Raw genomic sequence first — 70,649 nt, 5'->3', positions numbered from 1 at the left:
AGGGACTGAGATCAAGTCCCAAGTGCTCCAGGCCACTGTGGTGGCTGTGGGACCTGGTGCCATCAACAAGGTATTTATTATCTCAAAAAAAAAATTTTTTTTTTAATCTGCCTTTTTGTGTTGAGAAATTTTTTGAAATCGTATCAATGATTTATTTATTTATTTATTTATTTATTTATTTTCTTAGACTGGAGCTATAATGCCTACCAGTTATTCACCTGCTTAATCATTGACAATTAAGCAGATATAAAACATGGAAATTTTGCGATCATGCAGCACAACTTAATAAGGAACCGAAAGTACAGATTTTAATTAATCAGTTTAACACGACCTTCACCATTATACATGAAATGATAAGTTTGCTGCAGCTACAACTACTTTTGCAAAGCTTATAGATTTAACTTGAACATCCTATGAAATAAACCATGTGGTTTAAATTCCTATATAAATAAAACATATATAACGGAATAAAACTTACTTTAGCAGTGACTGAAACCAAAGCAAGCAGCTGAAGTAGAGAGAGAATGATCTAACTAGTGATGTGTCGTTCATTTTGAAAGAATCTTTCCCATGATTCGAGAACATCGAGTCGTCTCAGAGACTGAGTCGTTCATTTTGCATAAGATCAGTAAATAGAAAAGATTAGTTCACCTTTCGAGTCCTCGCGTCTGAGTCGTTCGTTTTTGTAACGTGACATGACGCTTTATTGGATACAAACGTAGTGCATTCACAACCGTCCTTACAGTTTTTTTACTCTTACTGTTTCGTGATGCATTATAGATTTTTATTTCCTACAGACTATAAATGTGTGAATATCTGTCATTATGGTTCTATTCAATAACACGGAATGTTTTAATAAAGAGTTGGTTAATGCTTTTATAATCAGGGAAAATCATTCACATTTCTTTCTTAATTACTTGCATATTTAATGACATATTTACAAGTTACTTCCCTGAAGGAAATATTTAATAAGATTATGCCTGAAAAGGTTTTGGATTGTTTCATCATATGTTAATTTTTAAAAAAAATGTATAATATGACATATTAGGTCTTCGTGATCACATTGTTGAGACTCAAGATGGCATAGACAACCATCAGTTTAGCTTAATGTCACTGGTTGTCTGTGCCTTTTATAAGTTGAGACAACACCATGTCTCAAAGGTTCATACTCTGCAACTGCAGAGCAAAAGTGTCAGGAAGAAACTGTGTAAGGTTTTGTTGTTGCATGGATACTAAACACTTAGTTTTAAAAATGATTAACTCAGCTGACAGTCCTGGAAGGATGTTACCAGTTAGCTTGGCAGTGTAACTATCTAACTTTCACATTATGTTCCGCTCATATTTGTTATTTGCTTCCACCTGCAAATTACTTTGTGTATCATATTTAATAAAACCAATACAATTTAAATGTTTAAATTAACATGTATATTCACATGATTGTAGCAGTGTTGCATGCAGTAGGCTATAAGGTAAGTAGCAATTGTTCATTTGAAGTTTACTCAAGTGGAGGAATGTAAGCAATAAACTTAGGCCAACAAGCACTATGCATTATATTTTGAAAAAGTAGATTATCTTAATATCAAAACCTTAAATTTCTCCTGACTTAATGATAAATACATGCCTGAACTTTGGAACAAACCAAAAAAAAAACTAGAAAATCGCATTCATGATGATTTATGATGATTTTATTTCTTTACCTACATTGACACTGATGCATTAAGAGGAGGGGGTCCCCTGTACCGAGATGGCTGCTCTATTGACGCATTCGTTCCAATGTACTGTCGTATATAAGGTGACATCTATTGTAGATATCTATGGGTGTCTCAGCACGAAGCCCTGATTGTGTGCTAGCGATGGGAAATGTGGTGGGGCATGAGAACATTGTCCCTGCCTCCCGCATGAACAGTACAATTGTTGTGTTTTTGAATCATGTGGATAAAGTAACTAAACTGGTCCAGAAAGAAATTGTCATAAATAATGAGTGTATACTGGTTTCTCCCCTCAGTTCCCCTGCCAAAAAAGTCATGTTGTCAAATGTCCCTCCTTTTATTATTGATGAGGTGATTCTAAAATAGCTTTCTCGGTATGGGGAAGAGAAGAAAATACCCCTTGGCTGTAAGTCCCCACTAGTTAAGCACTTGGTGTCTTTCAGGAGATTGGCGTTTATGGGTTTAAATAGGGCTGTAGCTATCGAATATTTTAGTAATCGAGTATTCTATCGAAAATTTCATAGAGTAATCGAGTAATCGGATAAAACTTATCGGATAACTTTTATTTTTTAAATGCATAGTATGCAATGCATACAACAATATTTTCTATGAAAAATAAACATTTAGATATTACCCATTGTTTCTCTGCATGTAATTGTACTGTGCATAAGCCTTTACTGTCTTCTTGGAATGCTTTGTGTTATTTAAGAGGCAAAAAACATGGAGAGGAACTTGGATCTAGAGTCCATGCATGGTTTCACACCGAGTGCTTTAAGTATATATATATATATATATATATATATATATATATATATATATATATATATATATATATATATATACACATATATATATATATATATATATATATATATATATATATATATATATATATATATTAATCAGAATGTAAAAGTCTCTCTCGCTCAATGTGTGTGCTTTAAAAGTCTTTAAAGGAGCATGTGATTGCAATGAAAAAAGGTAAGCATATCAACATGCTCAGAATCGAGGCTTGCCCTGAGCTTTTAAGCAATGTTTCCTGCTGCTGAAAACAGATGCTCTGATGTCTCACCAAACACAAAATAATAAAACATAAAAACAAAAAATAATGTATTTGTTTGCTCAGAGCCTTATTATAGGTTCCATTCTGTCTACAGCTGAAGTAAAGTGAAGTGAGATTTTAATGGTGTTTTGTAGCCTGTAAGCTGCTGAGAAATTAATGTCAGATGATGACATGATCTTGCTTCATTAACAGGTGAAACTGCTTGTTAATGAGGACGAGTTTGAGCGCTACGACTGCCTGCTGCTGAAGAACTGTCTGGACCAGTTGCCGGACATTGTGTACTGCCGTCTCTACCTGTTCCAAGCCTGTGACCCTGGAGTCCAACTCCAACTTAGGCGAGTGTCTCTACTGTAACTACACCTTCTGTAACCTGTGCAGGCGCGATTACCATGGCATCTCACCCTGCCGTAAGTCACTGTTACTGATGTTCAGAATTAAAGTACAGCTGCTTATATAACTGACAGAAAAGCTTACAGGTCAATATCTAGCTGTATAAAGGTTAAACCACAGGTGTGACCACATATAAAGGACAATAGTGTTTCAGTCAGTTTGATAGTGACAAAGGAGAAGATGTCACTTCCTGCTGGTGAAGTAATTCTGAGGTAAATTTTTTTATTTTTTTATTGAGTATATAAACGACAAAGTCAAATAATCATTCTACAAGAGTAAATAGTAGAAATGACAGGCTTAACACAGAATAAATAAAGTAATGGGGGGATTTAAAGAATCTACATTTATGGATGAAATATTTTGCTAAAATAACAATATTATTAAGCAAAAAAGAATGAGCACAGCAGTCTTTGGGTATTCCAAATAAGATATGATGTAAAGAAAAAACAAAACTATCAGCAACCACCTCATTTATCATAATCAGCATTTTACTATAGTCTATAGAAAATTCACAAATTTTAAATTTAAGAAACTCTCATCTGGCTTTATGAGAACTGAAATCATTACTATTCTCAATTTCTCTGATTAAGTCTTTTACCTTTGCATAAAATCCCTCATTTTCAAGCATCTTTTTATCATCTTTTACCCCTCCTTAGGCTAAAGCTTTCAAAAACTTTCAGCCACTACTCAACCGTGTTCTAGTTCAGCGGTTGGCAGCAGGAACTGAGATCAAGTCCCAAGTGCTCCAGGCCACTGTGGTGGCTGTGGGACCTGGTGCCTTCAACAAGGTATTTATTATGTCAATGTTTTTTTAATCTGCCTTTTTGTGTTGAGAAATTTTTGAAATCGTATCAATGACTTATTTATTTATTTTCTTAGACTGGAGCTATAATGCCCATCGGTGTTAAAGTGGGCGAGAAGGTTCTACTGCCAAAAAAAAAGAGGCACAAAAGTGGTGCTTGATGATCAGGTAAGTGTCTTCCTCTATTGTGTGATATTGTATATAATATATTAATAATATTATATTGTAATAATTTGATTGTCCTTATAAAGGTTCATAAAACCTGTTCTAATATTGTTATTTCAAAATCACGAACGAATCACTCGTTAACGACACCACAGGCTGGCCTTGTGATACTTGGACAACAACGACACTCGCTGCAGATATGGTAAGACTAACGATTAATGTTCTTATTTTAGCAAGACAGTTTACTTTATTTTCTAGCTTTAAAAATCTAACTACTTATTTAGGATCTGTATTTCTCCCTTTACTCATCTATCAGGCTCGCACTTTTACGACTATATTTTTCGAAGTCCGTAAGCAGATCGTGAAAAGTGGACAAATCATTTTTAAAGGACAACAAATTCCTGAGGTAAGTTTCTTAACTTATATTTACAAAAGAGAGACAAAATGTAGTGACAGAAATCTTGGATATTTTACTCAATATTAATTTGAGACGCTGTCTATGAGCAATGAATGACCGCCTTTAAAAGAAAAAAGTTTAACCACCTTTTGCAAAGGAGAAGATGTCACTTCCTGCTCGTGAAGTAATTCTCATAGATGGGTGATTCTCTGAATTGGGTGCCCTTCAAGTCCTCCAAACTTACTTCAAAGATATTCAATTGAAAAAAAATCACAAAATGCATTTTAACGCTGTCAATTAATGGAAAAGGGTGCCTTTGCATTATAATGCAATACAATTGCTTTTTTTATTTTATTTTAAAGATAATGGGTTGCCTAAGTAGTAGACAACAAGCATGTTTGCCTGTCCTCACTAACCATCATTACATTTTCATTGAATATCAAACAAATAAAAACTGCAATTGATACCAAAATGTTGCTTCTAATGTAATCATATGTTGGTCTACTTTAACTAAAATATACACACATATATATAAATGCATTAATTATATATGAAATTGCAATATTAGTCTTTGGGTATTCCAAATAAGATATGATGTAAAGACAAAACTATCAGCAACCACGTCATTTATCACCTCACTGACTGCATTTTACTATAGTCTATAGAAAATTCACAAATTTTAAATTTAAGAAACTCCCATCTGGCTTTATGAGAACTGAAATCATTACTATTCTCAATTTCTCTGATTAAGTCTTTTACCTTTGCATAAAACCCCTCATTTTCAAGCATCTTTTATCATCTTTTACCCCTCCTTAGGCTAAAGCTTTCAAAAACTTTCAGCCACTACTCAACCGTGTTCTAGTTCAGCGGTTGGCAGCAGGAACTAAGATCAAGTCCCAAGTGCTCCAGGCCACTGTGGTGGCTGTGGGACCTGGTGCCATCAACAAGGTATTTATTATCTCAAAAAAATGTTTTTTTTAATCTGCCTTTTTGTGTTGGGAAATTTTTGAAATCGTATCAAAGATTTATTTGTTTATTTATTTATTTATTTTTCTTAGACTGGAGCTATAATGCCCATCGGCGTTAAAGTGGGCGAGAAGGTTCTACTGCCAAAAAAAAGAGGCACAAAAGTGGTCCTAGAAGATCAGGTAAGTGTCTTCCTCTATTGTGATATATTGTAGATAATTTGATTGTCCTTATAAAGGTTCATAAAACCTGTTCTAATAATGTTATTTTCAATCCTAGGACTATTTCTTGTTCTGGGATGGAGTTATCCTGGGAAAATTTATAGAGTAGTTCGTAGTTTTTCATACCCAAGTAGTGTGTGTTTATTTTTTTGCTTTCTTTTCAGTTCAATTGTAAATAATTCTGTTCAAATGTTATTTTAATAAAGTGAATTTGAGGAAATCCTGAGGTATTGTCTGACTTTGGATCTGTAGAAATGTGCTGTAAGGTCTCATTCAGCATATCAGCCTGTTTAATGCTGTGGTTATTTTCAACTAGTTGAAATTTTAAGTAAAATTATAAACCTAATGGTTCACCCTGAAAGATTTCACTTTCTGTTCTGCTCTGTGATTTTATTCCACAAGGAACATCTTTATTAAACATCTTAATGAAATTAAACTTAAGCTAAATTACTAATGTGGTGTGTTTTTATATTATGTTTACTTATGAATATGCATGTTTAAACTTTATTTTAACATTATTTACTGGTGTAGCTGATTGGTAGTCAAATAATTTCATATCAAAGATTTTAACATAAAATGATTCATCAAAATGAACCACTGGACGAGAGATTTTGACCTGATTGCAACACTCAGAATAGTGCAATAAAGAGAAAATATCCACTAAGCAGCAGTTCTGTAGATAGAAACAACTTGTTGATGAGAGTTCAGCAGAGTCTGGTCAGACTGCCTCAAGCTGACAAAGGCTACAAGTAACCCAGATCACTGTATAATTGTGGTGAGCAGAAAAGTATGCACTGGCCTTTGCGAATATTTGCACCGTCAAAGCCAACATCAAAGTTTGTCGTGACGAACTTTACAAATCTAGTTTTTATTAGAATAGTTATTTATTTTGCTATAAAACTTTATAAATAAAAATAAACAATAATTCAAGAGTCTATATTATAATATATAGACATGGACAAAATGCATATTTGCATTTATTATGTTTATTTTTAATTTTATTATTCACTCATAATAATTTGTCCTAAATGACAAGTGACTGAGAGCCCTTATTACATTAATCATACTAAAAGTGAAGAAACTGTGTACACTGCCAACCATTTTATCAGAATAATAAAATGTCTATATTTCCCTTAAATTAATTCAACAGTACAACAAAAAAAATTACCTCAGAAAAATATTACTCACTACCTGGAATGACCAGAGACAATGATAAATATATATTTATATGTGTGTGGTCATTTCAGGTAGTGAATAATATTTTTCTGAGGTAATTATTTTGTTGTACTTTTGAACCTTATTAACAGCAGGAGTAATAAATTCCTTAAAAAAAAGTAAAAAAAAAAAAAGTAACAAGTATTTCGCATTAATGAACTCAACTTAAGTAATAAATCACATAAAATTTTACATAAATATAGAGAAATGCTACCTCTGACTTCACCTCAGCAATCTCCTCAGAAGTGCATCTCTACATGCATCTGATTGTTTTGTCTGCTCCCAGCACGTGCAGACAAATCATACTATGTGGAGTTTATAAAAGGCGCAGCCGTGATACATGACAGACACACGACGATCGAGACAACTGAGAGGTGAGGCATTTATCTCATAACAAATTATATGAACATTGTTGTAAGTAAGTTATAAATTCATACAATAAATTGTTAAACGGATATGAATATGGTTATGAACATAATGACAGTCTAATTACAAAGTTTGACAGCAGTTCTGACAGGATTAGCACCCTTAGCGCTCACTGAGGTACTTCTGAGGTAACTTTAGAAATTGCAGTATATCAGTGGTGTTGAAAAAGCTTAATAAGCCAAAGAAAGATACGTCAACTAAAGTTAAATAATAATGTAACTTTGAAATTTATCAGATGCGGGAATTGAACTCACAAGCTCTTGCTTGATCGCTGATACCGTAGCCACAGTGCTATCACTCCGAAGACAGAAGGTGAATGACATGTAGACTATTAGTGAATAACAGATGCTTAGCGGATGTAACTTTCCTCGGAGGGATTTTTCGCGGCACTGTAGTGCGTCCTGACAGCATTAGCGCTCTCTGGTTTCTGATGTATTTTTACTTCACTTGGTATCAGTAACATTAAAATATTTGAAACTCCATAGTAAAATAAATTGATTAGGTTCTGCAAGATATAAAAAAAAGTCTATACATAATGTCAGCCAAACAGTAGAATCTGACTGGATTGAGCTTTTTTTGAGGAACTTTTCTGTACAGCAGTGTGTTCTGCACCGCTTTTCAGTGCCACAGATGAATCCACAGCAAATAAATAAAAAAAATTAGATTTGAGCGTTTAGCTGCCATTAATGTTTCATGGTAGTGATATATAGTAGTATTTTTCTCTGATCACATAGACAGCACGTCTTATAAGTGCGCTCCCCTCGGTGTGTTTACAGCGTAACAGGTGAATCGGATTCTTTAACAATTGAATAAGGAACCAGTTCTTTAATGATTCTCTCAAAAATCTCACGAGTCAAGAGTTATGTGTTCAAAAGATTCAAATGAATTTTTAACAAATGATTGGCAATCTGACCAGGGTTTCCCCCACCTTGTGACCCCCTTGGAATAGGCTACATGCAAACCTGTTTAGTTCAGAATATAGAAAGAATTTTTAGTTGCTTTACATATTATATAAACAAGAAAAGCACCACCCATAAAGGCTCCACTTTTATTTTTAAAGAAAAGGAAGTGAAAATTGGTACCTATAATACCAACATGCAATGCGTGTTGAGTGATGGCAAGGAACTCTATCTGGTGTCAAAATTTGGCCATGATTTTTTGATGCTGGCCTTTCCTTTGTCATCAAAAATTTTGTTATAAATGTTAGAAATGGCTGACAACATTTGTTAGTTGGCCCAAAAACCTTGATCTTTAGAACAGCTCCCCTGAACCTACCACAGGAAGCAGAGAGCAGCGAAGGAGGCCCTTTATCCACCCTCACAACAAGTGACTGGTGAAGAAAAGGATATTTTCTCAAGACCTGGATTTTTTTACCTTCCAGGGCAAAATTAAAACTAAGTGAATTTGATGTTAGGATTGATTTTACTCTCTAGCACTCATTCTAGTCAACTGGATGTGTTCTGTTGATTAAGATATTTCAGATGAAAAAAACTTTACAACAGAACAACTCTGGATAATTGATAATTATATAATATTAAATACACACAAACACACACACACACACACACACACAAGTAAAAAAAAAAAGTTAACAACAGGTCTATAATATTCCAGGTGCGAAGCGTGAGAATGACACAGTCTCAGGTTCCCATCCGGGATTTATCCATAATGTGTGGCGAACACATTGTAGATGTGTCTTTGTGGAGGGACGAGGCTGTGACAAAATACAATGAAGGGGATGAGGTGGAGCTTACCTACCTTCACACCAGCATCCAGGTGAATGGGAGGGGAAAATTTAATTCCTCGTATCACTGTCAAGGTAGAAATTAGAATTCTAAAACATATTAGTTTCCTCTCTAGACAAATCTTATGCACCTCCTGATAGTCTCAGTGACAATAGAAAGATATATTTAACAGTTATACTAAAATGTGTCACTGTAAAACATTTGGCTGTAAATTCATAGCAAGGTACTGGCAGCTGGGTTTCCAGCCACTTACTGTATTTGGAAGGCATATTTTTACAGTATATCCTGTAATTATTAAATTCAGTATCCAAATATCAGTATAAGAACTACCTGTATCTTACTATCACATCATTTTACAGTATGTAAATTGTGTTTTCTAATTCCTGTTTTACATACTGTATTTATAGATTGTAATACTGGCTTAAATCATTATTAGTATAATTAATAAGCCATTTATTTTATTATAAAAAAATGTAAACAGCAAAAAAAGCCTTTAAGTAAAAATGTGAAAAAATTAACATTCAAGGGTCAAGCTATTTCTGTTAAACAAAGTAGAAACATGCATGAAAATTTCACAAACCTGGGACCCGAAGTCATTTTTAAATGAATTAAAAAGTCATTAGAGCCATTTTCTGCCTGGTTTATGAAAATTCATTAAAATAGTGTTAAAAACGACCTGTAAATTTAAAGTGGAAAATTTAAAATTTACAATGGAATGCCATGTTGAGTGTGAATAACATTTATTTTTATAAAAATACTGGTCACCGAGGGACAAAGAGTGGTGCAGAAGCTGGAGGTTGTTGGGGTACTGGAGAAGGAGTAAGCCTTTATCCTGCTTGACAGCTTGTGTGAAGAGTACATCTTGCCTGTTGAGATTTACTCTGGCAGCCTTGGAGAACTAATAGAGAGGCTGCCATTTAAAGTATCTGTAGAGAGCGTGAACAAAAGAGTACTCAAATTTAATGCGGTGGAGGCAAGTTCGTAAATAGACCTATGGATTTATGATTTTTTTTGTATGACAGTTTTGTTTTAATAGTTTGTTAATTTGTTCTTTTTTAGGGTTTAATTGTCATTTATTTCATGTACAATTCTATTTCTATTTAATAAATGTTCTGTTTAATTCTAGTAACTAAGCCTGATGATTTTTCCCCACCACACATACTGTACATAGTCCCTACCACACGTACCATAATAATTAAACACAAACCCTTAAAATAATTTAAGAAATTAAGCAAACCATTCATAACAAAAAAATTAACAGCAATAACAAATTAAACATTGAACTAGTACAGTTGCTACCTTTTAACCTGGAACCTCTAGTTATGAATCTGATGAATTATTGGACCAGGGTTTTTTCCTGCATGGGTCCATAAAACCACTTCCATTTGAACAATGACTGCAAAATAGTCAAGTCAAGAAGCTTTTATTGCCATTTCAACCATATATAGGTGATGCAGTACACAGAGACACAACGTGTCTCCAGGACCAAGGTGTAACAACAAAATAAAAATGCCATAAAGCTACATAAAACAAAACATAAAACAACATAGAGCTTAAGTCCTAAAGTGCCAATAAAATAAAGTCCTAGCCAAATGATGTGCAATGTCTGCAACAGTTCCAGACAAGGACAGTAAAAACAGACAAAAAAATACACAAAATAGCGCTGCCAGTGGGCATTATGTAGTAGCAGCATTTAAATGAGGTAATTATAAATTTTGAGACAACAATACAACAATTTGATGTGCAAAAACAGCAACCAAGATAGTGGTCGATTTGTACAGTCTAGTGTAGTTCACACAATTGATTAAGTTTTTTTTTTTTATTTTATTTTTTTTATAGATTTTATTCAACTACAAACATTTAAGGCATATTTAACAATCATAATTCAGAGTTTCGTGTTGATATAGCACTCAAAGAAAGTCAGAACAAACAAAGAGAAAATAAATATATTCAATTAAAATAAAATACAAATAAATAAAAATAAATAAATAAATAAAAAGGGGAACAACAAATCTTAATCTAAATCTAATAACAAGTCTCAATCTAATAACATATACGAGTCTAAAGCCGCAAGAAGTTTCAGGGCATTTCTGTCCATCATCCATTGAAGGGATTTTGCAAACAATTTCAAATCACCCTTCCATCCTGTGAAATGGGGTTTGACCCTTAAGTACTTGCATCTGTGGATAAAGTGTTTTCCTAACATAATCAGGTTATTTAACAAAAACTCTATATTTTTATCATTTATAAACACTCCAACTTTAATTGAGGTCATATTCAGAGGATGTATCAATATACCTTTAGCTTGTACCCAATTTTGAAATGAAAACCAAAATTCATTTACCAATTCACACTGAAAGAAGATATGCTCTACCGTTTCAATGTCTTTCTCACAAAATCCACATGAAATGTTTTCCCAATTAAATCTCTCATGTAAAAAGGAGTTGGATGGATAAATGTCATTTAAGATTTTGAAGGTCACTTCTTTAGCCTTAGGGAGAATTGGGTATGATAAATATCGTTTCCTTATTTTTTTCGCTTTTTCCACACTAAAGTCTTGTAGAACATATTTTCTTTTCAGTTGATTAGGGTAATACTGCTTAGATAAGATATTTCAAATAAACTTATTTGTAAACTGTCTGCTATTTAAATTAATACCTTCAATGCAAAGCGATCTCATTTCTGATTGAGAGTTAGAATATATTACAAACTGCTGAATCATTGTTATCAGGGATGCTGGGATGGCCTTTATTACTTTATTGTATTCTCTAATTGGGTATTTGAAATTAAATTTATCACAAAAGTCACTGTAACATAGCAAATTACCAGAATTATCCATCAAATGACTTACTGCCCATATACCTTTTTCCATCCAAGTACCGAAAAACAATGATTTCCTATTACTCAGAATATATCTGTTGTTCCACAAAGGTGTATTGTGTGGTGTAAAGTTGTGTTTAAACATTAGTTTCCAGTACAGAAGAACTTGTTGGTGAAAATCAGATAATCTTACAGGTAATTTGTATACATCATAGTCACAACGCAAAAGAAGATCAATTCCACCCATCTTTTGAAAAATAGCATTTGGGATAGAAAACCAAAAAGCATCTTTGTGACAAATAAAGGACTTCAACCATTTCAATTTAAGTACACCATTCATCACAGAAAAATCTATGACATTCATGCCACCCTCTTCAATACTCTTAATCATGTCAGCTTTTCTAATGTAATGGCATTTATCCTTCCAAATAAATTGGAAATTTATCTTGTTTAATAAATTGGACATATTATCAGATATTTTTAAAGAGAAGGCAGGGTAAATAGCTCTGGATATACTCTCCATCTTGGATAATAAAGCCCTACCGAAAATTGTTATATCCCTTTGTAGCCAGGAATTCAATATTACTTTACATTTATCAATATTTCTAAGAATGTTTTCTTTTTCCCTTACTTCCTTGTGTCTGGTGACCGTGATGCCCAAATATCTGACTTCTGTTTTAACCTGTATATTCTCAATTGTGCGAGCTGGATGATCGTGTAAAGCAAGAATTTCACATTTTTTAATGTTCAATGTAACACCTGATGCTTTTGAGAACTGACTGATTGACTCCAACGCTGTGGAGATCTGCCTTTCATCTTTTAGAAATAGAGTCATATCGTCTGCAAACTGACTTATGACAATGTGTTTTCCCATGATGTTTAAGCCAACAGATTTATTAATTTTAATCATGATAGACAGTAGTTCAGCAACCAATATGAATAATAAAGGCGAGCTGTTGCAGCCCTGTCTAATGCCCCTCTTAACTCCGAACCGTGAACATGTGCCATGTTCCAGAGATACACAGCTGTTCATATCCTTGTAAAGCAGACTAATTAAATTTGTAAATTTCTGTCCAAAACCAAAAAGATTTAAAGTTTCTACGATAAAGGGATGTTCTACCAAATCGAAAGCTTTGTAGAAATCTAAAAAAACAATGAAACCCTGATCTACAAACGTATGACTATAATCGATTAAATCTAAAACCAATCGTATGTTATTATGAATAGATCTTCCAGCCAGGAAGCCAGATTGTGTTTCAATTATTATCTGGGGCAAGCCTTTTTTCATTCTAGCTGCAATCATTCCTGATAATAATTTATAATCAGTATTCAAAAGCGTAATGGGTCTTAAATTATCTAGCAATCTTTTGTCTTTGCCATGTTTGGGAATAAGTATTATTAAGCCCTGTTTCATGGTAGTCATTAATTCGTTCTTAGCTATGCATTCTTGAATTGCCTTAAATAAAATTTGTCTGATATCTTACCAAACGAATCTATAAAATTCGGCTGTGAGCCCATCCGTACCTGGGGATTTATTCAATGATAATCTCAAGCTCACGTCATCCAATTCTTCAATTTTTAATTCTGACTCACAAAGTTCTTTAAATGAACCATCAATCTTGGGTATGAAGTCTTCAATTTTATTCAGAAAATTTGAGGAATGTTGTTGGGAATATGCAGAAGTGTAGAGGTTATTATAAAATGCAAAGACTGTCTTTTCAATGGTCTTAATATCCTTACACTCTGATCCATTTATCAGTAGGCTTGATATTGCTTTATTTTCCTGTCTTCTCTTCTCTAAATTGCTGAAGTACGAGGTGTTCTTTTCTCCTTGCTCCATCCACTTCGCTCGCGATCTCACAAACACACCTTGAGCTCTTTTGCAATACATATCATCTAATTTGGACTGCAATATCAATAGTTTGTTTTTATCTTCACTGTTTAATTCTGCCTTATCACAGTACTTACTAATTTCTTGGAACAAGTTACTTTCTTCTCTTCTTTTTCTAAGGGCAATCTCCTTACTAAATTTTATGGAACTTTCTCTAATTCTATATTTTACAAATTCCCATTTACAGCAGAAACCATTCATAGACTCATTATTTTCAATTTCAATTACTATTTCTTTTATCTTTGTACAATATTCTTCATTTTTTAACAGATTAGCATTCAATTTCCAGTAGCCTTTATTTTTCTTTATTCTATCAACTGGATTTAATTTCATTTCTACAATACAATGATCTGTTAATGGTGCTTTAGAAATCAAGATATCTGAGGCAAGTTCTCCAAGCATGTAATCCACCAGCCAGTAGTCAATCCTAGATTTACAGGTATTATTTGGTTTGAACCAGGAATATTGTTTTACACCTGGATTTCGGAATCTCCAAATATCTCTTAGGTGATTTTTATTCATAAATTCCCCCATTGTATGGTTTAAGTGGTAAGTGTCAAATTTAGTCGGCCATCTATCTTCCCATTCGTCAGGTGTCATATTCCAGTCACCTCCCATTAAAACAAAGTCTGTAGGGTAAACTATTTTGAGTTCTGATAAAGTACTTGTAATTTCTTGTAATTTGTTTATTCTGGGCAACAGTTCTATGACCATACACATTAGTTAGTAAGAAAAAAAACCCATCAATTTTTAGAACCACCATTAGCCAACAATTGATTAAGTGTGTGTGTGCGTGTGAGCGCGTGTGCGTGTGAGCGCGTGTGCGTGTGAGCGCGTGTGCGTGTGAGCGCGTGTGCGTGTGAGCGCGTGTGCGTGTGAGCGCGTGTGCGTGTGAGCGCGTGTGCGTGTGAGCGCGTGTGCGTGTGTCTGTTCGGTAACAGTTCAGTTCTGTTTGTTAAGAAGCCTGATGGCTTATGGGAAGAAACTATTGCACAGTCTGGTTCTGAGGGCCTGAATGCTACAATACCTTTTTCCAGATGGCAGGAGAGTGAAAAGTGTGTGTGAAGAGTGTATTCGGATGACATCACATGCTCATATCCACTTGCCACCAAATGTGTTGGCACCTTAGCGGTCCACTAGCTTTCACATGTATTGGCACCCTTTCTGTCCACCTGCCTCAAAAACTCACACATACCCTGTCCACCCACCTCCAAAAAGCACCGGCCGAATACTTGCTCCGTCAAAGCCAACATCAAAGTTTATCATGACGAACTTTACAAATCTAGTTATCATTTAGTTTTGTCAAACTATCCTGTAGCCTTATGTATAATTCTGTTTCTATTTTTAGAGTTGGGGTACTCGAACTCGGATTCGAATCCAATTTTGAATGAACTCGGACTTGTCACGCACTCGAGTGAATTTGTACTCGGACTTGAACATTTTGGACTCGGAAAATATTCCGAGTACAGTCAAGTCCGCGTATTGTGTAACAATAAAACCAGCATAAAATTGAGATGAGAAATTAATTTTAAAAAAGTAATAAAAGTTTGTCATTTTACTGCACCACACCGGCAGGCAGCAGTAGCATCATCTTATGCTTGCAGATGAAACACACACATCACTCACTGGATATCAATGTGTGGCTAGGACTATGTCTTCAAAGTCAGCAATAATTTGTTTTGCTTACAAAAATCATAAAGAATTTATTTGCAAGACATCCGGTAAAAAGAATTTGCAAATTCGCTCTGGGGATTGCAAATTTTGCAAGACAACTCTTACTGATGTTTCTGGCACGACTTGTAAGAAATGTAAGTTGCTTATTATAACTTTTATACCAATTAAAATCCAAATAACATTGTTAGGGATGAGCGATATGACGCTAAATATATATTGGGTACGTGTGTGCACAAACTTAAATCATGCAGACAGAAATGCGGCCGCCTCAATGTGCATCATCAGTAATGAATTTTCTAATGGTTTTACACTTGCACTGTTAAATAAATTCACAGACATCACACCAAAATGTAAGCTTGTCCGAGTATTCATGTAAACAGTCGGTTATGTACATTGGTAAGATGTCTTAAGTGAATGTAAACAAACAGTTGGGAAAAATAGTCATATCAGTCAAATAAATCTGTTGCCATAATGTTAACAAAATCACTCACTCACTCTACTGATAACTAACTTTATTAAATGTAATGAGAATCAATGTGCATGTCATACAGTGAAGTCTGTTTTATTTTACATTTAATTGCTTTATTTAATTCCAGTAGTATTTATTCTTCCTTGAATACTACTTGGACCTACTTGAGAAAACAATTATCGTGAAATAAGTTTTTAGTATCGCCCACCCCTAAACATTAGCATTTGGTGATTCGAGTCTTTAATTTTACAAAATGTTAAATGTAATTCTTAATGTGGGAAATAATATAAACCCTGCTGATTGAGATTTCTTTTTTTTACATTTTAGTAAGGAAATTAACATATCACCACAGAAATGCAAGGACTGTAAATATAGTCCTTTTAAATTTAAAATGATTTGCTCTTAATGTAATGTAATTATTTTCTATCAATTACTTTGTGAGATCTGAATTGCAATAACTAGTAAAATAGCTTAAACAAAACAAAATGTTTTAGGCACATTAGACAAATTCCCTGGGTCCACTTCTGTCAGTAAAGAACAGAAAGCTGAAGCAGTATAACACTAACATTTATTATTTGTTCAATTGGGCCCGCGTTAATTTCACTTTAGCTAGTGTTAACTTCTCAACATGACCAGTTATTCACCTGCTTAATCATTGACAATTAAGCAGATATAAAAAATGGAAATTTCACAATCATGCAACACAACTTAATAAGGAACCGAGAGTACACATTTTAATTAATCTGTTTAACACGACCTTCACCATTATACATGAAATTATAAGTTTGCTGCAGCTACTAAAACTACTTTTGCAAAGCTTACAGATTTAACTTGAACATCCTATGAAATAAACCATGTGGTTTGAACTCATATATAAATAAAACATATATAACAGAATAAAACTTACTTTAGCAGTGACTGAAACCAAAGCAAGCACCTGAAGTAGAGAGAATGATCTAACTAGTGATGTGTCGTTCATTTTGAAAGAATCTTTCCCATGATTCGAGAACACAGTCTCGTCTCGGGGACTGAGTCGTTCACTTTGCATAAGATCAGTAAATATAAAAGATTATTTCACCTTTTGAGTCCTCGGGTCTGAGTCGTTCGTTTTTGTAACGCGACATGACGCTTTATTGGATCCAAAAATTATAGCAAAATGTTTTAAAGCAAAAGAAATAACTATTCCAAACTTAATTTAAATAAAATAACGAAACCTCAAGCAAACTATAAAGACACAGAGCCTAATAGTCATTACAATTTAACTTTTAAATTGCAATATAAATCTAAAACAATATTGCACAACAAACTGGGCATTTAAAGTATTTGGAAATTATTCATATTCTAGTAGTAAAACCTTCTCTACAGCTTTCACACTGATGGGCATTACAGTTCCAGTCTAAATAAAAATAAAAATTGAAAAATAAATGCGATTTTAAAAAACTGGAACACTTTGTTTTGGTACTTTGCTGCTAATCGCTCCCCCAGTACTCAGTCCAACATGGGCAGGAATTTCCAGAAAGCCTTAGTTTAAGGAGAGGTAAAAGATGATAATGGTGTGGGACAAGTCTTGCAAGACAAAATTAAGCAAATTAAAGTACACAGCGAGGCAAGGGGGGGGGGGACCATAGGTTATAGGTTCCATTCTGTCTACAGCTGAAGTAAAGTGAAGTGAGATTTAAATGGTGTTTTGTAGCCTGTAAACTGCTGAGAAATTAATGTCAGATGATGACGTGACATAGGGCTAAGTATGATGACCCATACTTAGAATTTGTTCTCTGCATTTAACTCATCCAAAGTGCACGCACAGCAGTGAACACACACCCGGAGCAGTGGGCAGCCATTTATGCTGCGACGCCGGGGGAGCAGTTGGAAGGTTTGGTGCCTTGCTCAAGTGCGCCTCAGTCGTGGCAGGCCCGAGACTCTAACCCACAACCTTAGGGGAGAGTCAGACTCTCTAACCATTAGGCCACAACTTCCCCAGGTGAAAATGCTTGTTAATGAGGACGTGTTTGAACGCTACGACTGCCTGCTGCTGCAGAACTGTCTTGACCGGATGCCGGACATTGTGTACTGCCTTCACTAACTGTTCCAAGCCTGTGACCCTGGAGTCCAACTCCAACTTAGGCGATTGTCTCAACTTGTACAAGACAGTGAGGCTAAAAGAGCACTCTGATGAGCATCACACGTTCTGAGGGAGATGAAGGACCTCAGAAAGTTCAGTGAGGATACAGAACACTCACAAAGCAAAATGTCTGTTAATATCAACATGAGGAGAAGAGTAGCACTGTTCTGTACCCGATAATAGGACTGAATGGAAAGATAAAATGCAGAGCTTCTCTCCTGAATCTCAGATGTATCTCAAATGTAAAACTTTTTCTCATTGTGTCTAATGATTTATAACTCTAATCACACTGTTTGTGGTGTTAAAAACTGAAGTTGCTGAATAAACCTTGCTCCACACTTTTGATTCACTCTGGATAAATGACATGATCAGCTGTAGTTCTGCTGGATCTGTCTGACTCCTCTGTAACAAGTGGAGCCCTACAGCCACTTCAGAAATCCCAATCTTCTTAATCCTAAATAATGATATAAAAATAAATAAAACAAATAAAAAATAAATAGACTTGTTACACACTGTGGCTATTTTTTAATCCTGATTTAAGGCATGTTTGCATTCAAGAAAACAAGCTCCCTTAGATGGGCTGAGCCTGTTTCTTCTCCAAGAGATAATCTGGCCAGTCTTAGAGACAATGATTTCAGATGGCACAGATGTGGACACAATGCAAAGTCTTGCCTTCATGGTCTCAGAAAGGCTTTTGTACACACGGATTTCACTTCTGGGTCAAATAGGTTTCCACACGCTACACCACTCAGAATGTCTAAACAGCACCGGCGTGATTTTCTTCTCCGTGTCTCGATAACAGGATACACAGGATGTCACTTGGTGATTCATGTAGACAGCACTAAACTTTAAGTGAACCTTCACCCTCCTTGACGTACATCGGTGCTCAGAGTGCAGGCGCTGCCCTTTCGCACTCGTTCCACCTGACCGAGGTTTGGGAACACTACCAGTCTAGGCTGTTTCGTCAGTGTAATAAACAAAGGTTACTCGTTGTTTAACTAAGTGCCGGCTGATCGGTGTCGTTAATCTCGGCGACAAACGCCACAACGGCGTCATGCTAACCGTCAACACATTGTGTAGTAACAAATACTGACAAAGACCCCTTTTCACTAACGAACACGGGTCACTGTCCACACTGTCACGTAGTGCTGTCGTCTTTTATCCCTTAAGCCTCAATAATCTTCCATTTAAGGAACTTTATCGGACTTTAAAGTTTCTCCAACACGACACTGCACTCACTAATGTGTGTGGCCTTCTCTCGCGCTCTACCTCTGTACTTCCGGGAAAGCAAGAACGGATCACTTGTCAAAATAAAAGTATTACAAACACAATCACTTTTATTATTATTATTAATAATAATAATAATAATAATAATAATAATAATAATAATAATAATAATAATAATTGTATTTAATTTAATATTAAATTTATTTGATACATTTGATTACAGCTGTGTGCTTATCATCATTTATTAAAATATCTTCTGTTCATCAGAAAAAAAATTCATACAGGTTTAGAACAACATGAGGATGAGAAAATGATGACAGAATTTTCATTTTTGGGTGAACTATCCCATTAATGTATGTAATTTCTATGGAGACAGTGAAATGAGTTTGAATTGAGTTTAAAATGAAATTAAATGACACACACACTTCAATTCAATTCAAGTTTATTTGTATAGCACTTTTTACAATTGACATTGTCTCAAAGCAGCTTTACAGAACATAAATATAGAAAAAAGGTTAATATAAAGAATAATATAAAGATTAATAGAATGCAAAACTCAAAATTAATATTAGATAGATTTAATTCCCAATGTGTATGTATTTATCCCCAATGAGCAAGTCTGAGGTGATTCAGGCAGTAGTGGAAAGGAAAAACGTTGGGTTACTTAACGTAATCCCCGGGTTCTTTGATAACAGAGTGAGGTGTTTCACTATGGGAATCGCTTTGGGCGTGACCAACTACAGAAGCTCTTATGACACCACGCCTGTCTTTGACAGACAGGTCGACCTGCGACCAGACTCCGCCTTGCCTATATCAGCCAGGTCGACCCCTGTCTACGTCATTAACGAGATTTCTTCCCGTCCAACTGCAAGGAGGGAAGTGATGGTGAAACACCTCACTCTGTTATCAAAGAACCGGGGATTACGTTAAGTAACCCAACGTTCTTTTTCTAACTTCGCTCGGTGTTTCACTATGGGAGATATAGACAGCTCCCGGATTGCACCCATATTACTGTTTCCAAACGGGTACAGCAGTACCGGCCCCCAGCACTGCGTGTGCTAAGGACGGTTCCAAAACGTCCAGCCTATAGAATCGTACAAACGTATGCGGCGTTGCCCAACTCGCCGCGAGCAAATGTCCAGAACGGAAACTCCTCTGAGTAAAGCCCACGATGTGGCCATACCCCTAGTGGAGTGGGCTCTCAAACCCGCAGGGGGCTGAAGACCCCTGCAACCATAAGCCACAGATATCGCCTCCACGATCCAGTGGGATAGCCACTGTCGAGATAACGGCTTCCCTGTGTGAGGAGTAGCCCAAGACACAAACAGCTGGTCACAAGTTCTGAAACCAGCTGTCCTGTCCACATACGCCTGAAGAGCCCACACTGGGCATAATGCATGAAGTTTCTGCTCCTCCGGAGAAGAAAATGGTGGAGGATGAAAAGCCACCAGTTCAGTAGACGGGCACCTATATGTCGACTCCAAAACCTTGGGCACAAATGCAGGGTTAGGACGAAAAAAAAACTTTAGTGAGCCCCGGAGCGAACTGTAAGCAAGACGGGCTAACCGACAAAGCATGTAAATCACTCACACGCTTGGCTGTCACCAAAGCCAGGAGCAGTGCCATCTTGAGGGAGAGATACTTAAGACTCACCGCCTCTATCGACTCAAAAGGATGTTGAGACAAGGCTTCTAAGACGATGGGCAGATCCCATAAAGGAACCATCTGCCTAGACACCGGCCGTATGCGGCGCGCCCCCTTCATAAAACGACTTATTAAAGTGTGCTGGCCTGCCGACCTGTCAACAAAACCTACATGGCAGGCCGAAATCGCCGCCAGGTACACCTTAATGGTGGAGAAGGCCTTCCTTTTATCATGCAGATCCTGGAGGAAGCATAATATATCCCTAACAGAGCACTGAAAAGGGATAATCATTCTCCGCCCACACCATTCTTCAAAAACACGCCATTTATTGCATTCAGATTCCACCTCTCACGGGCCAGGCCCTGAGGGCTAACATGTTCGGATGAGGATGGTAAATCCCCCCCCCTCCCCCTGCCTGAGACAGTGCCAGCCACACCGCCAATAGCTCCAAATAGTTTATATGTTCGTGCATCAGCTGTGGTGGCCATGCGCCGTTCACAGTTCTGCCCATTAGGGTTGCTCCCCAACCCTTTAAGGACGCGTCCGTTGTCATAGTTATTCTCGATGACACCGCCCCTAAGGGAATCCCCGATCTGAGCGTCACAGGGCCTTTCCAGTGTCTGAGCGCTTTGACGCACGCATGATTGACTCTCACCGGTCGGCTGAGATGCCGGCAAGAGCACAGACGCAAGCGCGTGATCCAGCGCTGAAAATCCCTCATTTTGAGTAGCCCCAAATGCACTACCGCGATCACCGAAGCCATAAGCCCCAGCATTCGTAAGCACAGCCTGTACTTGTCCCCTCTGAAAACGAGCAAGACATTGTGTGAAAGACGCTATTCTGTCTTCCGTCAATGTGACTTGATATGAAAGGGAGTACAAATTGAGTCCCAAATACTCCGTATGTTGAGAGGGCACCATCCAGCTTTTTATCATGTTTATCCTGAAACCCAGGTCTCTGAGGTGATTCAGGACAATCTCTGCGTCTTTTATGGCTTGCTCCCTTGACGACGAGCATATCAGATAATCACCTATGTAAGACAATATCCTTATGCCCTTGTCCCTCAATGGGAACAGGGCTGCCTCCACACATTTGGTAAAAACCCTCGGAGCTAACAACAGCCTGAACGGTATAGTTTGAAATTCGTATGCTGTGCCCCGGTATGCAAACCTGAGGAATTTCTTGTGAGAGGGATAAATATCTATGTGGAAGTACGCATCCGCCAGATCTATCACAAACCAATTGGTCACAAACCAATCACTTGGACGAATCGATCGACACAGCACCTTGTGTGTCAGCATTTTGAATGAATACTTTCTGAGGTGCTTGTTTAATACACGTAGATCCAAAATGGTACGGAGGGCTGCACCGCCCTTCTTTGGAACTACGAAATAACGGGAATAGAAGCCCTGACAGCTTTCCTCCCCGTGTACCACTCTGATTACCTGCTTATGCAGGAGGGTTTCGATTTCGGCCGTCAACACACGAGCCGATTCTCCTTCGGCCACCGACATGATCAGCCCGTTGAAACGAGGCGGTTTCATGGCAAATTGGAGCCTGTATCCGCGTGAAACTGTTGCTAAAACCCACGGATGAGCCACGCATGCGCGCCAGCTGGCTATGCGAGTCGAGAGAAGGCCCCCGTACACTTCCAACCCACCATCATCGCACAGTAATGACGTCATCACGTGCGCTGTGCGGGCTCTCGCTGACGGGGAAGCGAGCACTGCCCCCAGCGGTGGGACTGGGGGAGCGCATTTCACGTCTTTGCATTTTTCGGGTTTTGTTAAACATATCACCCTCGGTTGTTTGCCTGGCTGCGATAGTGCAACATTTATTTTCATGTGTCTCGAACCCGGGGAGCATATCGCCCTCAGCCTGAGGCTTGGCTGCGATAATGCATGCTTTATTATGAATTCCCCTGTGTGTGTGAGTGCTTGGTGACACCGCACATATCTCTGGCCTCCCTCTCTTCGTAGGACTGGAGGATGAGCCCTTATGAAACTCGGAACAGAAGGGCTGAACTCCAGCCTTCTTCTCTTCGCCGGCAGAGAGAGAAGGACCAGGGAAAACTCGTGCGTCAGGTCGCACGCTTTTTCTTCCTTTCCTCGATGTGGGGCGGACGGTTCCTTGCCGCCGCGGCCGCAAAAGAATGCTTTCCCCAAGGTCCGGAGCCATCCGGACGCGGTCGCTGACCGACCTGTCCGCTGTGAGCAGGTCTCACAGCTCTCGTGGTCATCGGCCTCCCTCTCGATGCTGCGGCTGCTGCGAAGCCCTGCCGCGTCGGCTGAGGGGGGTGGTCACGCCGCCTGCTTGTGTGGCAAACAGAGGTGAAAAGCCTCATCCTCCTGTTTTCTGAGGGTGCTGGTTTCTCTCATTTTCTCGAGAGCGGGCCCGAATAAGCCCTTAGTCGGGTCGTAAGGGGCATCCATCACCTCCGCTTTCTGAGCGTCGCTCAGGCCTAACAGGTTTAACCACAGCGCCGCGCGAGGAGCGCAAAATCAGGTCGTTCACAACACAGATTTCGTCCCAGAGTGCCGGGTTCGGTACACCTGAGTCCAACTGCCGCCCCATCTCCTCCAAAATCTCCGTTTGATATGCTGACAGCAAAGTCACAGCATTCAGCGAACATACAGACTGCCTCGCGTATTTGTACATCCTATGAAATGTCGCAGCGGTCAAATGGTCTGTCTTACTTGGCAGTGAAAACTGCGATGAGGAGGAAAAAGATTGCCGATTCGGATGGCGGTGGTACGCCACCGAAGGCTCCACTGCTGGGGGTCCGGCCAACCCCAGCTCCTCCATCCCCTGAATCTCCAACATCGAGTGTCCCTTGGTGGGGAGCTTACTCTTAAAAGGGCTAGACCAATATTGAGACATTTCCATCATGCACGCAGGCACGGCAGGCAAGAGCTGTCGCCCTGCCGAGTGGGTCGTCGGCAGCCTTTTCCCATCGTAAAGGTCTCTCACGGCACCTTCGGCAGCTTTGGCGGCTGGCCAGGCTAGGCCCAGCTTCGCCGTGGCTCGTTTGCACACTTTGTGCAGGCTGCTGTCAGCAGGGGGAGCCGAATCGGTCGTGCTAGGTGGTCTAGACTGTTGGACAGGGAAGGGGGAATTGTCCTCCTCTTCGTCCATGCCCAGATCGAGGAGGTCAGAGTTAGCATCGCCATCTGTGTCCTCGTCCCCCAGTTCATCATCCACCTGCATGAGCAGGCCATCAAACCGCGGAGGCATGTCCGGGGACTCGGCTTCCATCATGTCCGCCCAGCTCTTGGCAGATGAGCCATGTCTGTTGAGGCAGCTTCAGACAAGCAAGGGTCCTCCTGGTTAGCCACCGACACTTTCAGCCTCCGTTCCAAGATTTTCACCGGCAATGACGCACAGTGAGCGCATGTCTGCGGGTCTGCTAGCGACGTCTGAGCGTGCTTCGGGCCCATACACACTATGCACATAGGATGAGGGTCCCTGCCCAAGATGGTAGCTCCACATGATGATGGACAAGGGTGGGATACAGCCTCCTTAGTCTTCGACTCATGCCCTTTGGCGGGGGTAATTGCCGTCGACATAGCGTAGTCTAAAGACTCGTCACAACACGTTAACCAGTTAGACTTTGGATTAAAACCTCCGGTACGTCCGCCTTGACGCGTAGACTGAAGCAAATTAGATGCTTCCTACCGCTGTAACTAAACACGCAGCAGGAGGTAAGAATAGCTCGCCACGATGCGGATGCTATTCCAAATGTAGGGTTGTCACCACAATCCCTCAACTGATGTCGCGTTCGGCGACGGAATCCAATAACGGTCCGTCTATTGAACAGTTAAACGAGATCAGCAGGTCGGGATGCGCTGAGAGAGCTTGCTGCAGTCTCCCATGGGAAGAAAGCGCGAATGACATAGACAGGGGTCGACCTGGCTGATATAGGCAAGGCGGAGTCTGGTCGCAGGTCGACCTGTCTGTCAAAGACAGACGTGGTGTCATAAGAGCTTCCGTAGTTGGCCACGCCCAAAGCGATTCCCATAGTGAAACACCGAGCGAAGTTAGAAAAAGAACTCCCTTAGATGGTAATGAAGAAACCTTGAGAGGAAACAGACTCAAAGGGGAATCCATCCTCATATGGGTGACACTGGAGGGTGTGATTATAAAAATACAGTCAAACAGATGTTGTACCAAAATGTTCATCGCACGGAAGACGATCAGAGCTGGTACAGTTTCTGGATGTCTCGGGATGGGTAGAAAGAGAGAAGCAGTGGAGAGGGATTAACATATCTGCTGTTCATAATATTTGCAAGTTTGATATAATAGTGCACAGTATTATGGGATGTATTATGTGTACGCCTGACTAAAGAGATGAGTTTTTAAACTACATTTAAACTGGGAAAGTGTGTCTGAGCCCCAAACACTATCAGGAAGATTATTCCAAAGTTTGGGAGCTAAATATGAAAACACTCTACCACCTTTAGCAGACTTTGATATTGTTGAAACTACCAGAAGTCCTGAGTTTTGTGATCTCAGTGAGCATGAAGGATTGTAACGTGTTAGAAGACTAGTTAGATACATGGGAGCTAAACCATTAAGAGCCTTATAAGTGAGTAAAAGCAGTTTGTAATCAATTCTAAACTTAACAGGTAGCCAGTGTAGAGATGATTAGATTGGGGTTATATGATCATATTTTCTTGTCCTGGTAAGAACTCTGGCAGCTGCATTTTGGACTAACTGTAGCCTATTTATTAAAGATGCAGGACAACCACCTAGTAATGCATTACAATAGCCCACTCTAGAGGTCATGAATGCATGAACTAGCTTCTCAGCATCAGATACAGATAGGATGTTTCTCAGCAATATTTCTAAGGTGGAAGAAGGCTGTTTTTGTTGTATGGGCGATATAATTTTCAAAAGGCAAGTTGCTGTCTAATATAACACCCAGGTCTTTCACTGTTGAGCTACTATTAACATCCCTCTACTGTAAATGGAAGTTGTGAGAGTTTTTGTGTACCGGTTTTTGGACCGATAAGTAGTATTTCTGTCTTATTGGAGTTTAATAACAGAAAATTACAGCTCAGTCAATCTTTTATCTCTCTAAGGCACTGAGTTAATTTGGACAATTCAGCTATTTTATCTGGTTTTGATGAGATATATAACTGTGTATCATCAGCATAACAGTGGAAATTAATCCCATGTCATCTAATAATGTTCCCTAATGGAAGCATGTATATCGAGAAGAGCAGGGGTCCAAGGACTGATCCTTGAGGGTCCCCATAATTAACTGGCAATAAACTTGAGGATTCACCATTTAATTCTACAAAATGGTATCGATCAGACAGGTAGGATTTAAACCAACTTAAAGCCTGTCCATGAATTCCTGTGTGATATTGTAAGCAATCTAGAAGAATGCTGTGATATATAGTGTTGAATGCAGCACTAAGGTCAAGTAGAACTAATAGTGACATACAGTCTTGGTCCGAAGCTAAGAATAAGTCATTTGTAACTTTAACAAGTGCAGTTTCTGTGCTATGATGGGGCCTGAAACCTGACTGGAACTCTTCAAAGATATAGGTGGGTACATTACAGGGCTATCGTCACGCATTTCAGTCTATTCTTAAGCTCTCCCGCCACACATTGTATTTCTCACGCAGAAAAACAGACAATTATCATATATTTAATATGCTGCAGCACCCAAAATGTATTTGTCCACACAAGCGCTTGATTCTCTATGGAACCGAGCAGGAATCAAGCGATTCTTCCCTGGAGTTCTTTGTCGAGCCTGGCACTTATCAGAAAATCAAAATAAATAGGCAACACAATAGCTAATCAGAAAATAGCACTATTGTAACGCAACAACCAATGAAAAAAAGCATATCCTGGAATTGTTCAGCATCACTTTGAGCACAAATTAGGTCATGATCTCCTGTTGTAATGTTACAACAAATTCACAACTTGTTTGACACAAACAATGACATTTTGACTGCTGTTAGAGAATGTTTCCCAGATAATCAGCATCAGTTTTTTATGAGTGTCTGTAACTTAGCCAACAGTTTTACAGCCTGTTCACTGACAACACCTGCTCAGAACAAGTAGTCTATGCCAGTGGTTCTCAAATTGGGGGCCCTGTGATGGTGCCAAAGGGCCCCAGCTTTAGGATATTTTATAAAATAATGATATTATCATAAATACTGTGTAATTAAATATAAAATATTAAGTTTCGGAGTGTTTTATCTGGAATGTTTTTTTTTTGTTTGTTTTTTGTGGTTGGGGGTTGGGCGGGCATGGGTGGGGTGGTGGGTGTGGGAGCGAGGCATATTTAAAATATGTCACTCTTGCTTGTCTTCAAAACTTGAGAGCCCCACATTAGGTTAAAGCTGTAGCCTATACATCACGCAATGACAAAATCATAAAGCTTTAACCTATTATGTTATGATATCTAGTTAGGTCAATAATAATTTCTGTTGTGCTTTCTATTTTTAGGTACATAAAATCGGCTGCAGATACTTGTCTTTCATCATTTAGTGAATACACGGCAAACGTAAATATGAATTTTGATTCTTGTGAGAATGGAATGCATGGGTTTTTATAAAAAAAATTTAAACAGCGTCTCTCAATCATCATCATGCTCGTGTTCATCTGATGACACCGTCATCCTGAATTTCCGATGTGTGACCGTGTTGAAGAAGAAGCCGTTGCCGAAGGAAGCCAGCCTAAAAGGCCATGCCACATAAACTACGAGGCAAAAGCAGTAAGTGGTGGAAATTGCTAAGTCAAAGTTGCTTGCTAAGTTTCATCTTGAGTAACAGCTTTATCCCGGTTCTAGGCTGTCCCAGGAACACTAAATACACCCTGCATAAGACATTGGTCCACCAATCACAAGCTGATTATTCTACTGAGCTTAACTGTAAGAAAAAAACATAAGGAATAAAACTGACACAGAATGAAAGATTTGCAACACCAGCTGCCCTTGAGTGAAGGTCATGCGTGAGGGAGGGGAGGATCAAGGACAGTACTGTGAAGGGAGTAAGAGAGGAGGGATTGAATTTGAAGGTTTTGTAAATGTTTACCAATGTGGTGGAGGACAAATGACACTGACACTAAGTTAATGCTGTACGGTTGAAACTTATGGAAAGAACTGGATGGCACTAAGTTAATGCTGTATGGCAAACTTATGGAAAGAACTGGATGGTAAAAAGAACTTAAAAATGTCTGAACATTTTCATTCTCTCTTTTTCATATAAATGAAATTCTACAACAATCACGTGAGATTTGGAATAATACAAAAAAAATGTATAAAGTTCAGTCTTTCAGTTAAATGTGAACAAACATTTAACTGAAAAGCTTTTTAAAGCTACAACTAAAATGCATGATAAACTACCAGACTTAACAGTTCACAGTGGATCTAAAAAAGCTCCATAGTTTATGCCACTACATGAGACGTGACCTTATGGCTTCTCCATCAGAAGCGATGCACAAGAGAATCCAGGATTCCCCTCACGTGTGAAGCGTGTGCACATACGTCCTGTGTCAGTATAACTTTTATCTGCCAGTCTGTCTTATATGTGCCAGTAGATATTACAAAAATGAACAGACAGAATTACTGTCCATGTGACAGCAGTTCACAGTGAACAGATTAGCATTAGCTAGCTAGCATTTTTCATTAGCATCAGGTATTGAATAAGATATGATGAATAGGAGTTTGTGTCAATATTTTGTTTTTAAAGAGGTGCAAATTATTACTAGGTGTTTATTCAGTTTTTGTTATTTTGTTATAAATTATTAATAGGTGTTTATTCAGTTTTTGGGGCAGGCTGGTTTGTTACCCGGATGTAGAAGCCCATGTGCCTTGCAGTAGAGCTACTTGAGTTGCAGCAGGAGCTTCACATCACTAGTTAGATTTCTCTCTCTATCTCTCTCTCCTTCAGTCGCTTGCTTTAGTTTCTAAGTAAGTTTTATTCCTTTATATATGTTTTATTTCCAGAAGAGTTCAAACCACATGATTAATTTTATAGGATGTTCAAGTTAAATCTATAACCTGTATTAAGTAGTCCGTGTCTCATGTCATCCTGTCATCTTTGTGACATTTTAAGTTTTTTTTTTCATTTGTATTTGTTTTTAAACGCTTTCCCTCTCTCTCTCTCTCTCTCTCTCTCTCTCTCTCTCTCTCTCTCTCTCTCTCTCTCTCTCTCTCTCTCTCTCTGTGTTTATCTCACCATGGGGATGGAGGTTGTGCACAAACACAAGGATGATTTTTATTCACTTACGTTTTTCTGTAGTTACTAATAAGTTAATAACAACATTAACTTTATTATATAAACAAAATATACATTTAACACTAATTTAAAAAAAAACATATTTTAAAATAGACAAATGAAATAAGAATGAGTATCTTCACTGTAGGTTTTATGATAAATAACAAAGCAGAAACTCAGATAAAACAATAAGATTTATTATGTGTGTGAACAGAGTTAATATAACAGATCAACAGTTTTAATATAAAACCCATATAGATGTTAGCAGTAAATGTGCTAAGTGAGTTGAAGCTCGGTTTAGTGTAAGGAGAAGTGGAGTGGGGATAAGAACCTTTGGCTGATCTCTCCACTATGCTCTGGAGTTCAGTACTGTGAGGTCTGTGAAGGTGAGAGCACTTCAGTTCAGCGAGCACTAAGCACTCGCCAGCGTCTACACCAGACACCAGTCAGCTTCACTCCCACCAACCACTGAGATGGAGTCAAAATACACTGGAAAATGTCCTGTGATTTTCTGCTCGTCCTCTCTCTTGTTGTTGACGCTCTGATTCGTCTGTGTGTAGCATTCACTTGACAGAAAACCAGCAGGAGTTCTTCAGGATGCTGGACGAGAAGGTCGAAAAGGTGAGACGTCTCACAAGCTCGGCACGTTCCTCAGACGCAGTCATAAAACATTGTCTTCATCGAAGTTTAACCTCACGTCGGCGAAGACCTGCAAAAAACACAGCAAATCAGAAAACTTCTGGATCTGCAGTAATATCTGTGGAATGAAACTGCTCTAGTGTGACCTTAATTATTATTATTATTATTATTATTATTAACTCCACCCACTGCAGTCTAACCTCATCAACAGAGCGAGAGGCGTTGATCATGCACACTGTTCCCTGCTTCTTGTACAGATCTATGATTGGCCGTGTGGACTGCAGGTAGATCTGGATCCTGAGGATGAAGAATCAGCTTGACTGGTCAAATAGAACCTTCAAAAAATATCCACTTAAATGGTAACAAAAGACAGTGAAGTTTAAAAGAGGAGTGAAAGGAAAGAATGGATGGTGGGATTCTGAGTAGGGCCCAAATTTGAGGACCTACAAAACATAGTGGCAATGGGAACTTTGAGAATGTAGGCTCTTTTTAACATAGGGGTCTTAAGACTATGCCTGAGAACATCGCTAATGTCAAATGTCTTATGTTCTGTCCTTATGGCCCTTGGGAATGTAGGACCATGTTAAATATAAGACTTAGAACTGTGTGCCAGACAATGTTAGGCCAATAAGAACATAGGATTCTAAAGAATGCAAGGACTTTGTCAATGTAGGAGAATGCAGAGCCACTGAGGACCTAGAACCTTTGAAATCATGGGACAGTTGGAGACATAAACCCTTTGAGAACATAGAGTCCTGAGAGCAGACAATCTTTGGGAATTCAGGATCTAGTTAACATGAGACCTTTGGGAAGCTAAAATTTTGGAAACATATGACATTGTTAACATAAGGCTGTAGTAGCCACAGTCCTGATATCTTTCAGTCTGTAGGAAGTGGGAATGTATCACCTAGAAACTTCAGCTTGCTCATTGCTTTGTTGATGAGTTTTATAAATAAAGGTCTCATTTATAAAACTGTGCGTAGGATCCCTACTAAAAGTTTACGTGCGCACAAAAGCCAAAAATGGCGTACGCCAAAAAATATTCCGATTTATAAAACCGTGCGTACGCACACCTGAAAGCAATGTTCCCTTTATAAATTACAGATCACTTGCGGATGTGAGTACGTGAACCAGCCTTATATCCTGCCCTGTACACGCCCATTTTTAAACATAAATAGTCAATGCAAATCACCTCATGCTTGCTGTTCCGCATGTAAATGAGAGTGGAATCCCATATATACTGTACCTGGAAAACTGGCATGCGACCTGCCAATTAATTAATCCAAGAAAGTGAAAAAGTGTATTTCTGTTACTTTGAATAATATCGACAGGTGAGAAAAGAGGGAAAAAAACGCAATTTCTCAGACACTGAGATTGAAACACTTGTAGGGGAGGTGGAGGCTCAGAAAACTGTGTTATTTGGTGGCCACAGCAGTGAGGTCACTAATAAAAAGAAGCAGTGCGAGTGGCAAAGTCTTGCTTCTGCCGTCAATGGTGTCGGTGGGACAGAGCGGACAGTTGCAGAATTAAAGAAAAAATGGTCCGACCTGAAGGTATACTAATTTTTTACCAACATAGTACATTTGTGTTTTATTAGGCTATATATATAAATAGCAATATTGATTTTCAAAAAGTTTTATTTCCTTACAGTATGCAAAATATGTGAAATAAAAATTCTCATTCATTCAAGGTGCAGGCAAAGAGCAAACTGTCCTCCCACCGCCAGAGCGTGGCTGCAACTGGTGGAGGCCCAAGTACAGCTGATCTCACATCAGTGGACAGCAAAATCGCGGCTATAATTGGGGAGGTCAGCGTGTGTGGGATTGTGTCTCAAAAGGAGGGAAACACTGACGTGACTGAAACCACAGAGGAGCAAGGTTATACAGATTTTTAATCATTAACACTGTACATTTGAGTGTGTGGGGTGATAAATGGATAAATGTTGACAATTGTTTGTCCTCCAGTCCTTCCGGAGTCTGAAGCTGTGGGTGAACAGGAGGTTCAGGGTGAGGGGTTCTCAGATGCAGATGGCAGTGCCCATTCTGCATTTGGCACGTCTGAAAGTGGTCGGGTACTCAATGACGCAGTCCTGCAGTTACAGCAAGAGACAATAAATGCTGTCAACAGGGTTGCAGATGAGCTACGGCAGATGAGAGAAGTGATGCAAGAAATTGCACAATCATTAAAAGATGCAGTTAAAACATGAACCTTGAGTTTTGTCTTTCTTTACAAACACCGCATTACATCCTCACGGATTCTTGCACCTCGTTGATATCCCTCTTGTCGGCCAGGGGGCTGTGGCTCAGGGTCGTAATGCTGGGGTAGAGGGAGATCAGGAGGGAGAGGAATACCATTCCTCAGTGCTATATTGTGCAAAACACGACACACCCTGACAATCTTGCACACTTTTGCTGGATGGTATAAAAGTCTGCCACCCAAAGCATCCAGAGCATGCCATCGGCATTTCAGGATGCCGATGGCATGCTCCACAACTGTGCGGGCACGAGAGTGAACCTCATTATAATGAGTTTCCTCAGCGCTCTGCCGGTTTAAAAATGGGGTGAGGAGCCAGCGTCTCTGGGGGTAGCCACTGACGCCTGCAGGTTATAATTATATTAAAAGCAACATTGTTATAATTATATTAAAAACAAAATTGGTACATTTTCTACTTTTTAATATTGTTAAACTCACCAAAAAGCCAGCCATCAAGTACTGCGCCTGCATTTAGTCTGTTCCCTACACTGCTATGTGTCAAGATAAAGGAATCATGTGTTGAACCAGGCCAGCATGCCAAAATGTTTGTGAGGGTCATGTTGGAGTCACATATGATTTGCACATTAATAGAATGCACATGCTTTCTATTAACATAAGCAAGTCATGTTGAAGTCACATATGATTTGCACATTAATAGAATGCACATGCTTTCTATTAACATAAGCAAATTCATTTTCAGATGGTGCCCTTATAGCAACGAGTGCAGTCAATTGCGCCGATTACATTTGGGAAACCAGACAAATTGCATTTTAATTTCGGCCTGTTCTCGCTCAGTGTAGGGGAACCTGATGTATCGACTACCCATATTAAGTATACCATTCAAAACGACAGATATTATGGCACTCAGGGACGGCTGTGATGTACCAGACCTACAGGGTGAGATGATAGATTCCAACAGAATTATTTCATATGCAAAAAGGTTTTAGAGACAAAGTCGAGGATTACTTGTAGTTTTTTCAATATACATAATTTACTTGTCTTCCAATTCCCGCTGGAAACAGCCCGTTGCCAAGAACCCCAGAGTGGTGAGGACTTGTATTTGGACTGGGATGGCATGGTTCTGGCATGTTGCCCTCTCTAATACTGGACCCAATTCAGCACATAGATCCAAGACCACAGCTCTAGGGAATCTAAATCGGCTTATTAGCCAGTCATCATCATGGGCCAGGAAATCATCATGGTCCCTGAAAAGTCGTTCTCTCCTTATTCTGCCATTGGCGTAATCCTCCAACAGTGCCAGCAGTGCCATCATGAACCATTACATACCCAGGTGACCGGAGGCTTTATATGTATCTAGCAATTAGACTGATCGTTAATACCTTGACAAAATCACAGAATTAATTTGTGGGCGAAAATTTAAGACGGAAATGTTATAGTGAACACATGCTTCTTCATGGCGGTTTTGTAATGAACACCGTAATAGTTAGGACTGATGATGTAGCGATTGTGATTCATGACTGTATTTGCAGACTTTGACATTTTATGATATATGTACATTAAGGAAAATATGTTGTTTTTACACTGTGTTCTGCAGTTCTCTAATAAAATAGTATTTTAATGCTGTATCACATGTAGTCGCGCCATCTCCTCCTGCGCTCCTGTTGTGGACAATGTGACTGTAAGGCAGCGCTGATATTATTATTTATTTATTTGTTTGTTTGTTTATTTAATACATTTTGAATTACGTTTGGATTTTACTAGATGTATATAGCCTAAAACAATTGGCACAAATACTGTTGGATTTAATCTTCATGATAATGTGGATATAACGTATGAAATGGAGTGAAAATTAATTGTTATAATCGTTTTTCTTACATTTATTTTCTACAATCTGACTTCAGTTCATGACCTCACCATCTGTGTCACCAATTCCCTTTGTCTCCAGAATGTGCGTATGCACGGCTTAAAGTTTGCTTATAGGTGCGCACATTTTCCTGTCAAGTTTGTTTTTTATACTGTAGATCACAACCTTTGTGTGGGAACTGGCGTACGTACGTTTCCAGCCCCGTTTTGTGCATATGCACGCTTTATAAATGAAGCCCCTGGATTTTATATAAATGTGAATAAATTAGGTTACCTTTTCTCCAAGCTCTCTCAGTTGTCATCCGTCCTGCCACTGCTTTTCCCTCTTTTTAGACACCTCTTGATACAAACCTGCAACCAGAGAAAATATTGCTGATCAGACATTAAGTCCTCAAGTTACAGGAGAAAACTTAATATGATCCCCATAATGACCTGTCCACAGGGGTGTTTATATAGTTACCCACCAGAATACCAAATAAATGACTCACTTCATTACTACATTCAAAAACTAGGACAAATTTGACGTCTGCCTTGTCGTCCATGACCTTGCTCCAGGCCTGAAGGTTATCTTCGTTGTGAGGGGATCCATCAATAAAGGAAGTGGATCTTCTTTCCATCTTCCTTCATGGTTTTGTTAATTGCCTAGGGGTGACAGAAAATGAGAAATATAACAGTTTTTATGCGATAAACAATTTGAAGACTGACAGCTGTGGAAAAAGGGGTGTCTTTGGTTGTGTCGTGATTTATAAGGATTGTTTGGCCATTGGAAGGAGCTACTGCCACTGGGCTATGGACCGTGTCCTCAGCACTGTCTACAAGTTTGTAATAAAAAAAAAAATAGACTGAATATAGTTGGTGAAAAACAAAAACAATAATAGCCACCATCCAATCAGCAACTTGTTACTACACCATTGGTGATGGTTCATGCAAAAGCTCTCTATGACTGGTCCAAATCCCAGATGCCAGCAGTGATGCATAACATACTTCTTTATCATCTACATCCACCGAATGGCTGCAGCTTGCTAATCTGAACTCAGTTTCAGAGATAAACCTCGTACCATTGCTGAAGATCAAAGTGCACAAATGAAGTAATAAACAGACAGAGCGGACTCAAACCAGACAAAACATCACACGCGCTGCGGTAAATATTCAGATAGTCTGTGTGAAATACATTTCAAAACAGAAATGTTTCATGTTACAAGCACCTGACCAGATTGGACTCAGAGTCAGTTTACACAACGCCGTCCTTGAACAACCAGCGAGTAGTTTTTGGGGCAAAACCAAAATAAGCAGACCTTCCAAAAGAAGCCTCAAAGTCTGCAAAGGGCTGGTGTGGTTTTAGCTAAATGCTCAGGGATTCATTCTCATCCTGCAGAGTATACTATACTCTCAAATAATCTCAATTCATTTTAATTTAAAAAAAGCATTCATTCTGCAACGATTATAGAATTGATGCTTTTCTGTTCAAATTTTTCACACAATTCTCATTGCACTTTTTAAAAGCCTTTGGTCAATGAGGTATTAAAAAGGTCAAGAATTTGGCCATCAAACAGTTTTTCTTCTTTTTCAGCTACAGTAGTTTTTTTTTTTTTTTTTTTTGACTCAGTTAAAAGACCTGATGTTTCATTGTGAACTACAGACTACGTGCAGCTGTCCTGACTCGGAGCTCTTCCGATTGCGCTCCTCTCTCAGCAGGTCTCCAGCAGACAGATGGGTATATCTGTAGTTCTGACATAAACAATGACGCAACAAGTAACAGTTACACATCCAGCATACAGTCAGCCATTACACTGTAAAATACTGTAACTACGAGCTGAACAGTGAAAGACCTGGGTGTTTATTAGACAGTAACTTGTCTTTAAATTCATACAGTCCTGCTCACCATTATTGGCACTCATGAAGTTTATGTACTTATTGTGGAATATCTACTGAAGGAAATTTATCAAGTGAAACAACATATTACTACAGATAGCTTATGTTTGATACAAAACAGAAAATGATAAAGAACATTTAAAAAGATAAACATTATGAGGAAAACATAGAAAAAAAATAATGTTTGCCATGTCAATGGTATTGGCACCCTTTGCTACAAATCAGTATGGAAACCCAATTTGGCTAACCCATTGCAAATCACAAATGAGGATCAACTGTGATAAATTGCCTCCACCCATGTGACATGAAAGCCACCTATTATTCCCTCTTCATGTGTGACAATGGTAGAGACAAAGGAGCTGTCTGAGGACAAAAGAAATGCTATTATTTGCAAGCACAAGACCTCCAAAGGGTATAAGGCCATCTCCAAGTCGTGGCCTAATGGCTAGAGAGTCTGACTTGTGACCCTAAGGCTGTGGGTTCGAGTCTCGGGCCGGCCACGACTGAGGTGCCCTTGAGCAAGGCACCAAACCCCCCAACTGCTCCCCGGACGCCGCAGCATAAATGGCTGCCCACTGCTCCAGTGTGTTCTCTGCTGTGTGTGCACTTTGGATGGGTCAAATGCAGAGAACGAATTCTGAGTATGGTTCACCATACTTAGCCGTATGTCACGTCACTTTTATGTACAGATGAAACAAAAGTGGAGCTTTTTGGTAATGCAGACAAACAGTATGTTTACAGATGGTGCAATGAAGCCTTTAATGAAAAGAACACCATACCAACAGTCAAGCATGGTGGAGGATCCATAATGCTGTGGGGCTGCATCTGGTACTGGAGGCCTTGACCGTATCACAGGCATCATGAAATCAGAAGATTATCAAGCAATTCTAGAGCGAAATGTGTTACCCAGTATAAGGAAACTTGGTTTGAGGCGAAGATCTTTGACTCCCAGCAAGATAAAGACCCAAAGCACACCTCCGAAAGCACGCAGGAATGGTTGAAATGGAAAAAATGGCCAGCAATGAGTCCTGATCTCAATCCAATTGAAAATCTTTGGGGGGAGCTAAAATCTGCCATTGGAGAAAGGAACCCTGCAAATGTTCAATAACTTGAGCATATTGCAAGGGAAGTGTGGGAGAAAATACCACCTGAGAAGTTTCTAGATGGATACAAGAAACGTTTGTAGGCTGTTATCGCTGCCAAAGGGTGTGCAACCAAATATTAAGGAGGGGTGCCAATATTGCACATGCTGGTTTTCTGTTTTTTCCTTTGGAATTACATTATGTTGAAATAACAATTGTCTTTGTTAAATTACTTGGGACCTCCAATTAAAAGATCCTGCTGGTATAAATTTGGTACATACAGTTGCTTTTTCCTTCTTCAAGAATGTTAAAATTTTCTTTCTTTTAACTACATTACCCATGTGCTTTGTGTTCCTTGTGACTACCCTAGTCTAACATATATTATTGCTGTTTAAAGTAGTTAAATGCCGTGGGCTGACAGAAGTACGGTTGAGACAACATACAGTCTAATACAATCTGAAACACGATCGGCTCTCCGATCAAAACATAAACAAAAACCCTCACCAACCCTCCCCTCTGCCCCATCCCCAAATAAAGGGGCTCAAACAACTCATCACAAACATCATTCACCAACTCCTACCATGAAGCACGACAGACAGGCTCCGCAGGTCTGGCATAACAGTCATAAAATATAGAAACGAATTCCGTCCTTATTTTTTCCTTATTTTTCTGTGATCTTGTTGACGAAAAGATAGGAAAATCCTTATCCCCAGCACTTTCCATTTGCCTTGCACTGAACATTTTTGAGTCAATCGTGATGCTACTGTGTGTGCACTGACTAGTGCAAGGCAGCTAAACAGCACTTCCGGGGCCTGTTGCATTAGGACGTTGAGCTTGATGCCTGACCTGGACACATAGGCCAGAGGGAACTACATAAATGATCCTTTCTAGAACAGGAACAATATTTTATACAACAGGGTTGTAATTGGCAGTTAGGGACAGATTTGGTGAATTGATTCATTTTGGAGAGAAATCTGTGCACTTGATGAAATGTGGTTCATTGGAAGCCTGCTGCCTATAGGAGGAAAAATTTTATGCACCCTCCCAGGTTACCGAAGATGTATCCCTCAACAAGGCCACATTCCATTTTCAGTTCTTATCGAGCACATGCACACATACTTCCCTAAAGTTCCCATCCTTCTAGCACGTACAATGTTAACAGGGGTAAAAGATGATAATGGTGTGAGACAAGTCTTGCAAGACAAAATGAACAGTTAACAGTTGGAACAAGGGCCTCTTGTTCTTTCTCACTGGTCTGACAAACAGAATTTACTGTAATAGCACATAATTATATAAAAACATAACTATTGTATAAAAGCAGCAGTAGTAATGTAATATACAGATGATTTGATGACTGACAGTACTGATGCTGCACCGGTGTCAATTGCTGCTTCAGCTTTCTGTTCTTTACTGACAGAAGTGGACCCTAATGTGGTCTTCTGCTGCTGTTGTAGACCATCTGCCTCCTGGTTTGACATGTGCATTCTGATATGCTTTTCTGCTCACCACAATTATACAGTGATCTGGGTTAGTTGTAGCCTTTGTCAGCTTGAGGCAGTCTGTCCAGTCTCTGCTGAACTCTCATCAACAAGTTTGTTTCTATATACAGAACTGCTGCTTAGTTGATATTTTCTCTTTATTGCACCAGGTCAAAATCTCACTCTCTCTTCCAGGGGCTCATTTTGATGAATCATTTTATGTTAAAATCTTTGATATGAAATTCTTTGACTACCAATCAGCTACACTAGTCATTTTAAAATGAAGTTTAAACATATGCATACTTATGAGTAAATGTAATATACATAAAATGAGTAATTTCATTTAAGTTTAATTTAATAAAGTCATTAAGATGTTTAATAAAGATGTGCCCTGTGGAATAAAATCACAAAACAGAACGGAAAGTGAAATCTTTCAGGGTGAACCTTTAGGTTTATAATTTTACCTAAAATTTCAACTAGTTGAAAACAACCACAGCATTAAACAGGCTGATATGCTGAATGAGACCTTACAGCACATATACTACAGATACAAAGTCAGACAATACCTCAGGATTTCCTCAAATTCACTTTATTAACATAACACGATCAGAATTATTTACAATTGAACATAGAAAAAAACCCAAAAAATAAAAAATAAACAGAACCACTCCTCCGGATGATAAACTTGGTTATAACAGAAACTAACAGAAATTATTCAACATATTTGCCAAGGATATCTGCATCCCGGAACAGGAAATAGTCCTAGGATGGAAAAAAACAATATGAGAACAAGTTTTATGAATCTTTATAAGGACAATCAAATTATCTACAATATATCACAATAGAGGAAGACACTTACCTGATCATCAAGAACCACTTTTGTGCCCCCATATTCTGGCAGCAGAACCTTCTCACCAACTTTGACACTGACAGGCGTTACAGCTCCAGTCTAAGAAAAAAAAAATCATTGATACAATTTCAAAAAATGTTCAACACAATAAATAAATAAATAAATTTTTTGAGATAGATACCTTGTTGGTGGCACCAGGTCCCACAGCCACCACGGTGGCCTGAAGCACTTTGCCTTGGGACTTTTCTGGAATCATGATGCCTCCTTTTGTCACAGTCTCTGCTGCCAACCGCTCCACCAGAACGCGGTCAAACATTGGCAGGAATTTTCTGAAAGCCTTAGCCTAAGCAGGGGTAAAAGATGATAATGGTGTGAGACAAGTCTTGCAAGACAAAATGATGCAGATTTTATCCATATTAACTCCAGCAGAGGGCACTAAACAATGCAGAGTACTTGAGTAACAGCTTTATCCCAGTCCTAGGCTGTCCCAGGAACACTAAATACACCCTGCATAAGACATTGGTCCACCACAAGCTGATTATTCTACTGAACTTAACTGTAAAAAAAAAAAAAAAAAAAAGGAATAAAACTGACACAGAATGAGAGATTTGCAACACCAGCTGCCCTTGAGTGAAGGTCATGTGTGAGGGAAGGGAGGATCAAGGACAGTACTGTGAAGGGAGTAAGAGAGGAGGGATTGAATTTGAAGGTTTTGTAAATGTTTACCAATGTGGTGGAGGACAAATAACACGGACACCAAGTTAATGCTGTACGGTTGTAGGCAAACTTCTGGAAAGAACTTCAAAATGTCTGGATATTTTCATTCTCTCTTTTTCATACAAATGAAATTCTTCAACAATCACGTGAGATTGGAATAATACAAAAAAAAATCTGTAGAAAGTTCAGTCTTTCAGTTAAATGTGAACAAACAAGGAAAATGCTAAATCTTTTTTTTAAAGATCCAACTAAAATGTATGATAAACTACCAGACTTAACAGTTCACAGTGGATCTAAAAAAAGCTCAATGGTTTATGACACTACGTGAGACGTGACCTTATGGTTTCTCCATCTGAAGCGATGCACAAGAGAATCAGAATCAGAAAGAGCTTTATTGCCAGGCATGTTTTCGCATGCGAGGAATTTGTTTTAGTGACAGAAGCTCCACAGTGTAACAGAATGACATATACTATATAGGCAAAATTGTATGTACACATGTACAGGATGAAGCGTGCAATTGAAATATACATATACAAATATAGACAATTTGTATGTACAGATGTGCAACTGTGAAGTGAATCCAGGATTCCCCTCACGTGTAAAGCGTGTGCACGTACCACCTGTCAGTGTAATTTTTATCTGCCAGTCTTTCTTATATATGTGTCAGTAGATATTACAAAAATGAACAGAATTACTGTCCATGTGACAGCAGTCCACAGTGAACAGATTAGCATTAGCTAGCTAGCATTTTTCATTAGCATCAGGTATTGGTGGCTGCATGATGACCTTGCCGGGTACATCACTAAAGCACTACATGTTAACTCGCCAAACTGATAGACGAGTAAAGGGAAAAATACAAATAATATTTTGGTAGTTAGATTATATAGCTAGAAAATAAAGTAAGCTTACTTTCTTAAAATAAGAACATTAATCGTTAGTCTTACCATATCTGCAGCGAATCTTTAGCAGTTCTCGTGTGTGTGAAAGAGCAAAGAAAATGTTCTGGCAACGAAGAGACACCACGCCGAAAAAAGACCCACGTGAAGAAAGCTCTAGAAGTCCAGCGCGCATGCGCAAAAGCGCACGCTGCCTGAAAAGAATTGAGCAGGATTTCAACAATCTGTACAAACCAATAAATCTATTCCAATACATATAAACAATTAGTTTATATTATTATACATTGAAGAAATGTTCAATATTCAGTCATTAAACATTGCTAAATCATTATTTTACCAGTGCAACACTTACAGGGATTACACAATGTCAACCCTTGACCTCGCTTTTTTTCTCCAATAGCATTTGAGAAACTTCTGGAAGTTCAGGCCCCGGAACGAGCATAATTACAGTTTATATTAAAACTGTGTAATATAAGGACTGTTATCTGTATATTTTGTCTTAGTAGGGATGAGAGGATATAATAAGGTATGATGAATAGAAGTTTGTGTCAATATTTTGTTTTTTAAAAACGTGCAAATTATTACTAACACGTGTTTATTCAGGTTTTGGGGCGGGCCGGTTTGTTACCCGGATGTAGAAGCCCATGTGCGTTGCAGCAGGAGCTACTTGAGTTGCAGCAGGAGCTTCACATCACTAGTTAGATTTCTCTCTCTATCTCTCTCCTTCAGCCGCTTGCTTCGGTTCCAGTCACTGCTAAAGTAAGTTTTATTCCGTTATATATGTTTTATTTCCAGAAGAGTTCAAACCACATGGTTAATTTCATAGGATGTTCAAGTTAAATTTATAATCTTTGCAAAAGTAGTTGTAGTAGCTGTAGCAAACTTATAATTTCATGTATAATGTTCAAGGTCGTGTTAAACAGATTAAGCATTGTACTCTCGGTCCCTTATTAAGTACTAAGTTGTGCTTCAGCGCTGCATAATCATGAAATTTCCGTGTTTTATATCTGCTTAATTGTCAATGATTAAGCAGGTGAAAAACTGGCCATGTTGATTTACCGAGCTAGCTGCTATGCTAACGAATTTGAGTTACATCTGCCGGGGATCTGAACCCACAACTATCCGGTCATTATTCCACAACCTGTGCTGATCTAACATCGCCTATGCGTATTAAAGTCTCAATGTCGGCTAGCTAATTGTTTTAATAATGTTATTGAACGTTTTTTTTAGTCAGTCGTGATGCTGGTGTGTGCGCGAGGATTCTATACTCTATATTGTATATTTCAACAGAACATTTCACGCCTGTGCATTTGTACATACAATTTGTCTATATTGTATGTCATTCTGCTACACCGTGGAGCTTCTGTCACTATAACCAATTCCTCAAATGTTAAAACATGCCTAGCAATAAAGCCCTTTCTGATTCTGAGGATGTTAATGAGCGCTCCCGGCGCCTGTTGCCATGAGGACGTTGAGCTTGACCTTGTGACGCGTGACCTGGACACACGTGGGCCAGAGGGAACTACACGAATGATCCATCCTGTTTTTTACTAGAAATTTCTGAAACGGTATTTTATACAATAGGCTTATAATTGGCAATTAACGACAGATTTGGTGAATTGATTAAATTCAGAGAGAAATCTGTGAGCTTGATGAAATGCGGTACATTGGAAGCCTGCTGCCTATAGGAGGAAAAATTCCGCTTCCCTTAATCAAAGAACCTGCAGTTCGTTTAAGCACCAATAGGGGCGCCATCGCTTACGTGTGTCGTCATGCGACTCGAATTTAAGTAGAGTCGATTTTCAATAGAGTTCAAGGATGAGGGTGGATAATCTGGTATTTTTTCAGATTTGACCGTAAAACTCATCGGTTCTTTGTTTTTCAGAGATGCTGCGCTTGCCCAGTGTGATGAGGCAGATGAGGCCAGTGTGCAGGGCTCTAGCTCCACACCTCACTCGTGCCTATGCCAAGGATGTAAAGTTTGGAGCTGATGCCCGGGCGCTCATGCTCCAGGGAGTGGACCTGTTGGCAGATGCTGTGGCTGTCACTATGGGACCAAAGGTTAGTTTGTAGTTATCTAATTTGTTGTGGGGGGAAATGGCAGATTGTGTCCTTAAACACATGCAGGTAAAGTTTATATAACATGGTTGAGGCCTGGCCTGGGTAATTGTAATAAATTATTCAAATTGATTACGTGATCATGTATATTACTGTACAGTGTTAATAAAAGTCAGGATTAATTGTAGAACATCCAATGTTTTTTAATATGTTACAATAGGGACTGGGCACTGGGTTGAGTTTACTGTACACTTTGCATGCCTTCTTTATATTTGTAGATTATACGTTTTGTCTGTTCCCAGAATTAAAAAAAAAAATCAAATCTTTCATCAGGGTCGCACAGTGATCATTGAGCAGAGCTGGGGCAGCCCAAAGGTTACCAAAGATGGAGTCACAGTTGCCAAAAGCATTGAACTTAAAGACAAGTACAAGAACATCGGGGCAAGGCTGGTGCAGGATGTGGCTAATAACACAAATGAGGAGGCAGGTGACGGCACCACCACCGCCACCGTACTGGCACGGGCCATTGCCAAAGAGGGATTTGACACCATTAGCAAAGGCGCCAACCCCATAGAGATCCGCAGAGGAGTCATGCTCGCTGTGGAAACGGTCATCAACGAGCTCAAGAAGCTCTCCAAACCAGTCACTACACCAGAGGAAATTGCTCAGGTAGGAACTTGAATGTATAACATCATTAACAGAGGGGAGTCTGTTCTGTCAAGTTGGGTTGATAATTAATTTACTCAGCTGAAAAAGCTGTAAAATTTTAATCCTTCATGCTTATAGGTAGCCACTATTTCTGCCAACGGAGACACTGAAATCGGTGCGATTATCTCCAACGCTATGAAGAAAGTTGGACGTAAAGGAGTGATCACTGTAAAGGTACGTGTTTCATGTTTAATAGTAATGAACTAAATAAGCAGGGAATGTTTTACATAATTTTTGATATTTCTCATTTTCATTTAGGATGGCAAAACAATGCACGATGAACTGGAGATCATTGAAGGCATGAAGTTTGACCGTGGCTACATTTCACCCTACTTTATTAACACCGCTAAAGGTAAGGATATACATGGTCCAGTCCTTGATGAAACACATCTGGTATAAAAACTCATCTTCATTCAGTATCTACTGTTTAATCTCTACAGGTCAGAAATGTGAGTTCCAGGATGCCTATGTGCTTCTGAGTGAGAAGAAGATCTCCAGTGTCCAGAGCATCGTGCCAGCCCTGGAGATTGCCAACCAGCACCGTAAACCCCTGGTCATTGTGGCTGAGGATGTTGATGGAGAGGCCCTCAGCACACTTGTCCTCAACAGGTTTCTTTTCAAATGCTTTGTTACTCTAACATTTTATAAATACTTACATTTCTATCCCTGTTCCTAAAACTGTTGTGTTAATTATAATGGTCTGGCTGTAACATGTATTTAACTCCTCCAGGTTGAAGGTTGGACTGCAGGTTGTGGCAGTAAAGGCCCCAGGCTTCGGAGACAACAGGAAGAACCAGCTGAAAGACATGGCAATTGCAACTGGAGGAACTGTACGTGTTTTAATCAAAGACTTAATTTTTATGTCTTTCGGATACAGTTGTGCATAGTTAACATATTTTACCTCTCTGTTCATTCAGGTGTTTGGTGACGAGGCTGTCGGCCTCGCAGTCGAGGACATACAAGCACACGACTTCGGGCGGGTAGGTGAGGTTGTTGTGACCAAGGATGACACCATGCTGCTGAAGGGCCACGGCGACCCAAGTGCTATTGAGAAGCGTGCTGCCGAGATCGTCGAGCAGCTGGAGAACACCACCAGCGACTATGAGAAGGAGAAACTCAATGAGCGCCTGGCCAAGCTTTCTGACGGAGTGGCTGTACTCAAGGTAAGGAGGCAGGCTCGAGGGTTGTGGTGGTTTTTCTTTTTCCTGTTTAGCTGCAACACAGTGGGTTACGATCGGTTTATCTGCCTTGTTTTAAGGTTGGTGGAACAAGTGACGTGGAAGTGAATGAGAAGAAAGACAGAGTAACTGATGCTCTGAACGCCACCAGGGCTGCTGTCGAAGAGGGCATTGTTCCCGGAGGTGGCTGTGCTCTCCTGCGCTGCATCCCTGTCCTGGACACCATCAAACCAATCAACGAAGACCAGAAGATTGGTAAGCCTTCTGAGAACAGTACTGAATTTTGTGTCCTAAAGATAGTAGTGTTTGAGTGTGGCCTTAACCAATACACAATTTGCTTTCTCAGGTATTGACATCATCCGCAGAGCACTACGTATCCCTGCTATGACCATTGCTAAGAATGCAGGAGTGGAGGGTTCTCTGGTGGTGGAAAAAATCTTGCAGGGCAGCTCTGAGATTGGCTACGATGCCCTTCATGGCGAGTATGTCAACATGGTGGATCGAGGAATCATTGACCCTACAAAGGTGTGTTTAAAATGATCTGTTGAAGTTGTGTGCCCTGAAAATAAAATGCAGGAAGCTCTGCTGCCCTCTGCTGTGAATTAGAAGATTATGCCTGTGTGCTAACAGTCTCTCTGGCTCCCCCTGCAGGTGGTCAGGACAGCACTGCTGGACGCTGCTGGTGTTGCATCCCTGCTCTCAACAGCAGAGGCTGTTGTCACGGAGTTGCCCAAGGAGGAGAAAGAAATGCCAGGAGGAATGGGAGGCATGGGTGGTATGGGTGGAATGGGTGGTATGGGTTTCTAAACTCCACTACCATTCAGTGCCATTCAGACTTTAAGAGAGGGTAAGGGCAGGTCGACCCTTCCCTTGCACCTCTTCACTTGCCCAGGAGTGATAATGCAGAAGAAATGTATGACCCCATCCCTAATTCTTCTATAAAGGAAAGAAAAAGAAAAAGCGAGCTCACCTCTCCACTCAGGGCTGAAGCTGACCTGACCTTATTGCTCAGAAGACATACATAAAGTGACCAGACTCTGCCTGTGTAATCAGTCCATACTTGGCATGCTCAGTTTGATCAGTGTTTAATACAGAAAGCAGCTAGAATGCTCTTTTAATGTGTGCTATTTACACATCAAGTGAATAAAAAATACCATGGCTGGCATTTTGTTGCTAAATGTGAACCTGCTGTTCTAAAAAGCTTCAGAGTTGAAATCTGACTTTAAAATGGAGAACCAGTGTGTTGAGAAACTTTGAACCAGCAAATTCCTTTTGTTTTGTTTGTCCCAGTTTGTTCTCTGTGTCACTTGTCTTTGTCTGATGGCTTTAGGGGATGGTTGGTGTTTCTTCAGCTGTGACTGGAGCTATTGGAAATTAATACTGCATAACCTTGTTGCACAGCAGATTTAAAGGAACCGTACACAAGAATATTACAATGCAAATCCTCCTTGGTATGTCGAGTGACGGTTTTAAGACTGCTGTACAGCATTGAACAAACTTTTCACTGAATAATCCTTCAGTTGTTTCGTTCGGTTTTTTTTTTTCTTCAATTACTTTACAAATGTGACAGTAATCTAATGTTTTGTACAATACTTATTAGTAATTGTGTTTTTTTTTTATTTAATAAAATATTGTTCCAAAAGAACTGGAGTGTTCAAGTTAAGGTTTTACCCCATTGTTGTTGTCTGTCAATAACCTCGGATGGTTGTGTCCAGTGTGTTTAGACTTGCTTGTGTTAAAGGTAGTTTGGCATTTTAAGAATATAAAATACCTAAAGTGTGATGGAGGTGCAATGTCATTTCCTGAGTTAGTCAGCTTCTGTTGATGTCATGGATTATACCTGCATGACATTCACCAATGGCTTTTAATGAAGTGAAAGTGAAGTACGGTGACACATACTCAGAAATTGTTCTCTGCACCCGGAGCAGTGGGCAGCCATTTATGCTGCGGCTCCTGGGGAGCAGTTGGGGGTTTGGTGCCTTACTCAAGGGCAGCTCAGTCGTGGCAGGCCCGAGACTCGAACCCCAAAACCTTCGGGTTAAGCGTCAAGACACTAACCATTAGGCCACGACTGCCCCATTAATTAGATTAACCTATTTCATCTAGTGACACTTTAAATATTCCCCCTGTCCAAAAGGCAAACATTGTTTTGAAATCAATCAGACCCATTACTCAATTTATTTGTTTATAAGAAGAAAAAAAATGGACAATTTGATTTATTACAACAAAACAGCCATTTCTAGCCATTTTGAACACTGGAGTAACAAGTAACTGGAGAAACATTTTATGTACATTGTCATAATGTCATATTCTCCAGACTTGTTTATTTTCACTCTTAATACGCAACTTAAAGTTAGAGTCCGTTATCCATCCACCAGCTGTTGTGAAGCACAGAGCTAGAGGTGTCTAATATTATCTTGCACATGACATCTATTTTGAAGGTAAAACTAGTCTGAACTGGATGCTGGCAAACAAGATACTGCATAGAGACCACACAAAAAGCCTGATTTTTAAATATAAAAAATACTTTATAAACCATGCAGGCACTCACCACAACACTCATTAAACACCCAAATCAAATGTACTAAAAGAAAGCCTTACTACAAGAAACAAAAACCTATTATACACTGTATTCTAGTCTGTGGTCTTACATTAGTTATATACATGTGGGTTTTCCCATAACCAAAATAAATATATCATATATGATGTCTATGAATAAATGTTTAAAGACAATGATAAATATCTAATGTGCTAGGTTCAAAAGCAGTAAGGGCATGCAGGTCGATCGAAATCTTTAAAGGTTGAAGGTTGCAGAGATCTCACGAGAGCCATGAAGTGTAGTTTTCCATCAGCCCCCTGAGTTTGGGCCCCTTTAGTAAAGTTGCAAGAATCTATCTGTTAAAAATCTAACTTTACATACATATATATATATAGCTATATAGAACACTTTTACAATAAAACATTTGTCCGTTGATTTGGACACTTGAGACACACCATAAGATGTTACATACTGTGCTCCCATTAATGGACGTTTATCATTAAAACTATAAACATGTGCCAACTTCACATCACTCCTCCAGACTTGGCAACCATTTCATCACTCAGCATGGTGGAAAAAGTTATCGCCTTGCGAGTGTAGTGTTTTTTGTTTTTCTCATAGAACTTGTGTCATGGAAAGCCTTACTGATGCTGGTGTGGAAGGATTGCTGCCTGTCAGTATTACATGCTGCACTGACTAAATGCATGCACACATTCAGCCACTGCAACAGTACAAGCAAGCATGCAGTGTCCCCTTTAAAAAGTCTCCTTGTGAGTTTGTGAACAAAAAAAAAATGTTTGAAAAAAATATTGGTGTTGATTATGGGTGCGTCCAGCTGTTCTGAACTAGTTTGTGTGTGTTTATTTAAAAATATATATTTTTAAAAACAACAACAACAAAAAAAAACACATGGCAAAAAAGCTTACAAGAAGACTCAAAAAGTAACTTGTGGAAAAAAAACAAGCCTGGTTCAATCTTAAAAAAATTCCCAATCTCACACATGCCATATAACCGTCTCCATCTCCTTTCGCCCCATTCACAAAACCAATATCTGTTCACTTGACAGACCTTCCACATACTCCAGTTGCCATTAAACAGTACGGCTCAAAATGCAGCTCTTAGATATTAAATATTGTTAGAGATGGAGTGATGCAGCTGTACGCTTATCTCGCCCCACAACTTTAGGCTCGTAATTAGATCCAGCCTCAAAAATAACTTAGGATAAAAATGTAAAATCAAATGGTTTTGTTTGGACCAGGCACTGAAGATACTGAGGCACATGAAGTTGTGTGTGTTAGCTCCCTCTCTCCAAAAATTCTCTTAACCAAAATTTCCTTAATGCCCCTCCCACCCTCGAAGCCTCTTTGCTTGGAGAGACGCTACGTGTGGTGTATCTCGTGGAACATTAGCTCGCGTGGGATCTGTGTCTCTGGACCATAGAGTTTGCAGGCCCGTCGTTCAAACGCTGACACCATCTGCTTAACTACTTCGTCAAAGAACATGGTGGCCAACTGAGAATGTAACAGGGAGCGGAACTCGAAGGAAATCTGCCACAGAAAGAGACAGGAGAAAGTCATGACTGTACATAATGTAGGACAATGTACCTTGTTCTAATGCATTGGAAAACTAAAGATAAAACTTTCCTTCCAATAAATGATAAAAACTTGACCTCTATGTCAAAGTATAATGCAGTATTTAAACAATAATTGTATGTGATTAAACATGGAGCTAAAGAATATTAATAACACATATACTATGAATTAGGATGAAATATCTATCCTATTCATTCTGATTTAGTGTAGTCGTTTACACAGGTCATATTGTAACAGATTCAGTAGAACATCTAGACACAGATGCTTTAAACCAGGGGTGTCCAATCATATCAATCAAAAACCCAAACCTACACAAACCTTAAGTAATACACCCAAAGATAGAGGTAATTTATATATTTTTTCTAAACCAAACTAAATATCCAAACAATGCAGGGATCCAGCCTCCTGCTTCCAAGTCTGAAGTCGAGGACCTCCAAATAGCCTACAAAGAAAACTACTATATCTGGAAAGGTTTGATGTTTTCATTCCAACCTAACAAGATCCACACTCAATTCTACATGTTTAATCAGTTGATCTTGGCTTTTTTTTTTTTTTTTTTTTTTAGGGATGAGCTCCTTAGAAGTTTCAACAAAACAAAACAAAAAAGACAAAAGACAAATCTTTTCAGGTTACTTACAGCAAAGTCAAGGGTGCATGTACGGGGGTAGCCAGGTAGGCCAGGACTGAAGCGCCACACCGTCTCCAGGTTATTAAACAGTTTACCGTCTGAACATGAAGCCTTGAGGACAAAACAAGAGATGTAATGCAACACACATCACCATCAAAGCCCACCATGATAAAAACATGCTCTTAATTCAAGGAACACAGAAAGTAAATGCCTACCTTCACCAAATGGGGACGCACTGTTGTAACAAGGGACGTATAATTCTCCACCACAGGAGGAAAGCCCACAGTTAGCTTGGCCTTACAGAAACCAGAACGCCTGAAAACTACATCTGAGCGCTTGCACCAGGGCACAAAGTGAAGATAGTCTTCAACCTTGGACACTACTTCATACATCTCTTGCATTGAATACCTGAAAACAGATGGAGAAATAGAGACAGAGGCATGAGCGAGAACATGCGACACATGGTGGAGGGGTCTGGCAGTAGTACAAACGTATCTGGCTTCACACGGAAACCATGTGAACAATGTCCGAGGTGCAACGTCAGTACACAGAAAGCGTCAATGGAAAAGTGGGTAAGAAGGCCATGAGGTATGGGCATGACCCTAACCTGCCTTCAGCTTTTGTTTGAAGCTGATAGTCACTTAAAGCTCAAATATTTGTTAAATATTGTCTCATAAGCTGGCCAGTGGTGAAATGGTTAACCTTTTTATTCATTATAACTTCCTGCTATTCATTATACACGTTGCTGTTTTGCAGGTTTTTCCCAGAGGTCTCCAAAGTAAAATTGTTTTTTCTTTCCCCATTATATTCTCCGTAATTTCTTCATGGCAACTTCCCACTCTCCTGTTAGGTCTCCCCCTTCACGTGACAGAAACATGTGAAGCCAGCCTTTTGCTCTGCTGCTCATGCTTTAAAAGGTTGTTTAACTTGAATAAGTACAGGAGTAGAAATCAGACACGCTCGACAAACGTAACAAAATATTCATGGAATGCTGTTTCCGAAAATCTTTACATATAAAAGGTATTTTAACTTCATAGAAACAGTCCCAGTTGCCTGCCCTCTCTATGTAAATGATAGAGGCAACGGAATGTGTAATGTGACACGAGACAGGACTAAATAATATTATATAATCAGCCCAGTGTGCACTGGTCTTATGCTTCTCTTAAATGCTGTTCCATTAAACTGAAAGTAGCTCTACGCTTGGCACAGACAAGTGCAGAAACTCAGTAAGCCATCAGCATACTGGTACTTCCAACCATGTTATTCTAACAGGTACATTATCAGAATCAGGTTTATTGGCCAAGTGTGTTGACACACACAAGGAATTCAGTTCCAGCTATTTGTGATTCTCAAAAGTACAAACATAAAGAACACTATACTATACATTTAGCTTGGACTGTACAAGAAAAGACAAAACAGACAATGTGAGACAAACAGTAGGAGTTCTGTCTGTTAATAATAATTATTCTTATTATAATAACACAGCAGCAGCTCTGACGGCTGGGAAATTTTTTTTGTCTTATTACCTTCGAGAGAGAAAAAAAGGATAACAGGAATCAACTTGTCGCCAACGTTCCAGGAAAATTAATATCACAGTTAAACTGCATGAGGTGTCATTCATTAATACATTCTAATCGTTGGCAAATCATTATAAGAGGAATAAAATACCACAGGGTATTATTTTATAGGAAAATAATTCCCTTGTAATCTGCCTCATATCAGAACGCATTACAAAACATTACCATGGATTATTTTCCCATAACCACATTTCATTTCTTACTTGTTAGGAGTACGTTTATTTGGGTGTTATAACAACACTATAAGACACATAGACCGGGACAGAACATTTTAGTCACAATGTGGAAGACGCCGTACCCAATGATGCGTCTCTCAGAGTATTCTTTCCTTTTGTTAAATGAATCGGTGAAGTTGAAAAAGCTTCTGGCTGGATTGAGCACAGGACGGCCAGACACGGTGCGCAGGAGAGGAGGCACCCTAGTCATCAGAATCCCACACGATGACAGATATCTGTACAAAATAAACAGAAAGTAAAATAAAACACAGTAACTAAAGCCATAGAATCGTTATCCAACTTTCTTGATTTTTTTCCTAATCTCAGCAGGACTATAGGGGTATTTCAGAGCTACAACATGGACGTTTATCTGCTGATCAGTTGTTCTTGGTAAGATGGATTGGATTATTGACATGAACCTGGAATTCTTCACTGATTAAAGCTGTTGACAGCCTGCTAAGATAACTTGTGAATAACAGCAGGCTTAATGAAAAATCAATGAAATTATGTAGAAGCTTATGCAGATGTGTGCGCATGATATTTTTTTTCCTGTTCCCAGTTTACTACTAAGTGTTCTCAAATTCTCAAAATTGTGTGCCCAGGAAAACATGCTCTAGGCCAAAAGAAGCAACTGACTGACAAGTAGGTTACAAACAACATATGAACCTGTTTTGGGTGGGGATGTTTTATGGAAGATCAGACTTTTGGCTATTGCCTCGCATTACTGGACTCTACATGATGCATTGAAAGTGAACCATAAAATGCTTTATTCAATAAAACATGGCTTTGTTTTCTTTCGATGAGCACAGATCAGCACTTGAAAAAGCAAACAGAGAACAAAATTAAACCAAACCACACACACACACACTTTCTCCAGGTCTCTATCATTCTCATTATCCCATCGGTGACATGCTGATTATGAGCTCAGTATACAGTACATTATCATTTTATCAGTCTGACTGTTATCCCATAAAGCAATATATTTTTTTACACCTCTTCACCCATGCCCTGGCTCGCTCTTCCTCTTACAGCTCGCCATCCTCCAGCACCGTCCATCATTAGAACAGTTTCCAAGGCTAATCCCTTGCCTATACTCATTTGGCCTGGAGTTGATTTGTACTGAACTCTGCTTTGGTTGCTATACATCAACTGTGATAGTCAATCAAATCATCTATGGCTTTGGCAAAAACACTGCTGCTCAACAATTTATAATAGATTTTATGGCTTTTTATGTAAAGATATGTAAAGGATTTTTTTTTCTGTCTCCCACCTGCTGTTTAGGTCAGCATAGAGCTAATCTAATCTAGACCCGGCAGGTTTACAAAGAATGGCTAAATTTGTCTTGTTTGTTTGCACAGATATCGCTTTTATCTATTTGTTTATTTCACACTATGACCAAATAAAGAACACATGGCGTAATTTAATATCAGATGACTACATACTGCTTTTAAGAAAAAAGCTGATCAAATGAAAACAGGAATAATAGAAATGTCTCCAATCATGTGGCTGTGCACATGATCCTCATGATGATTTAACACTCGATACTGAAGAGCAGAAGAAAAGGTGATACACATGCAACAGTCTACATCATATAATTTGACTATTTTACTCATGGGCCTTAAGACGTATGACACAAAAATGTTGGGCAAACTCCAATGCAATTAGGTGGCAAAAACATATCTAACATCGTCCGGCTTGTGATCACCTGAGATCTATTTGTCCTTTAAGTCACAAATCAATGTTAGACAAAAGCAGGGAGGGATGAAGCAGGTTATAAACCCCAGCAGTAAATCATTACCTTGTCAGATATCTAAATCTATATTTACAGCTGGATTTCAGTAGAAGTGTTTTGTAACAATGTACATTGTTTAAAGTGTTGTATAAATGAGACTGAATCGAAATGAATGTGAGCTGATTAGAGTGACATTGATTCCTAGGAACTAGGAGTGGGAGATACGGCAAATCATATCACTACACTTGTCAACTTCAGATACTTCTGAATCTAGTTTTTCTTGCAAAACATACTCGCAAAGAAATTGTGCTACAAACCATAGAAAACATTGCAGTTACTATTAGCAGATAAGGTCAAGAAGCTTTTGTTGTCATTTTAACCATATATAGCTGATGCAGTACATAGTGAAATGAGACAACATTGCTCCAGGACCCTGGTGCTACATAAAACTAATCCCGTCCGAATAGGGCTTTTGTTCTAAGTGGGGACGTGGAGTAATGCAATTTTACCTCAGGACGTCTGTAATATTAATTGGCCAATTCGCAAGGGAAAAGACATCTCAGTAAAACTAGCAGAAGGTGGAGGGGTAACTCGCTTTATGCACCACAGTAACCTCCTTGTCGTCATGTGCGTATGACGTTGCTTCCTGTTATCACGTGCGCAAACAGACAACATGGCGCCTCCATGCTTGCAAAACGCGCCAAAAGCTACTTTTAAACAAGAAATGACGTAATTTTACCGTACATATTTACAGCGGGTCTTTTCGGACGGGATTAGTATTACCTGAGGTCATTTTTCCGGACCTTTTTACAGAAGGTAAAAGTCGCCGTAATCTTTACTGACATTGTCCGTAATGATTACCAAGATGGCACATTCGGACGGGACTAAAATCACCGAGAAGCTCTGGTAATAATTACTTTACCCCCAAGTTCGGATAAAGCGGTAGAAAATGAATGAATGAATAAAAAAAAGTGTTGTAGAAATACAAAAACTAGCAAAGTCTTTCATAATGTCATCTTATGCTTATATATTTCTGAAAATGTCTTCCTCTTCATCCTGGGTGAGAGAGAGACCGAGAATTCTCTGAACACAAAAGTTAGCCTGTTAGAAAGCCTGTGAACTGACATACACACTTTTCTTGTTTACTCACTGTGTTTAAAACTTATTAAAGTGGCATAAATAGATTTGTTTTAGGCAGTGACTTTTCTTGAATCCTAGAAACACAGGATGTCTGGAAAAGTCAGGAAACAACACGGATATGTTGAACACGAGCCAAAAACATCATGATAGAAAGGCAGAAAAATGCAGAGCATGTTATAAATAATAAACACAAAATAAGGCATATGTAGTTTTAGTCTCATTGGTTCTTGACTTTTTGCACACCATGTATAGTTTCCTAAGACATTTACAGCATTTGAAATCCAGAGCAACTTACATACATATTTTATACAAATTAGCAGTTGAGGATTAAGGACCTTGCTCCTTGCTGAAGGGCCCGGGGATAGCAGCTTAGAAGTGTGATTTGAACACAAGTAGCCCAGCGTCCTAACCACTGAGCTGCTATTTACACACCACTGAGAATCTGAAGCTGACAAGAAAGATACCCAAAAACACCACTCCACACTCTCCTGTGGTCTATAAAAAAACAACAACAATAGCTCATCTATAACCAGGTAATACTAGATGTGTGACCAGGACCTGAAGGGTATCACATAGCTCTGACCTGAAGAAATCACTCATACAATTTCAATCAAAGGAGACCAGTCAACATTGTCTGCTCGTCTTGTCTCTATTACCGGAAAGCCACTTTTAACCGCTTGCCAGCTATTTACACATCATTTAGTACAATATTGTGTTTGTTTAATAGCATACTGGTAATATATTTTTGTGATCGGGGTGTCGGCCTCGATTCTATGACCAAGAGATCAACGGAGGAAGCGACAGTAGGAATAGTTGAATATCAGGCTTCGACGAAACAAAAATAAAGTGTCTCGCTCACTAAACCTAGATGTGATGCTCGCAGCCAAGTATGACGAAGGTGTCACTAGTAGAGGACGTTGTTCTGGACTTTGGACAGTAGCCGAGTGATTTGTGCAGGACCAGTGCTGGCCCTGTGTTATGGGTACACTGCGTCCCTGCGCTGGGTAAGAAGGGCAGCTGACACACTGAGAAGTCTCAGGTGTCACTTGCCGTGACGTCATTGTCAGCGTGTTACCTAAGAGGCTGAGGTATAAAACGTAAGCTTTAAATGCTTGAATGAAGTGTTACTATCCGAACAATTACTTACTATCCGAACAATTACTTAATATCCGAACAAATAAAACAGCTGTCAAAATCATGACGGAAAACACTACATATATATATAGCATATATATAGCATATATATATACTCACACACACACACACACACACACACACCAAGTCTTTAAAAAAAAGCTTGTAAATAAAAAGTTCCTGCAAATGAACAATAAGTTGTAACACCGGACGTAGACCAAATGAGTAACTACTCAAGGGCATAAGAGAAACACCAGGTCAAAACTAGACGGGTGCCCATTTCTGTACAATGTCATTAGCTCGACAAACTCCCGACTAAGCTGACATACACGTTAGACATAAATAACAAAGCAGGTACGATAGGCAGAGTTTACCCTAGAACAGAATGACCATCACTCTGGCTAAAGATACAGAGATGAGGTGTGTTGCTAGTTTCTCTTCCTCTCATATCGGTTAGTTAATTACGTCTGTGGTTATTTTACTTGTTGTAAGTTGACTAATAACTAACTACGAAAAAAAAAACAAGCGGTAGATGTGAGTAAATGTAGCTGGATAGCTGCCATCATTGACAGTTGTTATAAATAGCTAAACAACGCTAGCTAACTTAGCTTAAAGCTACTGCAGCCAGCTAGCGGTGCATTTATGCTAACGTTGCAAGTTCGGAAATGTTTATTTTCCTGTAATGTTTGCCTATGTTTACCTCACTCCATTCCTGCCCGGTGTTTCTCGAGTAGCTGTGAACGGTAACTGTTTAATACACTCCGCTACCGCTCTCCGCAAACACCGGGAGCCTCTCGCCATCTTCACTTCAGCTATTTTTTTTTTCCACTCCCCCCCCTTCGCGATTAGACTTTTTCCAGTACTAGAACCCGCCCACTTTTACGAGTCTCGCCCAATAAGATTCATAATACTATTGGATGGAAAGGACTTCGTAGTCTCTGCTCATTGGTTAAGTGTTCCGTCCGTCACGCTGCCCCTTGTACGTATGTAGATTTACAGCGATGACGTCAGCAGGAATGTCACGGGACGCTGGATAGAGTTGCCCTGACTGAGCGACCCAAAGCGCATATCTACGAAAGGTTACAGTTTAGTCTGTTAAGGACACAGTCAAATCCGTAATAGTATAATAGTCATTTTAATGAGATAAAATGAAATAAAATAATCAGCAGGTCATGGGTTCGAATCCCACGTCCACCAAGCTGCCACTGTTGGGCCCCTGCGCAAGGCCCTTAACCCTCAAATGCTCAGTTGTATAAAAATGAGATAATGTAAGTCACTCTGGATATAAGGGTGTCTGCCAAATGCTGGAAATGTGAATGTTCTGTGTATTGGACTGCCTGGTTTTTGAATGTGATATGAAACTATGCATCATGGAGATCCCCTGACATGTACAAATCCCTGGTTTTGCAACATGAATCACATCTGGTTGCTTTAACATTTGGTCTTTGGAGTTTAGGAGTAGTTTATCCCTATCAAACTAAACTCTAATGAAATGTGCCATCCTTCAAATTAAAAAGGACATTTTCTGACCCCTTATTCAAAACATTTAAGGGTTCGTTTCACCCAGACAGTTTGGTTGTACTTGTTTCTAGTTGCTAAAGCCTGTTCCTTTTTCTTCAGGACGTTTTGGCCTCAGGTGTAAAAAGCAACCCTGTCACATAGCAGAAGATTGTCTAGCAAATTGCCGGTCTGTACAATATTTAAGGCAATGTCGTAAGACCTCATCAGAATGCTATTAGTATGTCTGTTTTTTTGGTGTGGCAATATTAACAAATGGTAATGGACTGTTATAAAGGGTAAGTCGTATGTGGTAAAAAGGATAAACTGAAATAATGGCTGTATAAAAGTGGTATTTAAATTAATGCTACATGCTACATGTTTGGGACAGGGTGATACAGAACACAATGTATTTTATAAGGCTAACAGTCAGCCAAATAGGGTTGATGACCTAGCAAATATTGCCAACATCACTCACATCAGGTTATGCAATCAGTCAATCATATGGCAGCTTACTGTTGAAATCAAAGATCACAACAAAGGAAAAATGCTATGCTATATCTAATTTTCAAAACAAGCTAGATTTCAGACACTGCTGATCTCCTGGGATTTTTACAAACAAAAACACTGAAAATCATATTATTTTATAAAACAGTGTGTGTGTGTGTGTGTGTGTGTGTGTGTGTGTGTGTGTGTGTGTGTGTGTGTGTGTGTGTGTGTGTGTGTGTATTTCATAAGTAATTGTATTTTCAGATGATACATTTTGTATATTTTGTCTATTTATTTTCCTCTGGTCAAAAGTACAGCTAATTCCAGGCACATTTATTTTATCTTAATTTGTTTTATTTTATTTTATTGTGTTTTCATTTATTTTTCATCCTTTTTTGGACCCAATTTATTTTGTTTTATTTTTATAATATGGACAAAGAACAAAAAGCATTTTACTGCATATTGTATGTTTGACTGTGCATGTGACCAATGCAATTGGAAATTGAGTTTAAATTAAAAAGCTGAAGACCACACTGGGTTCCACTGCTGTCAGCCAAGAACAGGAATCTGAGGCTTTTGTGGGCACATACTCATTCAAATTGACAGTTTAAGATTAAAAATATATCACATGGTCTTTTAGCAGACTTCATCTGTCCAGTCTGTGCCTATAATCTTCTCTTATTATTGTTCCTGGCTGCTGAGTGGCACCTGATGTGGTCTTCTGCTGTTGTAGGTCATCCATCTCAAGGTTGTGTGTTCTGAGTTGCTTTTCTGTTCACCACAGCAGTAAAGAGTTATTATATGAGTTACCATATAATCAGTTTGGTCATTCTCCTTATCAGTAAGACTCTAGAGACTGTTGTGGGTGAAAATCCCAGGAGATCAACAGTTTCTTGAACGCCAAACCAGCCCACATGGCACTAACAACCGTCCCAATGTAAAATATACAGCTATAACACTTCTTCCAAATTATGATGTTTGATGTACACATTAACAGAGGCTTTTGATCTGTATATGCTTGATTTTATGAATTGCACTGCTCCCACATGATTAATAAATATCACTAATAAACATCACTAATAAAGTGGAGTGTATTAACTAATAAAGTGTATATTGGGGATAAATTACTGTCAAACTGCCTCCTGATTAACTTATCGTGTTAATGTCAAGCTTACGTTTTATAGACTGACAACAGACCTGTTTATAATTTATATATTATCCCATTATATATTGTCTATATATTAATATATTATATATGATCAATTGTGTTAAGTATAAGTGGTTGTCTCTTTCATATACAAGTTAAATACACAGGACAACAAAGTAACGTCTTAAAGTAGTGACCTACTGGACATGTGTATTAGCGTCGATTTTGTGAGGTAACAGTTGTTAACGCCCAGAGTTTTCACTGCGCATGCGTGGTTGTATAACGTAGGAGAAGCTGAAGGCCTTCCGGGACTGATCCGCGTACACACATACAGAGCATCATGGCGAAAATCGCCAAAACACACGAGGGTGAGTGTATTTCAAAGTGATTATTGTGCGCAAAGTAAAATGTACGTTCGAGCGTTTCTTAGATCACGTTGCTGGTTTGGATAATTAACGTGAAGCTTGTGCAAAAGCGGTGTTTTCGTCCGAGTGAGCATGAACACGGCGCAAAAACAAGATGGCGCTTGTGCGTCTTTATAAAGCTTTGGCCGTGCTGCTATTGCGCATTTTAGAAAACACCGCCGGTTTCTCGCAGGAAACCAACATTTAAACGCGACGACTCGCGTTTTCCAATATAAAAAAAAATCGGCTTTTTAATATCGGCTTCTGCTTTTGTGTGCGCCACAAAAAGAATCTCTTTCTCCGCTTGCAGTTCGTTAGCTAGCGTGAAAACTAAGATGGTCTCTCAAAATGGCGCTAGCTCGGTATAAACACGGAAAAACCATCCGTGCTTGCGAATTTACAGCGTTGTGTCAAAACGCTCGTTTCACTAAACACGATAAATTGCGTGTAAAACGATTTCACACCGGTTTAAGAAACGTCTTATTTTAATTCGTTTTTCTGTCAAACCACATCGCTACGTTAGCTAACATGCTAACAACAAGAACGGCATGTCGCATTATGCCTGCTTTCCTACCATGGCAACGACGTCGGCGCACGGCTTCTCTTATTAGCTATTCTAAATTATTTATTTATTTATTATAATTTTTTTTTTTTGCTGTTCTGTTAGCGTGTTCAGTTGATATCATTTTGTCGTGTATATTTGATGTTTGTGTTCAGATATCGAGGCGCAGATCCTGGAGATCCAGGGCATGAAGGCTGCTCTGCTGGAGGAGGGAGATCAGGGTGTCGGCCTCGATTCTACCGGATTCTACGACCAAGAGATCTACGGAGGAAGCGACAGTCGTTTTGCTGGATATGTCACATCTATTGCTGCCAATGAGCAAGAGGAGGTAAGTGTTTCAGTCAATTCTTTCATGCCCATGTTGTGATTTTATTTAGCTGAGTCAGAGTGGCTTGAGTTGTGGTATAAACTTTTCGTTTTCTGTTTTAAAGTTTATACAACCCTGATTACTGATCAGTCTCTCTCTCGCTCTCTCAGGATGATGAGGAAGACTCCTCTACGACGCTGCTTGGCCAGAAGAAACCGGGGTATCATGCTCCCGTGGCAATACTCAATTCCATCCCTCAGTCAGATGAGCAGGTACCTGAGAAGTGCTTCTTTCTTCTATTACCACTGTAGTGTACCTAACTACTTTTTGTAATGCTCCACTGTTTGGTTGAACAATATAGCAAAGTGTTGATCTAAATACGAATTATAACTTGTTTATGATAAGTCTAAAATTACAATAAAACAAATTTACAACAAAAAAGGTCATGTTAGTAGATAATTTAGTCTTTAATCAAATGATATTTCACTGGCTTCCATGAACAATATGATAGAATTGTGTAGTAAATTGACATCTTGTGTTGTATTTCTCACACACCACCGAGGTAAACCGTCAGATAGCAGTCATATTTGTTGCCTAAAAGTGAAATTTAATCACTGTCACACAACATTGTGTCCTATTTAAGTATACTGAAGCTTTTGCATCTTTCAGGAATCTGTTTTGTGGTGTTGCAGAACTGTTCTGTTATAAGATGTGTAATTTATATGGCCACCGTGCCTGTTAACAATTTGTTGCCTTAAAATAATAGTATTTAATTTGAATAGTCTGTTCTTGTTAGTTGGCTTTTTTTTTTTTTTGCTCTTTTTCTCTCCTCTATCCCCGTTTTGAAACAGTTTAAAATGCACTGACCGTCAGTTTCTCTTCCTCTACAGTATGATCCTTTTGCCGAGCATCGGCCACAGAAGATATCGGATCGTGAAGATGAATATAAGAGGCGCAGGCAAAAGATGATCATCTCTCCAGAGCGTCACGACCCCTTTGCAGACGGTAAATATGATGCCATCATTTGACTTGATAGCTCCATCCATGCCTATACTGATCTGTGCATTGTTGGGCCACATGTTCATCATTGCTGATCCAGATCAGCTGTTTTGGTGCTTAACCCTTTGAACACTACCCAACATTGCTCTCTCCCAGACATTTAAATCTATTACACAACGCTTTTCCTGTTATAAACAACAGAAATTTACAAACAATTTGGACAGGTCTGACTATGGGATATTGCCGAGGATTGCAGGTGCTGTCTGTCTGTGGGAACTAATAGTTGGGTGGTGTTGAATATAGTTTGTAGACACAACCAGTCAGGTTGCAGGTAGGTGTGCGTGTGTCCTTTCAAAGGGTTACTGGATTATTATTTATGCTGAATTGTTTTAAATAGACAGCCAGGAAGGCGTTCAACCACACGAGCTCTCTAGAAAGGAATGTTTTAGCCACATTGCTTGTCAGAACAGTGCATATATGTAGGTTAGCACCTTAAGTACAAAACATTACTAAAAGAGCTCTGTTGCACTGCGAAGCCAACATTGGTTGAAAAACTGTGATTTGTTTACTGTTAGTAAAACAGTTAACTAATCAGTCAGCCAGACTGGTGGCATTTTACTATAATAGCAAGCTTCTATATGCTTTGCCTTTTTTAGACATCTTTTTGGAAGAGCTGCATTGCGTTTGCTAACACCATACAATTGTAAAGCATTTGGTGTTGCTCTCTAGCATTGTAGATGCATATGCAATTCATTTAATAAACTGGCGGCTAAAAAGTACATATGAAGTAACCTTGTAAACACAAGCTGATAACTTTACATGGAGAAATGTTTCACACAGGAAAGCGTTCAGCTTAGGAATTCAGTTATACAGTGGATAGGACACCTTGCATGTAGCAAATTTCAAACAGGCACATCCTCTATATAAGTGTTGTGTAAATATATTTCTATTTTATCTTTAAAATAGAAGTATATGTTAAAGAATCTGTGTACAAACACTCCACAGCCCCATACTAACTGTGCTTAATTTCTCTCCTACAGCAGTACTGCTATGCCAGTCCTGTCTGCACTCTCTTAAGGGTGCAGCACCTCATCCTGTGTAGGTTATGGTGAACAAAGGAAGAGAGTTTATCAGATTTAGGAATATTTTGTGGGGGGGAGGGACATGGACTCAACAACTCTCTGTACCCAAAGTTCTGATGTAGTAATTATACAAACCTCCTCTCAACCTCATCCTTCCCCATTTTGTCATTTTTTTAATTTATTTTGCCAGACTCATTCTATTTGTTTAATTTTTTTAACAGCAAAAAAAAATAAATCAGCATCTTGACATCCAAATTTACCTTTTTAAAATGCGAATAGGTGCTTTAACAATTTTTCCATTCTCCTAATGGTACAAATCTAGCTTTACATATTAATAATGCTTTGTAATTCTAATTAAAGCTGTAGTCTTCTATGAGGTTTGAGTACAGTGAGTGACAAGGGCATCACAGGTGCTATGACTGTTGTGTGTGAGTTCAAACCATTTTCCAAAGTGTTACTAATGGTAAAGAGCAATTTTCTAGGCTTCTTTTCTGCCGGTTGAAGTCTGACTGCAGATGGACCCTTGGCACTGAAAGTGTACGTATTCTGGAGAGCACAGCCCAGGACCCTGCAACATTGATGGCTATATCCTCTCCTTAACATAAACCACTATGTACCTGCCTGTTTTTAACTATGAATGTTAGGAGTGTTTGTTTTAATGTTAGGCTGTTTTGTGATGCAACCTGTTATGTGAGAGGACATAGTAAGTAAAGATTTCTGTGGAGTAGAATGAGGGTCAATTGACTGTTTGCAATGTGAGGACGTGATGGTGGTAGCATGTGCCTGGCTGACTGTCTTGCATTTTGTTGCTGCTCTTTTGCACAGGGGGTAAAACGCCAGATCCCAAGATGCCTGCCAGATCGTACATGGATGTGATGAAGGAGCAGCATCTTTCTAAAGAAGAGGTATAGAAGACTTTGGTGATATCTTTAACCTTAGTCATGGATCTGTAAGCAAATGACAAGAAGGTTGTAAGATGTTTTCTAAGTACTGCTGCTTCTCTTTCTTCTGTACAGAGAGAAATCAGGCTGCAGATGGCAGAAAAGGCAAAATCAGGTGACCTGAAAGCAGTCAATGGCTCTGCTGCATCTCAAGCTGCTGCTCCCAAACGCAAGCGTCGATGGGACCAGACTGCTGACCAGACCCCGAACTCTACTCCCAAAAAAGTGTCCAGCTGGGACCAGGCAGATAGCTCAGCAGATGTATCTGTAAGTTTGGGTTGGCATAGAATAAACACTTTGTTCAGTCTGTGTTTATAAAACACAAAATATCTTGCTTAATAAAGCTTAATCTGTATTTTTCTTCTCCAGACACCAGGACACACACCTTCAAACAGTCGCTGGGATGAGACACCTGGTCGTCCCAAGGGTAGTGAGACTCCTGGAGCCACCCCTAGTACACGCATGTGGGACCCCACACCCAGCCACACACCTGCTGGTGCTGCAACGCCTGGCCGAGACACCCCTGGTCATGCCACACCTGGTCATGGTGGTGCCACATCCAGTGTGCGCAAAAATCGCTGGGATGAGACACCAAAGACAGAGAGAGGTTTGTTAGCCAACTGCCTGAAAGCGAAGATGAATGAAGTGCATTAATAAATAGTCTTATGTATTACTTTTATTTTAAATTGCCCTCTTTCTCCCCTTTTTAGAGACACCTGGACATGGCAGTGGCTGGGCTGAGACTCCTCGAACAGACAGAGGGGACGAGTCTGTGGAAGAGACCCCAACTCCTGGAGCAAGCAAAAGGAAGTCCCGTTGGGATGAGACTCCTGCCAGTCAGATAGGCTCCTCTACACCTTTGCTCACCCCTGGAAAAACCCCTATTGGAACACCAGCTATGAATATGGCCACACCAACTCCAGGTACAACTGCTACAGAAATGTGAATATTAATAGATATCTATAGTCATACACAGGTTGCATATAATTGTTTTTTTTTTTTTTCTTCCCCATAGGTCATTTGATGAGTATGACTCCTGAGCAGCTTCAAGCATGGCGTTGGGAGAGAGAGATTGATGAGCGAAATCGTCCACTGACTGATGAAGAGCTGGATGCTATGTTTCCAGAAGGTTACAAGGTATGCTGTGGATACTTCCAATTTATGATACCTAAAATAATTCTATAATATTAAGCACAATCATTAACATGTCTTATCACCAGGTGCTGCCCCCACCAGCAGGCTATGTGCCTATCCGCACCCCTGCAAGGAAGTTATCTGCCACTCCAACACCCATTGGTGGCATGACTGGATTCCACATGCAGGCTGAAGACCGAACCACCAAACAGATGAATGACCAACCATCTGGCAACCTACCTTTCCTAAAACCAGATGACATCCAGTACTTTGACAAACTTCTGGTGAGCTTCTTGATCATATGAACATTAATTCCTTTTAGAGTTTGTTTGTTTTGGGAATAAATAATTATTGTCTCTTTCAGGTTGAGGTGGATGAGTCCACTTTGAGTCCAGAAGAGCAGAAGGAGCGCAAGATCATGAAACTACTTTTGAAAATAAAAAATGGCACACCTCCCATGAGGAAGGTATGTAATCTGATGTGCTAAACTGTAATGATTCAGCGGTCTCTTATCATCTCACTTGACCATGAACTTTTCTAACCACCTCTGCTGTACTTTCAGGCTGCTCTCAGGCAAATCACAGACAAGGCCAGGGAATTTGGTGCTGGTCCGCTTTTCAATCAGATTCTGCCGCTGCTTATGTCTCCTACCCTTGAAGATCAGGAGCGCCATCTGTTGGTGAAGGTCATTGACCGCATCTTATACAAACTGGACGACTTGGTTCGACCTTATGTCCACAAGGTATGTCTTGTAGAGTCTTGGGGTAAAAATATTGAATTGCATGGAATCATCCTTTATTTATGAATTAGTATGTGTGGCTTATTTCTCCAGATCCTTGTGGTGATTGAGCCCTTGCTGATTGATGAAGATTACTATGCTAGAGTAGAGGGCAGAGAGATTATCTCCAACTTGGCAAAGGTGGGCCAAAATTTTGATGATGCATATACTGGTGATTAGGTGTTTTATTTGAATGTAAACACGTATTCTTTATTTATTTACTTTTTTACACAGGCTGCTGGTCTGGCCACTATGATCTCCACAATGAGGCCTGACATTGACAACATGGACGAGTATGTGAGAAACACAACAGCTCGTGCCTTTGCTGTTGTGGCCTCTGCTTTGGGTATTCCCTCCCTCCTGCCTTTCCTCAAAGCTGTGTGCAAGAGCAAGAAGTCATGGCAGGCTCGACACACGGGCATCAAAATTGTGCAGCAAATTGCCATCCTTATGGGGTGTGCAATCTTGCCCCATCTTCGCAGCTTGGTGGAGATTATCGAACATGGTCAGTATGTGGTATTAACCCTATTGTAAATCTAAATAGGATCATGACATGCTGGATGCTTTTGTGTTATGTGCAACATCAGATATGGATTTAAGAATTAAAATTTGTAAATAATTTCTTTATTTATTTTAACTAAACATATTTTGTAGTAAACATTTCTTTTTTGTTTAATTCTTTATTAATCACCTGTATTTATACTTGCAGGTCTTGTGGATGAGCAGCAGAAGGTCCGAACCATCAGTGCTTTGGCTATTGCTGCTCTTGCAGAGGCTGCCACACCCTATGGTATTGAGTCTTTTGACTCTGTGCTTAAGCCCCTTTGGAAAGGTATCAGACAACACAGAGGAAAGGTGAGTAAGATCTCAACAAATTTATGAGCTATGTTGCTTAATACACACTGATTTTTGCAATCGTCATGGTTTAAAATAATACTAATTAAGAGTATGCCACATTTGTATTTGTCTTTGTTCAGGGTCTGGCTGCTTTCTTAAAAGCCATTGGATACTTGATTCCTCTGATGGATGCTGAGTATGCCAACTACTACACAAGGGAAGTGATGCTTATCCTCATTCGAGAGTTCCAGTCTCCAGATGAGGAGATGAAGAAGATTGTGCTGAAGGTGAGGTGAACTTAGAACATTTAAACATGAATATATTTAGATATTTAATACAGTCAGTAATGCAATACTTTTAAATTACACTATTGTGTATATGCTTATAGAACTTGGTCAGACTTTTGTTTGCCACACTTTCAGGTGGTGAAGCAGTGTTGTGGGACAGATGGTGTGGAGGCCAACTACATCAAAACTGAGATTCTGCCCCCTTTCTTTAAACACTTCTGGCAGCACCGTATGGCCTTGGACAGGCGTAATTACAGACAGGTATGCTGAAAGCTTATTAGCTTTCTCAGCAATTTCATATGGCTCTTATTTCATGCCACCTTTCTCTTTTCACTAGTTGGTAGACACTACAGTGGAGCTGGCCAACAAAGTTGGTGCAGCAGAAATCATCTCAAGAATCGTGGACGACCTGAAGGATGAAGCTGAGCAGTACAGAAAGATGGTGATGGAGACAATTGAGAAGATCATGGGTAACCTGGGTGCAGCAGACATTGACCACAAACTGGAGGAGCAGCTTATTGATGGCATCTTGTATGCGTTCCAAGAACAGACCACTGAGGTGAGTCGCACAGGATCATCTTTGGTCATGCTTTTTGGTTTATTTGTTTTATGCAGTTTTTTTGGGGTGGCTGGAATGGCAGGTCCATATTTGAATTGGTGATATTGATTCATCTCACCAGGATTCTGTGATGCTGAACGGTTTTGGAACAGTGGTGAATGCTCTGGGCAAGCGTGTTAAGCCCTACCTGCCTCAGATCTGCGGTACTGTCCTGTGGCGTCTAAACAACAAGTCGGCTAAAGTTCGTCAACAGGCTGCTGACCTAATTTCTCGCACAGCTGTGGTTATGAAGACCTGTCAAGAGGTGAGAGAATTAATTTTACACTAAAATCGCAACTTTTTGAATATGTACATGATATAATCCTGTTACTCATGCTTCCCATTTAACCTGTTCTATTTCTCTCTTTATATTAACAGGAGAAGCTGATGGGACATTTGGGTGTAGTGCTATATGAGTACTTGGGAGAGGAATATCCTGAAGTGCTTGGAAGCATCCTCGGGGCCCTTAAAGCCATCGTTAATGTCATTGGTATGTGATTATCCAATGTAATCAGCTTTTCTGATACACAAGTCTGTGGTTTGATTCAGAGAGAGGCATTTATCTTCTGCCTGCCAAAGAAACTGTTGTGTTACTACTTTAGACCTAGAATTGAAATGGTTTCAGTTTTTTTTAGTTTGAGACAGCTAGCTCTGGACACTGTTTTGTGAGAATAGTGAAGATAAATCAACATTTTAATGCAAAAAAAATTATAATAATTTAACCATGATTTATTCTGAAGTCTCGTGTGTGGATGTGTTGCTCCTGGTATGTACGGTTCAATAGCATTGTGGAACAGTTGCCTCAGCTTCTTAATACTGATTTATCCTTTCTCAGGTATGCACAAGATGACCCCTCCAATTAAAGATTTACTTCCTCGGTTGACACCAATCCTGAAAAACAGACATGAAAAGGTGCAAGAAAACTGCATTGATCTCGTGGGACGAATTGCTGACAGGTCAGTGTTGAGTCTTGCTCAAATTGGATGAAATTACATTTTTTTTGAGCATACATAGTTTTAAATGTTTTAGAATCGGTAAGCATGCTATGTGAGCACCAGAGTTGTTCATGTTCTAGCGGGGTATAGTGGTAATGTCTGTTACACTTGATTATTTGTTTTGACAAGAGTAATGTGGAAGTGGCTGTACTAAAGTTCAGGCTATGGCTTTGTGCATAAGGTGCAGCCTTTACGGACATTATATTTGGCGTGTGTGGTTTTTAACACTTACTTGAAGTATTAAACATTTTCATGTACCTTATTGAATAGTTTTGTACATCTGTAAATGTTCTTTCTTTGTAGAGGTGCAGAGTATGTGTCTGCCAGGGAGTGGATGCGAATCTGTTTCGAACTGCTGGAGCTGCTGAAAGCTCACAAGAAGGCAATCCGACGAGCCACAGTCAACACTTTTGGCTACATCGCTAAGGCAATTGGGTAAAAAGTCTTCTTAATTTTGAATCCATTTTGGTGCTTGCGACAGTGAAACCCAAACACTAATCACTTTACTCTCGATTTGTCTAGACCTCATGATGTGCTTGCCACACTGCTTAACAACTTGAAGGTGCAGGAGAGGCAAAACAGAGTTTGCACAACAGTAGCGATAGCCATCGTGGCAGAAACATGCTCACCCTTTACCGTACTCCCAGCGCTGATGAATGAGTACCGTGTACCTGAACTTAATGTTCAGAATGGTGTTCTTAAATCCCTCTCCTTCTTATTTGAATATATTGGTGAAATGGGAAAGGATTACATCTATGCTGTCACTCCATTGTTGGAGGATGCTCTGATGGACAGGTGAGCTCAGAAATGAGTCATCATTTATACTCGTAGTATATTATAGTTATCGGTTTCATTTGTTTGCTGTAATTGATGTAACCTTTAAATATTTGCCTTCACAGAGACCTTGTGCATAGGCAGACAGCCAGCGCTGTAGTGCAGCACATGTCGCTGGGTGTGTATGGCTTTGGTTGTGAAGACTCGCTAAACCACTTGCTCAACTATGTTTGGCCTAATGTTTTTGAAACATCACCTCACGTTATCCAAGCCGTTATGGGAGCACTTGAGGGACTTCGTGTGGCTATTGGACCGTGCCGGATGTTACAATATTGCCTGCAGGTAAGTGATTAAGAATTTGAAGAAAAGGAAGAATTGATTTCATTGACATGATTTTTGTCTCTCCGTCAACTTTTAAATTGTTAAATTAAACTTAATTATTTTCTTTTCAGGGTTTGTTCCATCCTGCACGGAAAGTTCGAGATGTGTACTGGAAGATTTATAACTCCATCTACATTGGCTCGCAGGATGCGCTGATCGCACATTATCCCCTCATCTACAATGATGAGAAGAACCCATTTGTCCGCTATGAGCTGGATTACTTTCTGTAAATATGTTTAAACTTGTGCACTGTTCATTTTTGTTTCTTTTATTCTTCTAGACATGGTTTATAGTACATGGTCCGTTTACTTTTAGTTGTATTGGTTTGCAGCTTCATCTATCACACATGCTTGGGGTTAGCAAATCCGTTTTAAATTAAAGTACAGACCATAAAAAAAAAAAACACAGAAAATGAAACTACGTATTTGGACGTAATTTTTTTAACTAAATCCATAATCAATTGCAGTTAAATGTAGCGGCAGATTTGCCAGAAAATATTAAGCCCTTAGTAGGAAAGACTTGACAACCTTCTTATATGTAATAATTTCTGTGCAATCATCTGTTCTTACTGGTTATTGCTTGTTATGGCTGAATAAACGTTTGTGTATGAAAAGGTTTTTTTTGTTGTGTGCTCATATTGTAATTGAAATTTTTTATTTTAGTTTTTTTTAGTTTTCAGTGGTTTAAGTTTGGCAATTAAAGCATTGTAGACTGTAGCTCCGCAGGGCCAGATTTCTGGGTTTTGTTCAGCAGTAGGTAGGCGTGGTTCTGACGTCACTTCAGCTAGTAACTTTCTGCACTGAAGTCAGAAATACTTGAAGTGGTTTGTCAGACACAAGAATATCCTGCTGTGTGAAATACATTCAGACAGTTTCTCATACTGTTCACTCCACCAACTGTGGGAACATCTGAAGGAAACTACTCATATTTTATAGCAGCAAATCTGTTTTGTGTTGGAAAATTGTAAATGTACATCTACATCAACCTGAACTCAAGTTTACCAGTAAAAGGAGATTTTGTGCACACAAATCAGTAGTAATCACACATCAGTGCTTGCAAACACAGGTGAGTACATTAACAATGGTTCAGTAAAAGTTTCAGAAGGGAATCTGCTAACTTGTATTTAAACTGATATATCAACAGTTGTTTTAATAAGTAAAAACATTTCCAACCTTCTGTGCGTCCTATTAAACCAATTTACATGTTTAACTTGTTTAGGGTTACATAAGTAATCAGTCATTTATTTTGAGCAATATTTGTAGAATATAAAGTGTTCAACCTTTTTGACAAATTTTGGTCAGATCATCAGTGAGTACCTCATGGGCTGGTGTGAATCTCATATATTGCTGATTTCCTGGGACTTCCATGTGCAACAGCCTCAAAGTATTGTTTAAAAAAAAAATCCCAGAAGCATCCAGTAAGCAGCAGATCTGCAGATAGACATGCAATTCTGATGGCCAGACTGGGTTGAGCTGATAGAAAGGCTATGGTAACCCAAACAACCTCTTTACAGCTGTTGTGAACAGAAAACCATCTCAGAAACACAACATATCAGACCTAAAAGTGGATAGGCTGCAATAGCAGAAGACCATATGTTCAACTTATGTCAGGCAAAAAAAAAAAAATGAAGCTACAGTGTATACAAAGTTGATGATAGAAAAACATGCCTGTTCTGATGAATTTCTACTGCAGCATGCAGAAGTTAGGCACAACATTTGTCATCAGCAGCATGAATCCATGGACCAAACCTGCCTCGTTCAAATATTTAGGGCTAATGGCAGTGATGTTATGATGCAAACAATCATTTCTCTGCACACTTTGGACCTTTTTTATTACCAACAGGAAGTTATGCATCAAGACGCTCTGTTCTAGCACCTAGGCTGTAGAATGAATTTCCCTTAGAAGTCTGAGCTGTTAAGTGACTGGCAATCTTGCAAACAATGTCTAATGAGTATAGACTAGTACGCTTAAAACGTCTTTGTGCTTTATCTTCACATTGTGGCCTAGTGAACCATTGTTGATATATTCCTTGATAGAGACTTCAAAGCACTTCCTGTAAGTTTCCCTGGATAAGGTGTAAATGTAATTGATCATAATCTAAATGTCACAGCCTATATGAGTAATGCTATTAGCATCAGCACCAAT

At 39.2% G+C, this 70,649-nt stretch overlaps 5 protein-coding genes and 1 pseudogene across 13 annotated transcripts in view; 3 read left to right on the top strand and 3 right to left on the bottom strand.

Annotated features, from left to right (window-relative positions):
* The window catches only part of LOC113655448 (10 kDa heat shock protein, mitochondrial-like), a 6,310-nt gene extending 223 nt beyond the window's left edge, over nucleotides 1–6,087 (top strand). The window contains exons 1-9 of one of the 3 annotated variants that reach the window (XM_027166001.2): nucleotides 1–70; nucleotides 2,965–3,179; nucleotides 3,819–3,950; nucleotides 4,042–4,132; nucleotides 4,285–4,331; nucleotides 4,446–4,535; nucleotides 5,343–5,474; nucleotides 5,585–5,674; nucleotides 5,772–6,087. The exon at nucleotides 1–70 is cut by the window's left edge and continues 223 nt beyond it. In XM_027166001.2, the coding sequence (XP_027021802.2) occupies nucleotides 4,329–4,331; nucleotides 4,446–4,535; nucleotides 5,343–5,474; nucleotides 5,585–5,674; nucleotides 5,772–5,822 (366 nt within the window). In that variant the 5' untranslated portion in view covers nucleotides 1–70; nucleotides 2,965–3,179; nucleotides 3,819–3,950; nucleotides 4,042–4,132; nucleotides 4,285–4,328 and the 3' untranslated portion in view covers nucleotides 5,823–6,087. The other 2 variants (XM_047815159.1, XM_047815160.1) reach the window with 2 other exon arrangements.
* A 23,305-nt stretch (nucleotides 6,088–29,392) lies between these two features.
* Nucleotides 29,393–35,036, bottom strand: LOC113655471 (annotated as a pseudogene).
* A 3,865-nt stretch (nucleotides 35,037–38,901) lies between these two features.
* Nucleotides 38,902–41,275, bottom strand: LOC113655474 (heat shock 10 protein 1). Its single transcript, XM_027166043.2, has 5 exons — nucleotides 41,144–41,275; nucleotides 40,840–40,985; nucleotides 39,360–39,521; nucleotides 39,188–39,277; nucleotides 38,902–39,090 (listed from the first exon to the last, which is right to left on the bottom strand). The coding sequence occupies exons 2-5, from the start codon at nucleotides 40,840–40,842 to the stop codon at nucleotides 39,040–39,042; spliced, it is 306 nt and encodes a 101-aa protein (XP_027021844.1). The 5' UTR covers nucleotides 40,843–40,985; nucleotides 41,144–41,275; the 3' UTR covers nucleotides 38,902–39,039.
* Nucleotides 41,276–41,406: 131 nt separating this feature from the next.
* On the top strand, nucleotides 41,407–46,380 carry hspd1 (heat shock 60 protein 1). The gene is made up of 11 exons (XM_027166042.2): nucleotides 41,407–41,550; nucleotides 42,677–42,852; nucleotides 43,183–43,518; nucleotides 43,636–43,731; nucleotides 43,816–43,909; nucleotides 43,998–44,166; nucleotides 44,288–44,387; nucleotides 44,475–44,720; nucleotides 44,816–44,990; nucleotides 45,082–45,260; nucleotides 45,387–46,380. Exons 2-11 carry the CDS (start codon nucleotides 42,679–42,681, stop codon nucleotides 45,540–45,542), a joined length of 1,725 nt encoding a protein of 574 aa, XP_027021843.1. The 5' UTR covers nucleotides 41,407–41,550; nucleotides 42,677–42,678; the 3' UTR covers nucleotides 45,543–46,380.
* Nucleotides 46,381–46,897: 517 nt separating this feature from the next.
* Nucleotides 46,898–56,154, bottom strand: coq10b (coenzyme Q10B). Its single transcript, XM_027166044.2, has 5 exons — nucleotides 55,993–56,154; nucleotides 51,370–51,522; nucleotides 49,710–49,902; nucleotides 49,504–49,605; nucleotides 46,898–48,821 (listed from the first exon to the last, which is right to left on the bottom strand). The coding sequence occupies exons 1-5, from the start codon at nucleotides 56,091–56,093 to the stop codon at nucleotides 48,654–48,656; spliced, it is 717 nt and encodes a 238-aa protein (XP_027021845.1). The 5' UTR covers nucleotides 56,094–56,154; the 3' UTR covers nucleotides 46,898–48,653.
* A 2,483-nt stretch (nucleotides 56,155–58,637) lies between these two features.
* Nucleotides 58,638–69,120, top strand: sf3b1 (splicing factor 3b, subunit 1). 7 transcript variants are annotated; one of them, XM_047814628.1, is made up of 25 exons: nucleotides 58,639–58,793; nucleotides 59,547–59,719; nucleotides 59,869–59,970; nucleotides 60,589–60,703; nucleotides 62,605–62,684; nucleotides 62,796–62,981; nucleotides 63,090–63,327; nucleotides 63,431–63,643; nucleotides 63,736–63,857; nucleotides 63,941–64,138; nucleotides 64,219–64,320; nucleotides 64,417–64,596; nucleotides 64,687–64,773; nucleotides 64,867–65,137; nucleotides 65,342–65,487; nucleotides 65,610–65,756; nucleotides 65,892–66,017; nucleotides 66,094–66,315; nucleotides 66,437–66,619; nucleotides 66,733–66,844; nucleotides 67,190–67,310; nucleotides 67,653–67,784; nucleotides 67,872–68,144; nucleotides 68,249–68,465; nucleotides 68,576–69,120. In XM_047814628.1, the coding sequence occupies exons 1-25, from the start codon at nucleotides 58,766–58,768 to the stop codon at nucleotides 68,732–68,734; spliced, it is 3,933 nt and encodes a 1,310-aa protein (XP_047670584.1). In that variant the 5' UTR covers nucleotides 58,639–58,765; the 3' UTR covers nucleotides 68,735–69,120. The 7 variants fall into 7 exon arrangements, 4 of the variants coding, with proteins under 4 accessions (XP_027021812.1, XP_047670584.1, XP_027021810.1 ...); XM_027166009.2 differs by having other exon boundaries at nucleotides 62,796–62,987; XM_027166010.2 differs by lacking the exons at nucleotides 58,639–58,793; nucleotides 59,547–59,719; nucleotides 59,869–59,970; nucleotides 60,589–60,703 and adding an exon at nucleotides 60,726–62,316 and having other exon boundaries at nucleotides 62,796–62,987.
* The last annotated feature ends 1,529 nt before the right edge of the window (nucleotides 69,121–70,649 follow it).

This window comes from Tachysurus fulvidraco, chromosome 6, assembly GCF_022655615.1.
Source record: "Tachysurus fulvidraco isolate hzauxx_2018 chromosome 6, HZAU_PFXX_2.0, whole genome shotgun sequence".
Taxonomy (NCBI): Eukaryota; Metazoa; Chordata; class Actinopteri; order Siluriformes; family Bagridae; genus Tachysurus; species Tachysurus fulvidraco.
The sequence above is the reverse complement of the archived record's forward strand: the minus strand, read 5'-3'. Positions and strand labels throughout refer to the sequence as shown.

What these genes read in the sequence shown, in the direction of transcription:
- sf3b1 (XM_027166009.2), top strand. Translation starts at nt 58,766, where the DNA reads ATGGCGAAAATCGCCAAAACACACGAGG. An exon ending in GACACCAAAGACAGAGAGAG is followed by an intron (nt 63,328 to 63,430) that starts GTTTGTTAGCCA and finishes TCCCCTTTTTAG; the next exon opens with AGACACCTGGACATGGCAGT. An exon ending in GGTGGAGATTATCGAACATG is followed by an intron (nt 65,138 to 65,341) that starts GTCAGTATGTGG and finishes TTATACTTGCAG; the next exon opens with GTCTTGTGGATGAGCAGCAG.
- hspd1 (XM_027166042.2), top strand. Translation starts at nt 42,679, where the DNA reads ATGCTGCGCTTGCCCAGTGTGATGAGGCAGATGAGGCCAGTGTGCAGG. An exon ending in CTGTCACTATGGGACCAAAG is followed by an intron (nt 42,853 to 43,182) that starts GTTAGTTTGTAG and finishes ATCTTTCATCAG; the next exon opens with GGTCGCACAGTGATCATTGA. An exon ending in CTTTATTAACACCGCTAAAG is followed by an intron (nt 43,910 to 43,997) that starts GTAAGGATATAC and finishes TAATCTCTACAG; the next exon opens with GTCAGAAATGTGAGTTCCAG.
- LOC113655474 (XM_027166043.2), bottom strand. An exon ending in GACCTGGTGCCACCAACAAG is followed by an intron (nt 39,278 to 39,359) that starts GTATCTATCTCA and finishes TTTTTTTCTTAG; the next exon opens with ACTGGAGCTGTAACGCCTGT. An exon ending in AAGTGGTTCTTGATGATCAG is followed by an intron (nt 39,091 to 39,187) that starts GTAAGTGTCTTC and finishes TTTCCATCCTAG; the next exon opens with GACTATTTCCTGTTCCGGGA.
- coq10b (XM_027166044.2), bottom strand. Translation starts at nt 56,093, where the DNA reads ATGGCGAGAGGCTCCCGGTGTTTGCGGAGAGCGGTAGCGGAGTGTATT. An exon ending in TCTGAGAGACGCATCATTGG is followed by an intron (nt 49,903 to 51,369) that starts GTACGGCGTCTT and finishes ATCTGTTTTCAG; the next exon opens with GTATTCAATGCAAGAGATGT. An exon ending in CATGCACCCTTGACTTTGCT is followed by an intron (nt 48,822 to 49,503) that starts GTAAGTAACCTG and finishes TTTCTGTGGCAG; the next exon opens with ATTTCCTTCGAGTTCCGCTC.